At 48.9% G+C, this 64,916-nt stretch overlaps 2 protein-coding genes and 1 pseudogene across 4 annotated transcripts; all 3 read right to left on the bottom strand.

Annotated features, from left to right (window-relative positions):
* On the bottom strand, positions 292 to 8,976 carry PROSC (proline synthetase cotranscribed homolog (bacterial)). 2 transcript variants are annotated; one of them, XM_018042114.1, is made up of 8 exons: positions 8,817 to 8,976; positions 6,297 to 6,404; positions 6,171 to 6,206; positions 5,613 to 5,688; positions 4,952 to 5,086; positions 3,009 to 3,127; positions 2,484 to 2,582; positions 292 to 1,617 (listed from the first exon to the last, which is right to left on the bottom strand). In XM_018042114.1, the coding sequence occupies exons 1-8, from the start codon at positions 8,913 to 8,915 to the stop codon at positions 1,486 to 1,488; spliced, it is 804 nt and encodes a 267-aa protein (XP_017897603.1). In that variant the 5' UTR covers positions 8,916 to 8,976; the 3' UTR covers positions 292 to 1,485. The 2 variants fall into 2 exon arrangements, with proteins under 2 accessions (XP_017897603.1, XP_017897602.1); XM_018042113.1 differs by having other exon boundaries at positions 3,009 to 3,151.
* On the bottom strand, positions 21,118 to 39,358 carry ERLIN2 (ER lipid raft associated 2). 2 transcript variants are annotated; one of them, XM_018042004.1, is made up of 12 exons: positions 39,237 to 39,358; positions 37,707 to 37,828; positions 35,920 to 36,001; positions 34,566 to 34,612; positions 32,843 to 32,904; positions 32,541 to 32,666; positions 28,934 to 29,007; positions 28,715 to 28,773; positions 27,982 to 28,073; positions 27,054 to 27,143; positions 25,342 to 25,421; positions 21,118 to 24,539 (listed from the first exon to the last, which is right to left on the bottom strand). In XM_018042004.1, exons 2-12 carry the CDS (start codon positions 37,811 to 37,813, stop codon positions 24,342 to 24,344), a joined length of 1,017 nt encoding a protein of 338 aa, XP_017897493.1. In that variant the 5' UTR covers positions 37,814 to 37,828; positions 39,237 to 39,358; the 3' UTR covers positions 21,118 to 24,341. The 2 variants fall into 2 exon arrangements, with proteins under 2 accessions (XP_017897493.1, XP_005698880.2); XM_005698823.3 differs by having other exon boundaries at positions 39,197 to 39,338.
* Positions 49,136 to 55,642, bottom strand: LOC102178328 (annotated as a pseudogene).

Below are 64,916 nucleotides of genomic sequence, written 5' to 3' on the forward strand. Positions count from 1 at the left end.
CACCCTGATGCTGGGAAAGATTGAGGGTAGGAGAAGAGGATGACAGAGGATGAGATGGTTGGATGGTATCACCAACTCAATGGACATGAGTTTGAGCAAGCTCTGGGAGTTGGTGGACAGGGAAGCCTGGCGTGCCGCAGTCCACGGGGTCACAGAGTCGAACACGACTGAGTGACTGAACTTTGGCCTAAGGCGCACCCTCCTCACAAGCTGTGCAATGCCAGGATGGGTGTGGTGGCTTCCAGTTGGGTCCAATGCCCCCTCCTGTTAAGACTCACTCACTACACCAGATCGTAGAAAATAAACCTTTTAATTGCTTTGTAATTAGCACAGGTGTAATTTAAACTCATACTTTTATTTAATAGATGCTGAATTATCACACAAGAGCTTTGATTGAAACAGTATAGGAATTGTAATGGTTTCAGTTTTACAAAATTGCATTCGGCAGCAGCATCATGGGAGTTTTCATACAATAAGACTGGAGTTTGAATAAATAAGAAAAACCCACCTAGAAAACAAACAACGACCCAGACTACAGCTGTTTGTCGAGACTGCCCGAGAACTGTGCTTTCTGGGTTTTGAAGAGCTAGCTACTCTATTGACAATCTAGAGTTGCAAAATCCTGGCTTATAAATACCGTTGGGAGGGGAAGCTATAAATGCGCCTAAAAAGTACTCCCAGGAGTAGGACCCTCAAAGCCAAGTCTTGTGAAACTGTGAGCCTGAACTGGCTTTGGGGGAAATCTTTAATCTCTGGGGAGCTACTGGAGATCCACTGGTGTTTGATATGAAATCACCACAGCAAGGACTGCGGTGGAGGAAAAATCGTATCATTGAACTCATCACCACAGGGCCCTGGGTAAGAGCTCAATGTCCTGTCTCTGGAGGGGATGGTAAGAAGGCCCAAGGCCCGCTCATGGTAGTTGCCCTGTAATTTTCAGGGTCACAGGGTGGTTGATGGATGACACAACTCTCATCGGCCACAATGTGGGTGTGCAGGGTTAACTCGAGCTGGGTCCTGAAGTTACCCGAACTGCCATCTGGAGTGGAGACCAATGTTAACTGGGTGGGATGGAAACTGGGGGGACAGAGGCCATGCTGCTCCAGCATGGCAGAGGCGACTGCTCTGTGGGATCTGTATGGAGACGGCAATAGGGATTTTCTATCCAAGTGGATGACGAGTGGGAATCCCTCTAACTGTGGCAATTACAGGCAACACCTGGGAAACGCATTCCTGGGCAAAGTTCAAGTTTGAACTCAACTCCTGGCCGTGGCCTAGGCATCTGATCTGCAGGAACATCTGGATTCCTCAAATCTAGTCCAAAGCCACTGCTTGCAGCGAGCTTCCTGTGTCAGACACTAAGTAAGACGCTTTCCATCCACACACATCACCCTGGGCGTGCTCTCGCCAGGTCCCCAGGAGGGCGTGGAGATGCGGTGACTCGGGGCTCGTGGGAGGAACCGGATTCCTGGATCCGGCTTCAGGTCAGTGTGCCTGGGCCGCCACCTCCGGGGCCTTCAGCTCTGCGGTGGGCTTGTCCGGGGCTGCTTTCTTGGAGTAATCTCGCTCTCCAAAAATGGTGCTTCCGATGCGGACGTTGGTAGATCCCACTTCAATCTGTGGGGAAGGAGGAGGGGCTACGTTTAAAAAAATGAGGTGCAGCAGATGCTGAAGCTGTGTCTCATACGACAATGCAGCTCAAGGACTGTGGGGCAGTGGTCCACCCTAAGGGGTGTTTACGAAGTAGGTAAGGATTCCCTCTGCTTCTGCAGAGACTGAGGAAGGCGACTGGCACTTAGTGGGCTGGGTGACAGGGGTGGCAGCCGTGCAGGACACAGCAGCAGGACAGAGAGCCATCTTGTGGCCCACACGCCCTTCTCATATGCTGGGGTTTCAGAGATGAGCAAGCCTCCCTGTGAGTGAGCAAGCAAACGATCGAATTCCATTTTATGTAGAAACACCAACCATTTTTGCATCATGTTAATACACTCTATCTTCCAATCGTGCGACTACTATAGATCCAGAGGAAGGTTTTACAGTGTGGTTCTTGGAACTTAATCAAATTAGCCTCCGCTCTGGAAGATCGTGTATGTGAGTTGCTAACACAGCACATCTACCAGTGTGCTCAGAGCTGCTGCATCCTGGGGGATCTATGCGTACGATCAGACACTTTGTCAGGACTCGGTGTCATATGACCACGCCCAAGCATGAACACAGGGAAACGCCTTTTTAAAAAGCTGCAGTTTAATTTCTTTTGATTTTCCTTTAGATCCCACTTAGGGAATTAAACTGAGTTGTGGTATTTTTATTGTTTTTAATGAGGGGTCAAGCTATAATTTCTATACAGTTCATTTGAAAAAAAGAAGGGGCCGGGGACGTCAGCATAGGTGAGAGACACTGCTGCGTGTGCCTTGACGCGACGGCGAGGCGTTGCCTTTGGACCCGTTCCCGCAGGCACCCGAGGGCGCCCGGGAGACACTCACCGCGTGCTGGAAGTCCACGGACATGCCCATGCTCAGCTCCACCTGCTCGGGGGCGGCACCCAGCTTCCGGCACAGCTCCTCCCGGAGGGACAGCAACACCTGACGGGGAGACAAGTGTGATGCCGTTTTACTCCTGCCTTCTCCGAGGATGGTGGAGAGGGGCCGAATCTCAACACCTCTGACAGAGACTACTTCTTTATTCCTCGTGGCTTCGAGGCCTGTCAAAATCACAAGTCACTGAAAGGGTTTGTAGTGAACTCTCCTTCTTTCAAGAAACTGTCACTTGTTGGAGAGGAAGCCGGAGCTCCTTTTCTCTGGAGACCGTGTGTCAGGCAGGTTCAGACTGAGTGAATGGTCTGTGGGGGTTCGGGGGACCTGTTCCCGTTTTCCGTATGAGGAGTTTAAGAAGCGGGTTATGAAGTAGCATGACAAGAGGCATCTGGAAAGCCTGTGGGGCTGATGGCAGCAGCCAGCCCCGGATACCCTCAGCGGACATGAGCAGCGCCCCCCACCCAGGCCGAGTACCTGGAAGTCTGGGTTCGGTCCTTGACTAAGATCGTGCCCGACGCTCCCGATGGTCATCAGCCCCACGAACTCCAGTCTGGGGCACTTGGCATTGATGTGCTCCACCAGGGCCGCCGTCTCTGCAGGGGGCAGGCCATGTTTGCCTTCACAAAAGACAGAAGACCGAGAGGCTCTAGGAAGCCAGAGGAACACCCTTCCCCAGGACAGGGGAGGCGACTCTCACACAAGAGGACTTCTTGGAGAACTTGTCCTCAGGACTGAAATGGTGACTTTACACTGAGGTGTCTGACTGTGTTGCTCCCCTTCTGACCCAGTCCTGAGTGTCTCAAGGGAAGAGCTATAAACTGGATTCTCTTTATTCTGTCTCAGCATCTGAGCACAGATAGAGTGGAGGGAAAAGGAAAAAAACAAACCCAAAACACTGCTTTTCTTAAAATAGAAAGAAAAAAAAAAACTGGAACTTTCCTGGCAGTTCAGTGGTTAAGATTATGTGCTTCCAGTGTGAGGGTGGGGCGGGAAGCCATCGGGTTTGATATCCCTGGTCAGGGAACTAAGATCCTGCATGTTGGATATGCAGTGGAGCCAAAACATTTAAAAAGAAGAACAAAAAAAACACCAAGAAGACTCACATTGCCCAAACACCAGATTAACCAGAGAATTATTTTTCAAAATCTGGCACTTCTACAGTTTCATTATTAGTGGAATTGTAAAAACAAGTAAAAATGAAGTATATATCATACAGTTTTGACTAGAACTTCGCAAAATTTACCTGATCTTGTTCATTAAAAAACCAGAGAAGGAGCCTGTGGCAAAACATTACTTGTTATGCAGGTATGAGGACAGATTCTGTCCTTCCCTCATTTAACAAAGAGAGATGCTAGTAACACTCCAATCTTTAATTAGGGCAAATGATAGCCATTGATCAAGAAATGCTGTAATGGACTCCATCAGGAATCCGTTTCAGGTTTACCTATCAGGATAAAGTAATGTATAATCTAGGTGCATGTACAGATAATGCTGATTGTTAAGATTTAATGAATGTTTACGTACCAGGCACACACGCCAAGTCCCTACAGTTTTTTTATTTAATGCAGCAGCTCTGTGAAATAAGTGCTCTCACTCTCTCCATTCTAAAAAAAGAGGAGACTGAGGCTCCGGGAGGCTAAGGGCCTTTCTCGAGGCCACAGGGCCAGGAAGTGCAGAACTGGGATGTGGATCCTGGCAGCCTGACTCCAGGCCCCAGGCCTGTTCCTTCAGCCTAAGCTCCATCAGCAAACGACTGGTCTGTAAACACGGATTCTTAGCAAACAGCTAACAAGTAAGACGCACAGGGTCCTGTACCAACAGCTTTACCTCCATCTCCACATTCAAGCCTCGCAACACCCTCGGAACTACCGCTCTGCTATCACTGGCAGGTAAGCAAAATGAAGGGTAGGAAGGTCAGGTATGTCACTCAAGGTTCCAGCGCTGAAGCGTGGTGGAGCTCAAACCCCAGGTCTGGCTGGTTCCAGGCCCAGGCTCTGATTTCCGTGCTACACTGCTAACCCAAGCACCCTGACTGGTGCCCACAGTGAGTTTTGTTCGATTTTCTCCCAATAATGGAAACACGATTTTTTAAGGTTTGAGAAGTATTACACATGTAAATTCACAATCTCTTTTGGGAGGGAGGGTGACCTGCAGGAATTTTCAGGATCAAAGTCACACAAGCCCCTTCTTGAGTCTCCTTGCCGGCCTCTTCAGAAACTAAGAACGCATTAAAGAATTAGATGTGGACTGGTTTGGAGGTCCTTGTGCCACCAAGACCCTACATACAACAGCTTATTTAACGGCCCTGTGAGCTCCTTCTGTGACCTACTGCATCGGGTGTTTAGGCCTGCCATCCGTCCTGCGCTCCACCATGTCCTAAGGGGAAAAAGTCTGCCACCCCCCGTCTGCTCACTTACTCTCCTCTCCGCTGGTGTTTATCTGGACCATAACCTTTAACCTTTCGGGGGAACCTTTTTTCTGCCACGCACTGTTCACTCTGTCTGCCAGCTTCACAGAATCGACCGTCTCCAGCATGGAGAGGTTGGGGACAGCTGTAACGAGAGGGAGGTGAGGTTATAGTAGCCGTAACTGCTGAGCCTGTACGCCACACCAGAAGCCACTGCAGTGAGAAGCTGATACAAAAGAATGAACGGTACCCTGGCCTGCAGTGACGAAGGCCCAGCACAGCCAAAAATAAACAGATAAAAAGAAAATTATGTTCATTACACAATGAAATGAACCTCAAACAAAAAAAAGGAAAAGGACAAAAGTGTTTCCCGTGCTAGCCAAAAAAATTTATGGGCTTCAATTCCTTCTCGTTTATTTCAAAAACCGCCCAAAAAATACATAATGTGTGCTAGGGGAGGTTTCCAAGTATATAATACCCAGCCAACTGTGAGTTCATTTTGTTCTTATCATGATGTTTTCCCTTTAATCAAGAACTAAGATTTCTTTCCCAAAAGAATCCCCAAAGCATAAATGATGAATAATCTAAAATATTTTCTCTTCCACAGAAGGGACTGTATGTGATACAATGATGAAAAAAACTGTGTCTTCATATTTAGAGTTTTATCTTACCCATCAGTTTGTTGACATTCTGTTTCTGTAGATGGCCAATGAAGTGCCATTTGATTTCAGGACACGAAGACAGAATCTGAAGAGAAAGAGGTGGTCACGTTTAATTCAGAGGGAGGGCTGTGGAGGGCTTGCCAGCTCACACACTTCTCACATTCCTGTCTCACCTTTCTGGTCTAAGGGATAAACCACTATTGCATCTTCAGTCAGGCCCTTAAAGACACTTAGAGAAAAACTGAAGACTTCTGTTTCTCTTCCTTGTTTCTGTCAACTCTCCCCTTCTTTCAGATACCTCCCCTTGAGAAGAAACTGACTAAAGCTTTCAAATCTCAAAAGGATCCAAGGTTACAGCAAGCTTCTAAAATCACCATCTTCAAAAAGCCACAAAGAAGAAAACGGTCTTAAGAGAGAAAATCTAGATGATAAATATTTGGGGCTCACAGTGAATGCAGGCATTTCTACCATCAGCCTAACCTGCTCTGAAACTCAACTACCAAGGTGGGTCTAATGTTCCAACTGAACAGTCAAGATTTAGATACAAAGAATTCAGATTCCACTTACTTGAGGATTTGATGCTTTTTCAAGCAGTTCCTGAACCTACAGGGTAAAAAATAGAGTAAGTCAGAAGCCTGGCACAGCTGACTCTTCTGAGGGCAGCTTACGGGCAGGAAAAGGGCCCTCACATACATAGTTCTCCCCGAAAGTGCGTTGCCCGTGACTGTAGGCCTCTATCACCATGTCTGCAGGTTTGGTTTTGCTGACCGCAACTAGCCGGGGCTGGATGGCTGGGAGATCCTGCCAAGAGAAAAAGAGCCAGATGAGTCAATGTTTGGACTTATTATCCCGATAAGTCCTGTAGGGCATCCTGTAGGATGGATCGGCAGAGATCTTTACTTGGCATTTGATAAGATCCACTTTTCCAATACAGTAGGGCTATCAGTATCAAATAATGTTGATGAAATGTCTTTTGTATGCATGGCATCTAAATCTAATATGTTAGCCACCTTAATATCTAGCAGAGCAGAAGGGACTACCCTGGTGGCCCAGGGGTTAAGAGTCTGTGCTTTCAGGGGGCGTGGGTTTGATCCCTGGTCGGGGAACTTAGATCTCACATGCTGCACTGCATGGCCAAAAAATAAATACATGTAAAAAAACTAAATTAAAAAAAACATCTAGCAGAACACCTTTCCCTCTCAGGAGAGCTGGGCAGGTAAGTAAAAGCTTTATCTCCTAGGAGTGCGGTCTTTAACCAATATTACCAGTATCATCTGGGTCCCCTCCTGACCCACTGAGTCCTAATCTCAGGATGGAGTCTGAGAGTTTCCTTTAAAACAAATTCTTCAGCTGAGTCTCTTGCATGGCAAGGTTGGAGGTTTAAGAATCACTTAGTTAAGAAAAGGCATCACTCTCTGACTAGAAGGGAGGCCACTTAAAGCTCTTAAAACCCCAAGGTCAACAGTTTTGGAAACTCATTGGGATCCTGGGGTAGTTATCAATACTGTCTACAATATTGCCTCTCAGAAGCAGCCTTAGGGTAACTCTGCAATTTATGTGGCAGAACCAGTGGCAGACGGGCGTCCCTGGTGATCCAGTGGTTAAGAATCTGCCTTCCGATGGAAGTTCCATCTCTGATAGGGGAACTAAGATCCCACATGTCTTGGGGCAATTAAGCCGACGTCACAACTAGAGACAAGAGGGCGTGCCACAACGAAGATCCTGGGTGGTGCAACTAAGACCTGATGCAGCCAAATAAATAAAATATTGAAAAAAAAAAAAAATGAACCAGTGGCAAAACTGAAGCTTCCCTCCCTCAGTCGGTAAAGCATCCGCCTATAATGAAGGAGACCGGGGTTTGATTCCTGGGTTGGGAAGATCCCTTGGAGAAGTAAATGGCAATCCATTCCAGTATTCTTGCCTGGAAAATTCCATGGACAGGAGCCTGGCAGGCTACAGTCCGTGGGGTCCCAGAGAATCAGACTGGTCTGAGCGACTTCACTTTCTTTCAAGGTTAACATCTACTTAAGAAGTGAAGTCACTTAGTCGTGTCGGACTCTTTGTGACCCCATGGACTGTAGCCCACCAGGCTCCTCCGTCCATGGGATTCTCCAGGCAAGAATACTGGAGTGGGTTGCCATTTCCTTCTCCAGGGGATCTTCCTGACCCAGGGATCGAACCCACGTCTCCTGCATTGCAGGCAGACGTTTTAACGTCTGAGCCACCAGGGAAGCAAACATCTACTTAAGAGCCAAGCAAAGGCTACGCTAATGCAGGTCTTCTGTTTCTGGGCCAGCACTCTGAGCTCTGACACCATAAATGCTTGAACACTGAAACATGTATACTATCATATAAGAAATGAAGTACCAGCCTATGTTCGATACAGGATACAGGATGCTTGGGGGTGGTGGTGCATGGGGATTCAGGATTGGGAGCTTGTATACACCCGTGGTGGATTCACGTCAATGTATGGCAAAACCAATACAGTATTGTAAAGTAAAATAAAGTAAAAATAAAATTCAAAAAAAAAAAAAAGAACTTTGACCTCTCTCCATTCAAACCTGGCTCACTCCACACCATTCAATGTAAAACTTGCACTTGAGGCAGGTACTGACCTTTAGTCTAAATAAATTCCAAGAGAAGACTAAATATAAACAAGGGAGGAAAAATCTCCCCCGTAAACTGCTTGGGATTGGATGTCAGTTCGCTGCTGCCTCAAACGTGCAAGAACAGCTCTGGGTGCTCCTCAAGTCGGGTCAATTCACCCTCTCCTTCGCTGACATTTACTTCATGAGCAATCTACCGGCTGAGACGCTGCTATACACGTGACCCCCGGCAGACCTGGCCTCCTTTGGGTGCTCCTGTAGTAGGCGTCTTCTCCTGCAGTCTCTGGATAGAGGCCTGGCCCCTCTCCCCTCTGCCAAGGCTGCTGACCCCTACCACGAAGCAGGATGGACAATGGTCGCGCTGCCTAGAGACTGGTCATTTTCCTTGGATCGCTAACCTTCAGAAAACCTGACAGGAACTGGGGGACCCCTTTAGCCTTCGCTAGCCTTCTGGGGGGGCTCTGCAGCTTGCGCCAATGCCAAGGCAGCGGGCAGGTCCCGCCCCTCCAGGAGACCCCTCTGCGTCACCGTGATGACCCGTTCCCACGCAGGTGTCCCCCTTTCTCGGCGCGGCCGCCCACAGTCCCCGCGCGCTCCCCTTCCTCACCCGCGGCCGCCGCGCCACCGCCTGCTGCACGCGCTCGTTCACTGCTCGCAGAGCGAAGCCGATCCCCAGCTCCGCCGACATGCTGCCAGCTTTCCACATCCCCCAGGGACCAACGTGGAGCCCGGGGCCCGCGCACCCCGGGCAGAGACCCCTTCCGGTCCCGCCCAGCGCGGGTTTCCTTGAGGCCCAATCACCACTAAGCACCGGGTCGTTTTAGCCAATCGCCAGCGCGGGGTGGGACGAAGGTGGTGTGGCGGGCAGCCCCGCCCCCCAGCGACGCCATCTTGGGGAGGTCGCCGCCGGGGCCTTGCGAGGCTCTTGGGTGCCGCTGGCGTCCTTCCGGGTGCCGCCGCCCGCCGCCCCCGCGGAACCCGAGGGATGCAGAGAACCTAGCGTGCTGCCAAGGTCTTACTCCTCTAGCGGGGAGACGTGACTTTTATCTCAGATGATTCTTGGGAGGAACCGTTAAGAGAGAGAAAGCTGTTACTAAAGAACACGGCAGGATTTACATGCATGGCTGTTTCCTCTGGTTATCCTTCAACTCTGTGCTGCCCACTGTAAGCCGCATATGTAATTTAAATGTTTCGAATGAGTGAGTGAAGTCGCTCAGTCGTGTCCGACTCTTTGCGACCCCATGGACTGTAGCCTACCAGGCTCCTCCGTTCATGGGATTTTCTAGGCAAGAATACTGGAGTGGGTTGCCATTTCCTTCTCTAGGAGATCTTCCCGACCCCAGGATTGAACCCAGGTCTCCCACATTATAGGATGTTTTACCATCTGAGCCACCAGGGAAGTCTGGTAGTAACTAGCTAAATTCAAATTAAAGCCATAGGCACACACAAAAATATATTTGTCCTCTAAAGATGTACAAGTTGAGAGTTGCAAATTTATTTGGGGCAAGATGAGGTGCCCAGGAGGCGGCAGCTCAGATACTGAGCTGCTGCTGCTGCTGCTGCTGCTGCTGTCGTTTCAGTCATGTCCGACTCTGTGCGACCCCATAGAGGGTCTACCCCAGGCTACCCCGTCCCTGGGATTCTCCAGGCAAGAACACAGGAGTGGGTTGCCATTGCCTTCTCCCAGATAGCTGAGGGACTGCTCCAAAGAGGTAGTGGAGGAAGGTCAATATATAAGATTTTGGTGCAGGGGAAATTCAATGCAATCACTTTGTAAGAGTTTTTTCCCCTAGTGAGGAGGATCTGATGCCACCATGAAGGGATTTTATGCTTTTCTAGATAAGAGGAGATGAAAGGATCAGGATCATAAAACTTGTTCCTGAAAATATCCACCTATCTAAAGACCTGTGCCATCAGATTCCCTGGAGCACAGAGGACCTCACTACCCTGAACTCCCTCAGGGGGTGCTGAAGGTCAACAGCTGCTTGCATCTCATCATATCTAGAAAAGCACTAAATCCCTTCATGAGGACAACAGATACTGGCTGAATATCTTTTGTAAAGTGAGTTCCCTGGTGGCTCAGATGGTAAAGCGTCTGCCTACAGTGTGGGAGACCTGGGTTCGATCCCTGGGTCGAGAAGATCCCCTGGAGAAGGAAATGGCAACCTACTCCAGTGCTCCTGCCTGGAGAATCCCATGGATGGAGGGGCCTGGTGGGCTAAAGTCCATGGGGTCGCAGAGTTGGACACGACAGAGCAACTTCACTTTCACTTTCTTTCACTTTTCGACAAAATCTTATATATTGAGCTTCCCCCACTGCCTCTTGGGAGCAGTCTCTCAGAGCTATCGGAGGAGGTACTGTCTCCCAGGCTGCAATCCTCAGTTTGCCCCAAATAAAACTCAACTTGTAGCTCTAAAGTTGTGCATCATTTTTAGTTGACAATCACAACCCTTAGACAGTCAGTTCAGTTCAGTTCAGTCGCTCAGTTGTGTCCGACTCTTTGCGACCCCATGAATCGCAGCACGCCAGGCCTCCCTGTTCATCACCAACTCCTGGAGTTCACTCAGACTCACGTCCATCGAGTCCATGATGCCATCCAGCCATCTCATTCTGGGTCGTCCCCTTCTCCTCCTGCCCCCAATCCCTCCCAGCATCACAGTCTTTTCCAGTGAGTCAACTCTTCTCATGAGGTGGCCAAAGTACTGGAGTTTCAGCTTTAGCATCAGTCCTTCCAAAGAAATCCCAGGGCTGATCTCCTTCAGAATGGACTGGTTGGATCTCCTTGCAGTCCAAGGGACTCTCAAGAGTCTTCTCCAACGCCACACTTCAAAAGCATCAGTTCTTTGGCACTCAGCCTTACTTCACAGTCCAACGCTCACATCCATACATGACCACAGGAAAAATCATAGCCTTGACTAGACAGACCTTAGTCGGCAAAGTAATGTCTCTGCTTTTGAATATACTATCTAGGTTGGTCATAACTTTTCTGCCAAGGAGTAAGTGTCTTTTAATTTCATGGCTGCAGTCACCATCTGCAGTGATTTTGGAGCCCCCCAAAATAAAGTCTGACACTGTTTCCACTGTTTCCCCATCTATTTCCCATGAAGTGATGAGACTGGATGCCATGATCTTCATTTTCTGAATGTTGGCTTTAAGCCAACTTTTCACTCTCCTCTTTCACTTTCATCAAGAGGCTTTTTAGTTCCTCTTCACTTTCTGCCATAAGGGTGGTGTCATCTGCATATCTGAGGTTATTGATATTTCTCCCAGCAGTCTTGATTCCAGCTTGTGTTTCTTCCAGTCCAGCTTTTCTCATGATGTACTCTGCCTATAATTTAAATAAGCAGGGTGACAATATACAGCCTTGACGTACTCCTTTTCCTATTTGGAACCAGTCTGTTGTTCCATGTCCAGTTCCAACTGTTGCTTCCTGACCTGCATACAGATTTCTCAAGAGGCAGGTCAGGTGGTCTGCCTCTTTCAGAATTTTCCACAGTTTATTGTGATCCACACAGTCAAAGGCTTTGGCATAGTCAATAAAAGTTACCCTAATCTGGAGCGACTGTATTAGACAGACATTCCTAAAGCATAATTATTCTTAATAGAGTTTATCTAACAGCTCATTGTTGCTGTTCAGTCGTTAAGTATCCGACTCTTTGCTACCCTATGGACTGCAGCACACTAGGCTTCCCTGTCCATCACCAGCTCCTGGAGCTTGGTCAAACTCATGTCCATCAAGTCGGTGATGCCATCCAACCATCTCATCTGTCATCCCCTTCTCCTCCTGCCTTCAGTCTTTCTCAGCATCAGGGCCTTTTCCAATGAGTCAGTTCTTCGCATCAGGTGGCCAAAGTATTGGAGTTTCAGCTTCAGCATCAGTCCTTCCAATGAATATTCAGGACTGATTTCCCTTAGGATTGACTGGTTGGATCTCCTTTCAGTCCAAGGGATTCTCGAAAGTCCTCTAACACCACAGTTCAGAAGCATCAATTCTTTGGCCCTCAGCTTTCTTTATGGCCCAGCTCTCACATCCACATGACTACTGGAAAAACCATAACTTTGACCAGACGGACCTTTGTTGGCAAAGAGACATACAAATAGATTCAAAAGATATTTCACAGCTTTGTTTTCCGAACTTAGTTATGAAGCAGATATCACAATATTAAACTCACTAGTTGTGAATAACAGTTGAAACAAAAAATTTTTTAAAATGCTTCCTTCCCTTTTTTTCTCTTTTGGTTTCAGGACTTAGATGGTCTAAATAAGTGATCCAGAGAGCTCTGGTCTCAAGGCATAGAAGGAGTTATTACCTCAGAGCAAGAGATAAGTTCTTCAAGCTTTCTCTGGAGTCTAAAGACTATTGTGACCACACTGTCAAAAATCATCTTTTTTTTGGCCACCTGATGCGAAGAGTCACCTGATAACTCATTGGAAAAGACCCTGATGCTGGGAAAGATTGAAGGCAGGAGGACAAGGGGATGACAGAGGATGAGCTGGTTGGATGGCATCACTGACTCAATGGAAATGAGTTTCAGCAAGCTCCCCACTCTGTGGTCATAGTTTTATAGCCAACATTTAGACCAAAGAGTGCTCAAATTGGCTCTGATAACAAGGGCAGATTGGTTCCAGTAGGGATTGTCCTTCTCAGGATGTGGGGGGGTGGGGGTCTTAGTTTGATCAGCCCCAGGCTGTTGATTGTAGGAGAAAACCCTAGAGATAAGGGAACTTGGGTCCATTTTCCTATCCTGTGTCAATAGAGAGCTAATATTTTTAGGCCAGTTTTCTTGTCACTGAATCATAGCTAGGGTGACCACTCATTAAAAATTTTTTTCCCAAGGGGTTCCCAGGTGGAGTGTGGAACCTTAGAGGAAGTGCTTCCCACATTGGCTCGAGAAGTTTGCACCAGATGTTTGCACGCTCATACCAAACCAAACCAGAACCTCACCTGCCAGGAGTCACACTCTAAATAAAACAAAAGGCAAAGAGATGCCCAGAAATCAAAACCCAAGTGGCAAGAGTGTTCCCAAAAGATGGTAAAGTGATGCCCAGAAATCAAAAGTCAAAAGGCATAAATGCCAAACGTGGGTTTCCAGTCTCACTAGACCTGCAACCTGGCAGAGTCAGTGCTAGCAGCCCTTTTAGTTGTGATATAGTTTTAAGCAATTTCTGTTGGTTCGTGCATGCTCAGTCATATCTGACTCTTTGTGATCCTATGGACTGTAGCCCACCGGGCTCCTCTTGTCCATGGAATTCTCCAGGCAAGAATACTGGAGTGAATTTCCATGCCCCTGTCAACTACAAATTGGCACTTACCAAGAGCAGAAGATATTAAGAAGAGGTGGCAAGAATACACAGAAGAACTGTACAAAAAAGATCTCCATGACCCAGATAATCATGATAATGTGATCACTAATCTAGAGCCAGACATTTTGGAATATGAAGTCAAGTGGGCCTTGGAAATCATCACTACGAACAAAGCTAGTGGAGGTGATGGAATTCCAGTTGAGCTGTTTCAAATCCTGAAAAATGATGCTGTGAAAGTGCTGCACACAATATGCCAGCAAATTTGGAAAACTCAGCAGTGGCCACAGGACTGGAAAATGTCAGTTTTCATTCCAATCCCAAAGAAAGGCAATGCCAAAGAATGCTCAAACTACCACACAATTGCACTCATCTCATACACTAGTAAAGTAATGCTCAAAATTCCCCAAGCCAGGCTTCAGCAATACGTGAACTGTGAACTTCCTGATGTTCAAGCTGGTTTTAGAAATGGCAGAGGAACCAGAGATCAAATTGCCAACATCTGCTGGATCATGGAAAAAGCAAGAGAGTTCCAGAAAAACATCTATTTCTGCTTTATTGACTATACCAAAGCCTTTGACTGCATGGATCACAACAAACTGTGGAAAATTCTGAAAGAGATGGGAATACCAGACCACCTGACCTGCCTCTTGAGAAATCTGTATGCAGGTCAGGAAGCAACAGTTAGAACTGGACATGGAACAACAGACTGGTTCCAAATAGGAAAAGGAGTACGTCAAGGCTGTATATTGTCACCCTGCTTATTTAATTTATATGCAGAGTACATCATGAGAAATGCTGGACTGGAAGAAACACAAGCTGGAATCAAGATTGCTGGGAGAAATATCAATAACATCAGATATGCAGATGACACCACCCTTATGGCAGAAAGTGAAGAGGAACTAAAAAGCCTCTTGATGAAAGTGAAAGAGGAGAGTGAAAAGTTGGCTTAGAGCCAACATTCAGAAAATGAAGATCATGGCATCCAGTCTCATCACTTCATGGGAAATAGATGGGGAAACAGTGGAAACAGTGTCAGACTTTATTTTGGGGGGCTCCAAAATCACTGCAGATGGTGACTGCAGCCATGAAATTAAAAGACACTTACTCCTTGGCAGAAAAGTTATGACCAACCTAGATAGTATATTCAAAAGCAGAGACATTACTTTGCCAACAAAGGTCTGTCTAGTCAAGGCTATGATTTTTCCTGTGGTCATGTATGGATGTGAGAGTTGGACTGTGAAGTAAGGCTGAGCTCCGAAGAATTGATGCTTTTGAAGTGTGGTGTTGGAGAAGACTCTTGAGAGTCCCTTGGACTGCAAGGAGATCCAACCAGTCCATTCTGAAGGAGATCAGCCCTGGGATTTCTTTGGAAGGACTGATGCTAAAGCTGAAACTCCAGTACTTTGGCCACCTCATGAGAAGAGTTGACTCATTGGAAAAGACTGTGATGCTGGGAGGGATTGGGGGGCAGGAGGAGAAGGGGACGACCCAGAATGAGATGGCTGGATGGCATCATGGACTCGATGGACGTGAGTCTGAGTGAACTCCAGGAGTTGGTGATGAACAGGGAGGCCTGGCGTGCTGCGATTCATGGGGTCGCAAAGAGTCGGACACGACTGAGCGACTGAACTGAACTGAACTGAAGAGCATTGCCAAGGAGTGAACAACAAAGGCATTTGCCATCTGCCTCTATGGAGACTGAACCTCATGCTGCTACAGCTGTTGACCTTCAACAACCCTGGAGGCAGTTCAGGGTGGAGTGAGGCACTCTGTGCTCCAGGGAATCTGGTGGGACAGGTCTTTAAATAGTTGGCTGTTTTTTGTAACAGATTTTATGATCTCAATCCTTTCATCTTCTCATATCTAGAGAAGCACTGAATTCCTTCATGGTGATATCAGATCCTCATGACTAAAAAAAAAGGAAAAAAAAACCCTTTCGTAAAGTGAGTGCTTCATGGTATTAAACTCCCCCTTCACCAAAACCTTATATATTGACTTTTCCCCATTGCTGCTTTGGACCAGTCTCTCAGAGCTATCTGAGCTGCTGCCTCTCAGGCTACAGTCCTCATTTTGCCCCGGATAAAACTTAACTTGCAACTCTCAAGTTTTACATCTTTTTTTTTGGTCATTAACCTCCTCCAGGGGATCTTCTTGATGAGGGAATGGAAACCATGACTTCTGGATCTCCTGCATTGCAGGCCAATACTTTACTGCTGAACTATAGGGGAAGTTGGTTCCCTTCAAAAATGTTACTCTATCATTTCCTGTTTTGGCAACTTCTAGATATCAAAGTAAGCAGGGCCAGCCTTTTCTAATTGTGTGTGCAAAAGTATCAATTTTGAAATATCAAAAGAGCCCCAATTTATCCATTTTAGGTTGAGATCTCTTTTAGGTATAATTTCCCCAGTTAACTAGGTACTTGCAAGTATGCGCACCATATGTATTGTATGTGAATCTGGTTGGAGTGTTAGTCAGTGGTTGGTTTTCTGATGCCCCTCGTTTCTGTTTTTGAGAGATTTTGTTTCCCACTTTAAGTTGATCAGGGATAAAAGTCACTAGTGAAACTAAATGCTGGGCCCGTGGGCTTCTTGTGAGCTTAACTCCCCCAGGGGTCACCCCAGAGTCGTTTCTGCCTGTCTTACGTGACTCGGATTCTGCCTCCAGCAGTCCAAGACCACTGTGGCTGCTCTGATGGCTGAATGGTCAGTTCTTATTTGTCACCCCTGGAACAGCAAGTAGTTTAATTAGTGAGTGGGTTTCCTTATGGGACCACTGCATGAGGACTAGGCCTCCAACATCCCCATAAATTTCTCAGTCCCCTGAGAAAAGCGCAACCAGTCAAGAGGAGTCTTTTTTTTCACAGCAAAGCTCTCATACATTCTCATTTTTATCCCGACAGATTCTATAAAGGCAGTCGAATTGAGGTAGTCAGATCAGCCTCTTATCTCACTACTCAGCCAAGACCACTTAGTCCCCTACAAAGGGGTGACCTCGGCATCTTTCAGCTGGGCCCTGGGTATTCCTCGATTTTTTTTTTTTTTCAGTGGAGCAACACCCCCCTCCCCATACACACACCCAGTACTTTTTCACTGGGTGGGTAATTCCCCTGGCATCTTTCAGCCAACCTCCCATGCGTACCTTTCCACTGGGTGGGAATTTCTTGGCATCTTTCAGCCGAGCCCCGCTCAGTGTCTAGACCATAGGTAAGCCCTGGATGTTTCACTGGCTCCCCGCTCCCCCATATCTTTCCAGCTGAGAGGGGGCAGGTAACTTGCTCCACTGCCAAATGAAACTCAGCATCTCAACCAATATGTGAGATTTGAGAACCAGGAGAGACTTCCCCAAATTTGTTTGGATTCCCCGAGGAGGCGGATGGGCGCAAGGGGCCACTGCTGGAACCAAAGCTCCAGTTCCTCGTGGAGTCCAGGCCAAGGAAGGAAGTCCACTCTGGGTCGCTGTGGGGGGCGCTCCGCAGAAAGAGAGAGGCAGTGGAACTTCCCTCAGCAAAGCCAAGGGGTTCCAAGGAGAGGTGAGCCTGCTGTCCAACCCAGCCCCTCAATGAGCCAGAAAGACAATCACACGCGACAGGCTCTCCGTCTAAGCAGTTCCGCTTTATTGCTACAAACTCTTCATTTATAAAGGCAAGCAAGGTTGGGGGGGGGTTTGTGAGGGTTGGACCAATCACATTAAAGGTCAAATTGTAATATGCCATAGTTGCACCAATCAAGTTAAAGGTCAAGTCGTCATGCGCTTCATTGTAACAAGAGTCTATGGTGATCACCCGATGTCCACGTGCACGGAAATCAAGAGAGCCAATCAAAAGTTTTAACAAATAACTTAGGCCACGCCCTCATCTCATCCGCCAGGTGCCATCTTAGCTCTACACCGCAAAGCTAGCCCTTCTTTTTCAAGGTTTCCCATTTAGGGCCCCACGGGTCGCTTTGTCGGTTGCTCTAACTTTTGACTTAAAAAAAGGTGCACAACGTGAGAGTTGTGAGTTAAGCTTTATTTGGGGCAAAACGCGGACTGTAGTTGGGGAGGCAGCACTTCAGATACCTCTCTAGAGCAGTCTCGCAGAGCTGTCTGAGATGATGCCTCCCCTAACGCAGTGAGCATTTTGCCTCAAATAAAACTTAACTGGCAACTCTCAGCCTATGCGTCTTTTTAAGTCGATACATTTTACATAGTCCAGCAAATCCAAAGTAAGGTTTCAATATATAACCAATAGAAAATGAGATATTTGGATTCTTTCTTATTGTACTTGATTTACAAATCCGAGTGTGTAGTTAGGACTTAAGGCTCGGATCTGACTGTCCACACCACAGTCTCCCCAGTGGCAGGAGCCAGCTTCTGGAAGGAGAGCCCAGACAGCTTCAGACAGTCCAGCCTGGGCCCCAAACACATTTAGCCTATTTCTTAGGTCTATGTGTCCACATCTGGGCTATATGAAGGTCACAGACAGGATGAGGCGCCAAGTAACACAGAAGTTGACTCCATAAAATACTGAGTTTAGTAGTCGGATGATGAAATGCTAGGTGCTTTGGGCAAGTAGAAAGAGCTGGATTTTGTTAAGGAAAATACTCTTGGCTGTATGGCTAGACTGTTAAAAGATTCTCAAACATTAATTCAGCTTAATGAATGAGATGCTATTTTGTTGGAGAAGGGTCTAAAATTTGCTCTCCAGCTTGTCTTATGACTGGGCTTACTTTGAGCCTTCTGGAAAGAAAGGGCAACATTCATTCTCTTCTCACTGTCTTCCTGGACCCTGGGAGACTAAGATAGTTTCACGTTTGCTCTGGGAAAATTACTTTGAACAAAACCTAGGGTCCTTGTCATCGACTTCTTTTGGGGAAGTTTCCATTTACCAGGCACACAAAACTGGGTTTCCTGTAAACTGGGGTTGCAGTAAATGTGTTCAAGTAATATGTCTCTGGACTTGATAATTTCTCCTCCTGCCAGAGTGATAAAAATTAAAACATGACTAGCCCTTCACGGTGTGAATATACTCATAGATGCTTCTTGTAGAGATGCAAAGTTGGAAGGTGCTAGCCAGCAGTCGGTGGTGGGAGGAGCAAGGTTAAACGGTGATAAGGGTTATGGTGAAGGGTTGTATAGAGGAAGGATTGAGTGAGCATAACATACTTAAATGGATATGCTTTTTATTTTTATTACAAAATTTTGGGGGGGATATTCTGGGTCTTTGCTGTGGCGTGTTAGCTTAGTTGGCCTGCAGCATGTGGGATCTTTGTTCCCTGACCAAGGATTGAAGCACCCTGCATAGCAAAGTGGATTCTTAACCACTGCACCATAATGAAGTTGAAGATATGCTTTTTAGAAAACATTTTAAAAACCATAAATACTCAACAGACCGGGTGATAGGTCATTATGACAATAAGTAGAAGAATCTTCATTTAATAGGTGAGGTCTTTGAACTGCAAGGACAGCCTCCCCACCTCAATGGTGTATGTGAGTGTAGCTCCCCCCAAAAGTATCAGAAGAGCGATTTAATCTTTCGAGTTAATGAGGAGAGTGGTGGCGAGATTGGGTGGCAGCGGCACAAGGCTGACCCAAGTTGAGTCTTAGTTTCATCACTAAACTGTAATCTTGGGAAAGCAACTGAACTCAGTTTTTTTGTGGATAAAACGGAGTCCGTCTCTTCTTCAGAGTTGCCGTCAGGACCAGTCACGGTGACCCATGACACAAGCTTAGCAGAGTGACCCCACCAAGCAAGTGCTCAATGAACATGCGTCTTGCCCCTACACCTTATTCATTACACAACCTTTATTGAGACATGTTCTCTGTAGAGGAGCCGGAGGAGACCAAGGTGAAGCAGGACAGGATTTCTTGCAGATTCATTTCTAGGGGACTTTTCATCTCTAATATTTTGTGACCTTATGAAAACAGAAGACAAAAAAGGATTGTAAAGACAATGAGGATTCCAGTCTCATTATCATGTTTGCTTTTTTTTTTTTAAACACAGCTGTACTTTTGAGTGAATTTTATTCCACCTTTTCCTCCTCCTTTTTTTTTTTTTTTTCGTTTCTTCTCTTCCTCTTTCTGGGACACCAACCATCTAATTTAACCTTTCATTTTTCCCTACTATCTGATCCCTGAAAGTCACCTCATCACCAGTAACTGTCTTTAAATCACTCCAATGGTTTGCAAGGACAAAGAGGAAAAGAGATTAGAAAATCAAATACCCAGAGAAACAGATTTTATAAACAACTTTCTAAAAATCTAGTATACGTTCTCACCGTAAATGCCATCAAGCTTTTAAAACATTCACCTCTGTAGTCTAAGGCCCTGAATTGTGGGGGAAAAAACACTTATGGATTTTAAAATTGTTTCCCTTTGAGTTTACTGTGATTCTTTTGGGAGGATTTAAAAAAAAAGATAATAAAAAAAGTTGTAGACTGGTTACTTGACGCTGAAGAGAAACGGACAAATAATGCCCATGTTCCAGTTTAAATGAATTCAGGGAGAGAAGCTGTGACAGCAACCCCTCAGCAAACACGCTGTCATACTTGGCTTTTGAAATGGCAATACAGGCTCTGGAACCCGAGGTCTGGGGAGGACCTTTAGAGACCATGTGGTCTTTCCGATGGAGAGGTGGACATTTAAACCATCCCAAACAGCATACTGCTACTGCTAAGTCACTTCAGTCGTGTCCGACTCTGTGTGACCCCATAGACGGCAGCCCACCAGGCTCCCCCGTCCCTGAGATTCTCCAGGCAAGAACACGAGTGGGTTGCCATTTCCTTCTCCAGTGCATGAAAGTGAAGTCACTCAGTCGTGTCCGACCCTCAGCGACCCCATGGACCGCGACTTTCCAGGCTCCTCCGTCCATGGGATTTTCCAGGCAAGAGTACTGGAGTCTGGTGCCATTGCCTTCTCCGACAAACAGCATAGAATGGGCCCCAGTTTCTCAGACCATCAGAGAAGACAATGTTATCTGTGTTAGTCTCTGGATTTGATTTCTATGTGCAGGTGACTGCTTCTCCCTGTTTCAAATTTTGTTGTTGTTCAGTCGCTAAGTTGTGTGTCTGACGCTTTCCGATTTTAGCCAGTCTTCAGAAAATCTTTTAAAATGCTGTATTCTGTGAGCCAGTTTCTTCTTCTTTGGTCTCTGAGGAGCTAGAGGACACCTAGCCGACCATGATGCAGCTTTTTTTTTTTTTTTTTGTGGACTCTTAGCATGTCACGTGGGATCTTAGTTCCCTGATCAGGAATTCAACCCAGGCCTCCTGCAGTGGAAACTTGGAGTTTTAACCACCGGACCATCATGGAAGTTGCCGCTTCAACTTTTAGTTGTTGGACAATATTATTTGTTACAGGTGTATAGGATAAGTGATTCACAATTTTAAAAGGCTATGTTCTATTCATAATCATTTAAAAATATTGGTTATTCCCCTGTGTTGTACAATGGTGCCATTTTCATAAATTAGCTGTGTTTATTATTTCTACATTGATAATGGGAATAGATATTCATCAGAATATATTTTGGGGTCGAGACTTAACTCACTAGGCAGAGATGCTTTATCTCTTTGTATCCTAGCCTAATACCTGCCACTGCTAAATTTCACTGTAATAAAAGAAAAATAAATACAAAGACTCATTTTATTTAGCAAGACTGAAAATAAAACTTTCACATAAAATCACACCTTTAGGGTTGTCCAAAACAGTTCCTCCATCTATCACCCCAGGGCAAATGAATCCAGCATATTGTTTGTAGAATGATTAATATAACAGGAATCATTTCTCAGTTACAAAGGGGGTCATTCAGTCCTCAGGGCTCTCTGCCAGTAGAATTGGTTTTGACTGTTCAATTATCAGCTTGCACAAAAGCAGCAATAGGGATGAAAATACAAAGTGATTGGCCATCACTTCTTTTAAAAGGCAACAACAGAAACGGTGACTAGAACCTACTGAACAGAACTAAAGCAGCAGTGGGCGGTGGACAGAGCAGCCACTAGCCAGGATCCACTTATCCTCAGTCCAACCTGGGTAAGTCAGTAAATACATCCATCTCACTTCCACCAGTTACTCTATAAATGGTGAAGTTATGTGTTGAAAGATACAGAGATCCCCAGACTGCAACAGATCATTAAAAAAAAAATCCACTTTTTTTTTTTTTAGATCAATACAGTCAGCCCTTTGTAGCTGTGGATTCATGGGTACAGAGGGTGGTTGTACGATACCGTTTTATATAAGGGATTTGAGCACCCACAGGTTTTATCCTTGGGGTTCCCAGTCCGCTATGGATACCGAGGGATGACAATATTGCTAAAGTTCTTCCGGTAATTTCTGCCCTCCCCTCAATTTATTATGATCACAGATCCCTCCAGATTTAGTCAGATAAAGATGAACAAACTGTGGCTTCCTTTCATTCTGTCCTGATATTTAAAAAGTGATTAAAAACAGGTACTGAATATGGATCACTTCTGCAAAGTTTAATGAGAAACATTCAACCAAGGTGACTTTTCCTTGGAAAATCCTACAAAAGCTGAATTTTAGAAACAGTTCCTTATTTTGATAGAGGTTCCATTTATCAATAGCAGCCATGAGTTTACTGCCTACCAAATGGCAGGCTGTCATATTTCATGTTTAGAATACAAATGTTTTCACATCAGGTTCTCTAGTAAGCGTTACTGAAACAAAGTCACACAGACAGACTGGTTAGTTGTCCCAAGCCAAGGAAATAGACCATTCCCATTATTTTCCTATTCAGGCAGGTACAGACAACCATTGGAATTAAACGAATGGGAACTACAGTACTTGTATTTTTTGCTTACAGAAGGGACGTTGACATGGGGGGGCAGGTGTAGCAGGACTTCACTGAGGCTCTCCTGTGATCTAGTGTAAGGGACAGGCCACCATGGGACGCTAGTGTTAGAGCAGTGTTCCGGTTAACCACCCAAGGAACTGTGCGATACGGACAGGCTGAGACGTCCATGCTGCGTATCCCATCGGAAACAAGTGTTCTCTGAGCTTAGGCAGCCAGTCTCAGAGCAGAAGAGCAGACAAACACGTAAGTCAGGGATGCTGGACGTGACAGGGTGCTCCTGACAAGTGATTCATGGCATTGAAGTGAGAAGGGTGAGTGTATCTTAATGATGGATGTTTTGTGTTGGTCTTAGGAGACTAACTGCCTTCTGCAAAGACGCCTGAGCACATTAACATCCATCACTCCTCGGACATTTTGGATCCCTGCACAAGTGTGACCAGGACTAGTGGTTTGAGAATTCAAAGTTCCAGAAATTAGAACAGAGAAGGGCAACATTTAAATTAAGACAAGTTAACCCTTTGTGTCTTCTTAGGCCGGCTGAATGCTCCCCCAATTCCTGGCTTTTGGGACCATCCGATAAATCAGAAGTCTAGGTGTGGGGTCAACAGTGACATGGAAATCTGTCCCAGATATCATCACCATGTTCCACCAAGAAGAGGGGGGGCACAGTGGGAGTTTCTCTTGGTGTGGGGGTTGGGGGGGGCGGTGGGCGGGGGCAGCTAGTAACAAATCCTAAGCCAGGGCTTGTCCTGGACGAAATCAACAGGCTTGCAAGCTCACTCCAGCAGCTGCCCTCCACTTGGTGAACTGGTGCACAACCCCGCCCGACTCCAACTCCAGAACGCAAGGAAACCTCTGTTTCTGGTTTGTGCTCCCTCAACCAAATCCCAAAATTAGTAATGAAGAAACATTTGAGTAGATTCTGATGTGGCCCTTCTGACGCAGGGACTCGGGCAGAAACTGACTCGAACCCAAACAGCTGTCTCTCTGTGACCCCTGAACCCTGGATCAAAAGACATGAGTCGCTCAGAGAACAGGCTCCCTCTTACCACTGTATCAGATGAACTCTCAGCACAAGTCACAGGCGCTGGGACTGGGACAGCTTTTGGACAACCCATCCTTCTCACCCAGAGGAGCTCTTCAATGCAGAATCTCCACAATAAAAAAAGACACTTGATCTCAGGGAACAGATACAGTTTGCCAAGCAGGGACCACAGAGGCGAACGGGTATTGTGGTCTCACTTCAGCAGCTTTTAAGACACTGGAGAGTTCTTTGTTCCTGTCTTCTTGATACTGAGTGGAACCAATGAACAGGTAGAGAAAAAACCAAAACAAAACCTAATCATGGAATAGGTGAAACGTTTTAAAGAGAACTGGGGGTGGTGGCCAAATTCTGACTCAGAAATGAGGTCAGAAGCCACCATGCTCTGAGCCCTGGGGCAGGGAGGGTGGTGTGTAGAAAAGCTGGCAAAGCTAGCACCAGATCACCCTCACCCGAGCCTGAGGTGGCGCCCCGGGTGGTGACTCACGGACACTTGGCCAGGAGAGCCAACATCCTCCAAGTCCACTTCTCTACTCTGCTGGCAAACTCACAAGCACGTGTTTGCTCAGGAGCTGGGCCTCACCCACAGGCATCTCTCACTGTGGAGGCGGCTCACGAAGGCTCTGCTGCCTTTTCCCACTCCAGGGCAGAGCTGGAGGTGACCTCTTGCACTTCTCCCACTTCTTGTTGATAGCATCCCTAATTAAGCCAGCCTCAGAAGGGCAAAAATCAGTGCCTGGAGGTCAGAGCTCTAATTCACCTTTTTCAAAGCTTAACCTTAGTCACGTAACCTACTTACCTGAATAAAACCCCAGTTCATCAGTCCCTGCCCTACCCTTCCCAGGAAGGAAAATAGATTTAGGTCCGTTTCTTCTTTTTTCACCACAGTATGTGGAAGAGAGTCAAAGAAGGTAGTGTGGAAGGGAGGGGACATCCTGGTTCCTCATTAAAAGATAAAGATCTCTCTCAGACTGTCATCGGAGGTTGTGGACGGAAACATTCAGTTCTCGGAGTCTGCCTCCACGGGCTCATCTTCCAAGCCAAAGCTCAGCTTGTCAGCTAGTCCCTCAAACTGCTTGCCCACGCCGCCCGCAGAGTCCATGAACATGTTAGGGATGTCTTTGCCAAAGTAAATCTTGCTGTTGGAAGCAATGGCCTTGTACTTCATCAGCTGCAGATACTCAGGGGTCAGCTTCAGCTGGAAGCAAAAACAGGAAAGAAGATGGTGGTGAGGCCAAGGGAAAAGCCTGGGGGGCCATTCCTTGACTTTTTACAGGGAGAGGGTCTCCGTGAGAACCATACCCCGTCTCCTCTCCCTGGTCTCGCTGTTATATCAGTAACCACATAACCACGTAAAGACCCTGATGCTGGGAAAGATGGAGGGCAGAAGGAGAATGGGGCGACAGAGGAAGAGATGGTTGGATGGAATCACTGATTCAATGGACATGAGTTTGAACAAACTCCAGGAGATAGTGGAGGGCAGGGAAGCCTGGCGTGCTGGAGTCCTTGGGGTTGCCAAGAGTTGGATATGACTGAGTGACTGAACAACTTATTGCATAACCACTACTCTGGGAAAGCGTTAATCTCAGGTATTCAAGGTAAGAACTGTGAGAATTTTAGGAATTTCTGTGTTTAACAGCAAAATTAAGGAGTTCCCTGATGGTCCAGTGGCTAAGAATCTGCCTTCCAATGGGGATGAGGGGGCATGGGGTTTGATCCCTGGTCAGGGAACTAAGATCCCACATGCTGCGGGGCAACAAAGCCCACTCATGGCAACTACCGAGCCTGAGCGCTGCAACTAAGGCCTGATGCGGTCAAATAAACAAACAAATATTAAAAAAAATCAGCACAATTAAACTTCTATCAGGGTCCAAGGGAAAGGGAAGGCCCTGGCCCACACGGCATGGAGTCCTTGATCATGGCCAGGTGGGCAGGAGGCAGTGGTCTCCCGCAGACAGTGTAACATGCTTCCTCTTCGCCAGGCAGCACCAGCCCTTTACCTTATTTGCTTCGGCTATTTTCATGGCAGTGTAGCACTCAGCGTCAGCCTTGGCCTTCTCCCGGGCCAGGAACGCAGCATCTTAAGGAAAGAACGCAGAGAATCAAAGCACAGAGGCCATCAGAAAGCGGGTCCCTGCAACTGTGCCCAGCTGGCCCTGTGATCCTGGGCACACTGCTCTGGTTTCTCTGGGCTCTGATCCTCTTATTCACGAAACTGGGGAAAAGGCATTTCCTCCTGTTTCGCGAGTTGTGAAAATTGACCAGGATGCAAAAGTGCTGTGCCAGCGTCTCCTAGTGGCGGGGACTAGCTGACCACATGCAAGTCTGTCGCTGTGCCTGACAGCGGTTTCTCTGATGGCGTCATGGAAACATACATCCTCTTTCCACCCGCTTACCCCTTCTGGGGCCGGGGAGGAGAGGGCTGGGACACAGCCTCGGCCTCCCGTCTCTGAGCTCTCTGCCCTGGCTCTCTCCCCGCCGTGTCACACAGCAAGAGCCAGAGAAGCCTGAAGAAGGTTCTGGATGCGGCCCGAGGTGGAGCTGCCCTGAAACCAACTGGCGTAAACAAGACAGTACAGCTCGTTTCCAACTTCATCTATTTCCATCGGTCATTTCAGAAAGGCTCTCGTTAGCAGTAGTTAAGCTGGCCCGACTCAAAGAGCATTACAGGCCATGGTCCACACTAACACTTGTTTGGACTAAGACCGATTTAAACTTCTACTAGGTATACAATCCCCTTCCTTAATCTGCTGAGACCAGCTTTCCATCCAGAACTGATACAAAGTTGTTGATATTTCCTTCCTGTCCTTGGGGATGAGGCCAACCTCATGTTAGCAACACCTGGACCAAAACCCAGGAAGCAAGCTGGGTTCTCACTGTGTAGCCTCAGCAAGGCCCCGGGTGGCAGGGGCCTGCAGGGCAGCCACGGAGCAAGCGGCCAACTCAACTGGCCTCAGCACCTGGTGACTTGTGTTTACGAGAAACCAAAATGTGCTGCTCGGCTAAGAGCTCCCCGTGAGGAACCACTGATCCGTGAAATCCTCACTGGCTCCTCCATGTGCCCACTAAGCCCGACAGGCCAGGTCAGGAGTGTAACTGGCGCCGTGGAGCCTGGGTTTTCGGCCTACAGTTTGCTCGAGGAGGAGGTGGGTGGTGGGATGAGGGGAGGGCTGAGGGCAGGGGCCTGAAGGTGAGTGATACCAGAAAAGCCAGCAAGGAAACACCTTTTTCCAGCTTGTGATACCGGTGGTGACAGGTGTCTTCTTCACACCTGGCTTAACATCCACAGGGACCCCGGGAGGCCAAAGCAACAGGGTTCACAGGCCTCTGTGACGGGGGTCAGGGGTGGGGGTGGGGGGCAGGGCAGGCGGAGGGGAGTGGGCTGCTGCTCCGCCCTGGCTTCCTGGTTTACTTCTGGGCCAGACTGCGGGCCCAGGACAGCCGGGACCACGTGCTTCCCCTTTTTCCGAAGCCGAGCCCAGCGGAAGACTCCTGAAGGCACCCGACTCAAATCTGATGAATGACTGAAGTGGAAAATTAATCCCACACTGGCCTGCATCTCCCCACAACTTGAGTTAGAGCACAGAGAACGAGGGATGTTCCAAAGAACCCGTGACGTCTGAGAAGAGAGAAGGCAGGGCAAAGGAAAGGCCTCCTGGGCCGCTGCATGGCGGGGTCTGAGGAGGCGGGGCAGGGATCTCGGCTCGCTTACCTTCGATCTCCGAGATCCTCTTCTCCGTCTCCTTCTCCATCACCTTCTGCCCAAAGGTGATTTCGGCCACCTGCGCCACCTTCTCTGCCTCTGTGTTAGTGGAGAAAAGCCTCAGAGCTCTGATATTTCAAAGCGTGCACCTTTCACCCGATCTGCGGCCCTGAGGCAGGGCAGTGGGTGGGCCCAGATGAAGGGCCATTGGCCCAGCGGGCAGTCACGCAGGTCCCCCGGGCCGGGGTGGGACAACCTAAGGAGCACAGGCCCGCGTATCAGTGCAAGACTGTGAGTGGGGGCGCCCGGCCCCAGGGGGAGTCACTCCTCTGACCAAAGTGAGGAGCCGGCCCCGACCTCTCCTGTAAGTCACAGGGTGTTCCTTCCAAAGGAATATTTTACAGGTTAAGGTGCGAGTTCCCTCCTGCCCCTGCACTTTCGGAAGTGGCCAGCGCCGTGGCTGGCAGTCTGGAGCAGTAGTGGGGAAGCCGGGGCCGGGAGGTGAGCTCCTGGATTTGAACCCCGTTTCCCTCGCTCCCCTGCCACGTGACCCTGGGCAGTAGTTCAGCCTCTCTGAGCGTCGGCTCAGTTAGAGTAGGTTACAGCGGTGGCTTCCTCACCCGGGGAGGGGGAGGGGGTGTGAGGAGCAGGATGAATTGCACACTAGTGTTTAGAAAAGCCTGAGGCTCACGCTCATCAGTGCTACTATCTCTGTGCATGAAGGGTTAGCAGGAAGGGCTCCTTTCATTTATGAGGCTTGTGGAAACACAAAGCTCGACCCTCGGCCACGATCTGATGATTTCAGCTCTGCTCCCAGGGGACGAAGGCTGCTCCTGCGTGGGGCAAGGCTTCGGGGGGCCGTGTCCCGGGATTCCTGAATTGCCCTCCCCACCCCGCCAGCCCCTCTGTCGCCTGGACTCCAGAAGCAAAGTCAGACCGATGAGGGCCTTCTTCCGCTCTGTCTCGGCTTCCTTCTCCACCACCTTCTGCTTCTGGGCTGCGATCAGGAGCTTCGTCTTCTCGCTTTCCCTGAAGGGGAGAAAACCGTGCAGCTGTGAGGCTGCTGGGGACGAGCTTCCTCAGAACTTCCCTGGCCCCTGGGGAAGCCAAGCCCGTTGCCCTGTCCTGAGAGGTAAGCTGTCATTCCTTCCACCCTTGGGAGGTCTGGTCTTGTTTGTAAATCTGCCTGTGCCGAACGGCATATGGAATCTTAGTCCCCTGAGCAGGGATTGAACCCACGGCCTCTGCACTGAAAATACAGTCTTAACCACTGACTGCCAGAGAAGGCCCTGGAAGGCTCCTTAAGGTCCCAGGTGAAGGCGAATATGCTGCAGACACTAACAGGGCTAGCCTTCTCCTTCAAAACCCACTTGTGAGCAATAAAGCGTAAGTGACTTGAGTGAAAGGCACCCGCCTGCCCACTCAGTCACCTTCCTGTCCTATCCGGCATGAGCTGTGAGGGGACACAAGACTCCCCGACCCTCTGAAGAGCGTCCGTGCCCTCTGCTCACGGAGCCCAGTGAGCGGCCTGGCCCGCCTGCCCTGTCTTCCAGGGTGACGGCTGTCCAGACACTCCAGAGGGGACCACACGCGCACCAGGCTTGGTCGGCCCTGGGAGGGGATGAGCAGGAGGAGGGGAGGGCGGTGCCTCCGCCCAGGCGGGCACTCACATCAGCTCGTAGTTCCTGCGGATGGCTTCTGGGATGTTGGGCTTTGTTACCCGCACAGCCTGGAGAGAGAGACAGCACCTGATTGGGGCGTGGGGTGCGGAGCGACCAGCTCTCACGGGCCCTTGGTCTTCCTGCACAGACAGGAAACCCTCTGAAGAGGGGCTGTGCCTTCCTGGGGGTGGGGGCGGGGCGGGGGTGTCCCACCAGGGTGGTGCTCACTTGGATGACGAGCCCAGGGGCCATGGAGGTCAGGTCTTGCTGCAGAGCCAGTTTGAGATTTTCATCAATCTGATCTGGAATCAACACAGACAGAACACAGAGCTGAGATGCTTTCTAGGAGGGGTGGAGGGAAGCATGGGGTAGAGAGCAAGGCAAGACGCCAGCTCAGGAATGCACCCAACAGGCCAAAGCTCTTCCCGAGGCAGAGCGCTCCTCAGAGCTCGAACGTCTGAAGACTCCCTGGAAGACTCTCACGGCGGACACCCACTGGGCCCGCTACGTGGCCAGAAGGGAGTGTCCCTTCCCTGGGGCCTCAAGAAAACATCAACCTCGCCCAGAAGGGAACCGAGCTTTAAAAGAACAAACAACAACTCCAGCACATTTCTTGAGTCAGGAAGCAGCCCTTCCCTACAGACAGCAGCCAGAGAAGGTGGCCACCCATCTTTCACAAAGAAGGAAGGTGGAACGGCCACGTCAGGTATTTTGAAAGGAGTCAAACACACTAAATCTATTAATAAATTTCTAAAACAAAAACAGACTCTGACATCAAGAGAGGCCCCAAGGAAGACTAATTCCATCAGGTACTCCATCAATCAAGGGGAAAAGGACAATGCACAGTTCTGGAAAGGAGTCTGAGTTTTTTTTTAAACATTAAAACTTTTTCTTTTGGCTGAGCCACTCAGCTTGCGGGATCTTAGTTCCCTGACCAGGGATTGAACCCACGCCCCCTGCCCTGAAAGCGCAGTCTTAAGCACTGGACTGCCAGGGAAGTCCTGAGCCTGAGTCTTTTGATGTGTTGTTTGCCTTGGTTCTGATTCTTCTGTCTGTGAGTCTGTAAGTGTCAGAAGATCTGTAACTGATCGCCGCTCTAGCTGTGACCCCAGAACAGGCTGTCAGCGCTGGCCTGGGCCTTCCCTTCCCTGCCCCCACCCACAAGATCAATAAGCTTCTTGAAGGGCCCTGAGAAGAGGACGCCCTGAAACCAGCCTGGGACACCTACATGGAACCACCTCCTTTATTGTCAGCGGCCAGCTGCTTTACGTGGCCATTCTTGGTCCAGGAGCCTTTGAGAAACAGCAAGTCTAACTCCCTGCCTGTTATAAATGCTCAAACTGAGGCCCACAGAGGTTTGGGGATATGCTTAAGCTAATCAAGAGTCAAGATAAAGAACTTGTTTAATTATTACGCTTTGATCGTTAGGGTTTAGAACAGTACTTTCTTCAACAGTCATATCACTAAGCAAGGGGTATTAATGTTTCTACATATGCATATGCTCCCACCAGCCTCTCAGCACGGAGGCAGACCATAGGGGCAGCACCTCACACCTGACATGGGTGTAACAATTTGATGGCTAGAGATGAACACGACATTCCATATTTTCTATTTTAAATAAGAGACTGGCCAAACTTTAAGGGAAACAGCTCATACCCTCCATTAGCTAATAACATGGTTGTTTCTCAGATTAAATTCTATCTGAGTCAAGGAAGATACCCATGGCCCTGGGCTAGTAACTTTCCAGGAACATCTAGAGGAAATATTTTACAAGATACCTTACTAACAAATTTACACCAGGACCAAGTTGTTTATGGGTGATGGTTATGCTGACAACGCTGATTAAGTTAAGAACTGATTAAGTGAAGTGAAGAACTGACTCATTGGAAAAGACCCTGATGCTGGGAAAGATTGAAGGTGGGAGGAGAAGGGGACGACAGAGGATGAGATGGTTGGATGGTATCACTGACTCGATGGTCATGACTATGAGTAAACTCTGGGAGTTGGTGATGGACGGGGAAGCCCTGGTGTGCTGCAGTCCATGGGGTCACAAAGAGCTGGACACAACTGAGTGACTGAACTGAACTAAGTAAACACAAAGTACTGGATAACACTTTCATCAAACGGGAAACATGGATGCCTCGGTGTAAGCGGTGATAAAAACTGCATCAAGCTGAAAGTTAGGCCTATGAGTACTGGGAGGAGGGGGCCAGAGAAAACCCTTCCATTATCAGGACCCAGGATTAGAGACGCGAGTTTCTCCTTTGCAGATGCAAATGGATGCTAAGCAAAACAGTGCTAGCTGGCAAGAACGAACTTTAAAAAGGAAAATATTCCAACGCAAACATAAATTCCAAGCTCCTCCGTACACAAAGCTTTACTTTACTGCACTGCCAAGTTCATCTGCAAGACAAGACAGTGAGTTTTCCAATGCAGAACATTTTCACATCTTAATTCTCTCTGCACAGAAATTAGAGATCTTTCGCTGTTGCAAACGCTTTGTAATGTTCATTTACTGGCACTAGTTCTAAAACGATGGCTAGAGAGAAAACTAAGGATATTTTATGAAATTCTATCGGGTTGAGGTCAAAAAAATAGCAAAGTTACTGAATTTTTCTCAATAGCACACCAAATCCAAACATGGGAAGAGACTTCAAAGTCCATAAAGTGAATTTAGACCCATTTTCTTCTGCAGAAAAGTTAAAATGGCTTCTGATGACTTTCCAAATTTGAAACAGAGGGCCAAAGGCTGTTTGCCTAGTTAAGATCACTGGTGTCGCCAACGACTCCACCTCTGTCTACGGGATATTCTCACTCCAGGCCCTTTAAATTAAGATTCCTAGGGAAAACCACTGTCTGGTCCTGGCATTAAGAACAGTGGTACCACTGGTTGCAAAGTTCATTTGCTTTTAGCCCTGGCTTCTAGAACACTCCTAGCAGTGAATTTAACAGAACACTTTATCCCAAATGAGCTATAACAATTACTGAAATGCCTCTTTTCATTGTTGCTGAAGTCAGGCTATGTTTTCTTTGATCAGGAAAAAAGGAAAGAAAGTGTCAACTTAAGACCAAAGTGGGTCCTTTCTGTTTTAAGTGTTTTCCTATTCTTCTCTATGGGTACAGGGTAAAAAACCATCACTAACAACAACCGAAACCCACACAGGTTCTAGGGACTCTTAAGTAGTTACAGTCCTCGTCCCACTTCTAGAATTAAATGTGACCCCTTGGGACTTCCCTGGAGGCCCAGCGGTTGAGACTGCACGCTTCCAGTGCGGGGGGTGTGCATTCGATCCCTGGTTGGGGAACTAAGATCCCACATGCCTAGTGGTGCGGCCGAAATAAAAACACACTGAAGCAAACAACAAAATGTAGCCCCGTGGTTCTCATCACCCTGTCCTGGCGCCCTTCATCCAGGGTGAGGCGGATGCAGCCAGAAGCCAGAGGAGGGAGGTCTGGACTTCACCTCTGCTCCCAGCCAGCCCTGGGACTTTCTCCCTCGGGACCTTGGTATCCTTATCTTGAAAGGAGGATGCTGGGCTGGGTAATCTCTAACGACCCCTCTTCATTACAGAAGGAAGTTTAGGGACATGGGAACATATTTCCATCCCAGGTCTGACACAGGGCAGGAGCGAGTCCTATCGCTCACTATGACTCCTGTGTCCAACACTCAGCCACTCTCATCATCTTCTTCCATCGGCACCTGTGTTTCCTGGCAGTGCCCCGTGTCACTGCTTCCCGGGCACTGGATCTTCAACACTCCGGTCCCTTGATACCCACCCTGCCCTGTGGGCAGCTGAATCAGGCAGCAGGTGATCATCCGAAGAGATTTTCTTACCGAAGAGCTCGATGTAGACCTCCTGAAGCGTGTGGACACTGCAGAACTGGTTCAGCTCGTGGTGGATCTTGTTGAAGATGAGTGCCTTGTCGTAGTCGGCTGTGTAGTTCTTCACTATGTCATACACTGCGGGGAAGGAGACGTTCAGAGTGAGGAGGGCGGGACCTGCCACGCTCAGACACACGGGCTGTCCCTTCCCGAGATGCTACGACAGATATGGGGGTTGGGTGGGGGGAGACTCGGGGATGACGCCAGGGAGAGTGGGCTTCGGGGGAGGGGGTGAGGTGGGCTAGGGGAGGTACCTGCGTGTGGGACCAGGAAGTTCACCACCTCAATTCTGTCGAAGTAGATCATCACACCACCGCTGTTGGAGGAAGCGCAGACAGCGTGGTCAGTGCTGAGCTTGGGAACACTGGGCCTCTCCCGGGGTGGTGGTGGTATGTATGTGTGCGCGCGTGTGGGACTTGGCAGGAAAGGAGGAGGGTTCATGGGGGGTCACAGGTGTGTGGATCTCAAGGCAGGAGACCTTCTGAGTTTCTATCATAATCTCCTGAGAAATCATACCTTCTAAAAACATCTCCACGAGGACAAAAGTGAAACTTTTGAGATACAAGAAGAGTAGTTTGTATGTTTTAACTCTGCAATGACCTTTGAATAAAGCTACTAATCGCAGGGGAAAGACTAAGCAAGGTCACGGGGTTCTCAGAACTTTAAAACGTGGAATGTTTGGGTCAGTGTTTCTCACTGTTTTCACCATCACTTTAGTTCAGCCCTCTCCCTACCTTGCCCTCAATATTCATTAGGAAACACTTTCAAACATACAGAAAAGAACAGTACAACTAACACTCATATACCAACACCTGACTTTAACAATCATGAACATTTTATTACCTATTGATTTATCTACTTTTTCTTTTTTTTTTTGCTGAACATTTCAAAGCAAGCTGCAGTCAGGATACTTTACCCACCAACACTTGGCAAGCACCAATCACCTAAGAATGATGACAGTCCCCTACAGAGTCACAATACCATTCCTAAAGCTAGAGAAATTAGCGATAATTCCTCTTCATCTAACGAGCCCTTCTCTAATTTTTCCCACAAGCTCCCATCATGGACTGAATTGTGTGTGCCCCAAAATCCACATGCTGAAACTGGAGCCCCCAAAGTGAGTGCATTTGGAGACAGGGCCTTTACAAAGGTGATTAAGGTTGAATGAAGTTATAACGATAGGGCCCTAAACTGACTGGACTGGTAAAGCAAAGAAGACAAAGGCAGCAGAGATCTCTCTCTCTCTCCACACATGCACAGCCAAAAGGCCATGTGAGGACACAGGAAAACAGCCACCTTCAGGCCAGGAACCAACCTTGCTGGCACCCTGATCTTGAACTTTGAGCTTCTGCAACCGTGAGAAAAATAAATGTCTATTGTTTCAGCCACCCAGGCGATGGTATTCCGCTATGGCAGTCCAAGATGACTAAGTTTCCATAACATCTTTTAGAGCTGTTCTGTTGGAACCAGGCTCTAATCAAGGTTCACCACTGCATTGCTTATGTTTTTATGTCTCTTTCGACCCAAGTTCTCCAAACACAAAGCGTTTGTGATGAGATCAGGCCAGCCATCCTGTGGGAAGTTCCGATTCTGTATCTGTCCGAGCGTGTGGTTTACTTTGTTGCTCTGTCCCTGTTCTGACCACCTTGACTTTTCAGTCAGACCACTGCAGCGGTTCTTTCAATTCCCTGCCCTGCAGTCTTCTCCTACTACCTTTCCAACATTCTCCATATTTAGTTCTGTTAAAGTTATCCTCCTCTATCAAGTTATTTACCTGCCAAAAGCCTTCATCATGGCCTTCAAGGCCCTTCCAAACCTGTCTCCACCGCCTACTCAACTTAGAACATACAGAGCTTGGGGGCAGACAGCTTGGTGAAACCACTCAGGGGGGTATCCCTTTCCACTGCCTCTTATTGCAGCCAGTCAGATGGCCCTCCTTCTTATCTGGTCTTCACAGCTTTATTCTGGGCACCTTACCTTGTCCCACAAGGTACATTCTTCACCTCATCTGTCTGGAGTGTGGTCTGGAAATAGGAGAGACAGAAGATGCTGTAAGGTGAGAAGTGACCGAAAAAGTGACTTCTTTTGGGAATCCCTTGACCTTGGTCTTGAATACTTATTTGGGTTAAGCTTCCCTGGTGGCTCAGACGTTAAAGCGTCTGCCTCCAATGCAGGAGACTCCGGTTTGATCCCTGAGTCGGGAAGATCCCCTGGAGAAGGAAATGGCAACCCACTCCAGTAATCTTGCCTGGAGAATCCCATGGACTGAGGAGCCTGGTGGGCTGCAGTCCACGGGGTCACAAAGAGTCGGACACGACTGAGTGACTTGACTTTACTTTTGCCTCTGTTACATGTGAATACCCCCAGTGAATCCTCCTTATTTGCAGTGTGTGAGACTAAACCAGGCAAAAGTACCACCCCAGCTTTGCTGTAAATGGACCACCACACGAACAAGCTGAGTAATAATGGTTTAGTGGAAAAGACCCTGGACTAGGAGTCCCACGACCTGTGTTTACGTTCACCTCTTCCATTTACCAGTCTGGGAACAGCAGATTATTTAACCCCTCAGCCTGTAAAACCTGTTCAGTCCATTCTCAGGATTACTGGGAGACTCAAACGAGATAATATGCATGAACGCACTTTGAAAACCATAAAGCATAGCAAATGGCAGAAGAAACCTACAGGGCAAATGCTGATGAGGTAACCCAGGACACTTTCCTGGGTTAGTTTAAAAGTCATTCTCTAAATCTTTTTATTCCTTTTGTTGGATGTACTTCAAAGATGACTAGTCTAATTCAGCCTGGCTTTAGATCTGTCATAGCTAATTCTATCCCTATTTCAGATGTCATTTCCCTTCATTAAGTTCAACAACCTGCACCCCCCTACAAGTTATGTTCACATCGCTCATGTTCAAATAAGAACCAACAAAATTATCATGTTTTATTTCCATGTATCTTGGGAGCCTGTGGTTTATCACACACACACACACACACACACACACACACACACACACACACACACACATCCTACTTTTCCTTCTGTGCATTCAGAACAGATTCTTCTTTGGCTCTGTCTTGAAGTGGAGACAATTCCCATCTGGGACCAACGGGCCAAGGCAATGACCCCATTCAGCTATTTCAACAATTAAGTAAAACTCCAGAGTAGATGGTTCATGGAGCCTCAGACTTTTTATCTGTATTACATATATGATCTATTAAATGAATTCCTTGAAAAGGCATCATACTTATGCGCTCATCCAAGGGCTAAATCATTCATTAATCACCACCCCAAATCTGCAGTCATTCAACCCTGCCCCCCAAGCCCAGTATACCTGCACAGACTTATATGATGTGATGAAAGGAAGCATGAGATGGAAGCCAGGGCCGCTGGTGGAAGTCAGCAGGGCGCCACCTCTGCAGTGGAGGGAGAGAGAGGCAGGCTCAGTTTAGCAAAGACGTGTCTGTTACATCGATACAGTTTGGGCCCACTTTCTCTGCAGCTCCATAAGCATTTAAGACAGAGGGACATGTGCCAGAGCCATGTCCACGGATCCGTTTCTTCCTCTCAGCTCACCTAATAGTCTAAGAAACCTGATGGTAAAACCTAAAACCATTATTCATGTTTTTGCATAGAAAAATGGCACACAGACAAAGCGGAATCAAGACAGCAGAATCCCTGGCTATACTTGAGATAAGCAAGGTGCGTGTGCTCAGTTGCTTCAGTCATGCCTGATTCTTTGTGATCCCATGGGCTGTAGCCCACCAGGGTCCTCTGTCCATGGAATTTTCCAGGCAAGAATACTGGAGTGGGGTGCTATTTCCTTCTCCAGGGTATCTTCCTGACCCGGGATTCAAACCCGTGTCTCTTGCAACTCCTGCTTTGGCAGGCAGATTCTTAGCTAAGAGAGGAGGTGTGTTTTATTTTTGTCACATCTGTTAAGCTTGTGAGAATCCACAAGGTCAGTTAAGTTCACTAATACAGTGACCAATTAACAATACTAATGTTGGAGTTCAGTGACACAAACAACCAAAAGAATAATTTTAAGGAAACTTTATAAACCATCTAAATATTTTTTGAGGGGCAGTGGAGTTACCTTTGTAGTCATGCTATATGTGAATGGTAATAGAATTAAAACTCATTTTGGGAGACATGCTTCCTTGGTGGCTCAGCTGGTAAAGAATCTGCCTGCAACCTGGGAGACCTGGGTTTGATCCCTAGGTTGGGAAGATCCCTGGAGAAGGGAAAGGCTACCCACTCCAGTATTCTGGCCTGGAGAATTCCATGGACTGTATAGTCCATGGGGTGTCAAAAGAGTCGGACACGACTGAGTGACTTTCACTTTCGAAGACATAGAAGCAGATGGTGGGATGACACAATTAAAGGGGAGAGTGGAAGCCAATCAGACTTCCAGAACTTGCTATTGGCAGCCAGAGGAAAAGCATCAAAGGGCTTTAATAAAGAGTTCATAAAGGCATATAAGGAGTTCACAAAGATTTAAAGCAAAAACTTGGTTATGGACGTTACTCAAAGGAAAGCGACCCAAGATTTATAAATGCTTCTTTGCTTCATGTTATTTAAGTCACAGATACATTTTTTTTTTTTTAAAGAGCAATCAAAATAAAGTGACGGAATAGGTCATTTAAGAACCACTATTCTAGAGCTTGCCTCGATGGGTACAAATCAACCTGTAGGCTCTTTCATTTTCCCTGAAATGTTAATTTTATGGCGTAGGTCCAAATTATATCTCAAGTTGCCATGAAGAACTGGCACTCCTCAGAGGTGAGCTTGTGGTATTAAGGTGCCCAGAGGGAAGTAGGAGAAAACAGTGTTTCAGAGATGATCTTCAAGGAGCAAGGTTGCCTTTACGTTTGTCTCTAAACCTAACATGTGTATCAGTTACCATCCACGGCATCAGACTAGTAAGTTTCATATTTATATTTCTCTATATTTACGTGCGTGAGTGTATCCCTCTTCCATAGTCACCGACACAAAGCTCAGTCTGAAGACTTCCCTATTCAACACAATATAAATGCAACCGGCCAGCAGAATCTGTTACACATTGACTAAGAGAGAGTCATCGAACAGGAAGTTGCAACCTTCTCCCTGTTGCTGCCTTACCTGTAATACACCCCAATATGTCCCTCTTCTATCTTGTGCACCGCCGAGAAGAGAGATGCACAAAAGAAACTGGCAGCCACAGCCACAACCGCTCCCAACTGAGCCATCAGCGAACGTTTACCCTGGGGGAAAAGATACAGGAAAACGTGTGTGCCCTGACTTGTGGGAGGCGAGCTCTGGCAGCCAGAGTAGCTCCCCAAGCTGAGCTCCTGCAAGTGGCTCACGTCCAACCTGTAGTGTGAACACCAGGCTAGATCTACACCTCTTTCTCCTTGCTCTCAGTCGACACCCCTGAGCCTCAGCTGTGGAATTACACTCTCCACCTTCTGCAAGAGGCAGTGGCTCCAGACACAGCCCGTGGCCCAAGGGAGAACCAGTGCCAGGTGGGCAGTGTTCAGAACACAGCCCTCTCTTCCTGTGAACATCAACGGGCTGTCACCGGAGCCACTCATGTTAGCAGTAGGGAAAGAGGCAGCTGCAGTTACGCTGGCCCCAAATTACAGAGGATGTCAAGTGACAAGCAGTTGCGGCTGTGTAATTCTGGTCAGAGCCTCCCAGTCCTAATTGCCTGCCACTTCAAAGGAAACCATTATTGACTCCTTTCGGGTGCTGGAGCCACAGAGACAGCCTGCGAGCAGAGTTCAGAAGGGCGGGATTCTCTGGCCTTTCCTCCACCTTCTCCGTTCTTCCTTTGGCCCTAGCCAGATACAGGGCTCTGGGTAAGGATGAAGCCACGCTCCCGCCCATGTGCTTGATTGGCACTTTGCACTTGGCAGGTTCTCCTAGCCCACGTTGAGCGGGGGGAGGATAAAGGGGTCCCCAGGCTGGGAAGACTGGGGCTCCTGGGTCGACAGCATTCAGGCACCAGGACGCGAAAGAATGAGCATCCAGAGGCTCATTTCCTGAACCCCGAATGATCTGGAAGAAACGACAGTAACTGAGAGAGCGCTACGTGCTCAGTCGCTTCAGTCGTCTCCGACTCTCTGGGACCCCACGGACCGTGGCCCGCCGGTCTCCTCTGTCCATGGGACTTCTCCAGGCAAGAAGGCAGGAGTGGGGGTGCCGTCTCCTCCTCCACACTGACAGCGAGGCTCCCGACTCTGCGCGCCCTGGGGCCCGCACGCGCGAGGCGTGGACTCTGCCCCCCGGGTCTGACTGAACTCGGGCGCGGACGTCGGTCTGCGAGGCTCTCCGACGTTCCCCTCGCAGCCTCCGGCTACCGATCGGCAGCGGCGGAAAAAAGCCTTTCCCTCCCCCGTCCGCCCCACCGCGCGCCCCTTCCCTGCACTCTTCCGAGAGAGGGTCGCGCGGCCCCTCAGGAGCCGCGGGGTCGGAGCCCTCCCGGAGACCCCGCTCGGCCCGCCGAGAGGCTACAGCGGGGCAGGAACGAGACGGGAAGGGCTTGCTCGCCCTTTCCCGAGAGACACAGGACGCTGTGCAGGCGACCCGGGAGGGCCTCTCGTCAGTCAGCTCCGGCCCGGGGGCCTCACCGAGGCCCAGCGCGCGCGCGAAGGGGCGCGGGCCGCGTACCACGCTGTCTGTCCCTCCAGGCGCTCCGTACTCTGCCGAAACCCCCAATGCGACCGCAGAAACCGCCACACCCCTCCGCACGCTACTTCCTTCCGGGCCCGTCGCTTCGATGACGCTATTTGTTCACGCGAGAAGACCACACCCCTCACCCCGCGATGGCCGGCCCCGCCCCTGCGCCCCGAGTGGGCAGTGTCCGAGGATGGCCTCCAGGGGGCGCCCGCGGCTCGGTCCGGGCCCTCGGGACCCCGATCTGGGATTTTCGGGTGACCCCCGGGAACCAGCGGAGTGGCCGTGGGTGCTCAGACAGAGACGTCGGTTTCCGAGGATTTGAGTTTGGAGTCTGCTCCGGATCCCCCTCCACATTAGATCAAGCCTGTTTTTTTTTATTTTAACGCCGGAGCAGGTTACCAGCGTATTGCAACCGTTCTAGCTCTCAGCTCCACTTAACCTGTAGCACTGCTGAATGAAACATCCTTTAAATGTGCAGATTAGCACCATTACGTCGCTAATCAACAGTCCCTACTGTGAACTCCCCTTTATGCTTTTCTAGGAGCTTTCGCTTCTGAGGTCCCCACAGCACCGTAAAGTAGATTAAGCAGGAATTATCTCAATTTTTAATGAACAAAATCTAGGTTGAATGAAGTGCGAGGGTAACTGAATCATAGTCGGCTTTCAGTTCAGTTCAGTTCAGTCGCTCCGTCGTATCCAAATCTTTGCGACCCCATGGACTGCAGCATGCCAAGCCTCCCTGTCCATCGCTAACGAGTTTACTCAAACTCATGTCCATTTAGTCGGTGATGCCATCTAACCATCTCATCCTCTGTCGTCCCCTTCTCCTCCTGCCTTCAATCTTTCCCAGCATCAGGTCTTTTCAAATGAGTCAGCTCTTTGCATCAGGTGGCCAAAGTATTGGAGTTTCAGCCTCAGCATCGATCCTTCCAATGAATATTCAGGACTGGTCTCCTTTAGGATGGACTGGTTGGATCTCCTCGCAGTCCAAGGGATTCTCAAGAGTCTTCTCCAACACCACAGTTCAAAAGCATCAATTCTTCAGCACTCAGCCTTCTTCACAGTCCAACTCTCACATCCATACATGACCACTAGAAAAACCACAGATTTAGTGGACAGACCTTTGTTGACAAAGTAATATCTCTGCTTTTTAATATGCTATCTAGGTTGTCCATAACTTTCCTTCCAAGGAGTAAGCATCGTTTAATTTCATGGCTGCAGTCACCATCTGCAGTGATTTTGGAGCCCCCCAAAATAAAGTCCGATACTGTTTCCACTGTTTCCTCATCTATTTCCCATGAAGTGATGGGACCAGATGCCATGATCTTCGTTTTCTGAATGTTGAGCTTTAAGCCAACTTTTTCACTCTACTCTTTCACTTTCATCAAGAGGCATTTTAGTTCCTCTTCACTTTCTGCCATAAGGGTGGTGTCATCTGCTAACTCTTCTTTCAGCTCAGTTCAGTTCAGTCGCTCAGTCGTGTTCGACTCTTTGTGACCCCATGAATCGCAGCACGCCAGGCCTCCCTGTCCATCACCAGCTCCTGAAGTTCACTCAGACTCACGTCCATCGAGTCAGTGATGCCATCCAGCCATCTCATCCTCTGTCGTCCCCTTCTCCTCCTGCCCTCAATCCTTCCCAGCGTCAGAGTCTTTTCCAACCTCCTTGTAACTCATGTGGCTCCTCACAGGGTCTTGCACTTGAATTTTCCAGCTAGATTGTAAGTTCCCTGAGGGTGGGGACAGGGTCTTCCTTCAGCATCCCAGGTACTTAGGTGCTGAGTAAAAACAGACTGCAGCACAGTGGACCCAGAGCCAACATCCAGACCTCGTGTCTCCCAGTCTGCAGCCTTCACTGGTCAACAGCATCACACCAGGACCTTTCTAATTCAGCCACTGAAGTTACTGTGTTCGTGGAAGAGAGAGTCCACTTAATTACAGTCTTCTGTACTCGGAAAGCATTTTAGACAGGGAAGATGGCAAGCTGGGGGTGTTGGACAGATTTAGGACGCAGGAAAAGCAAAGTGTAGGTTTTCCAGACATGGCTGCTGGGGCCTGGCCCATTTCTAAACTCCTCTCTTGCCACCTCCTCGGGGATTGCGCTGGGTGAGTTTGTGTTGAGAGGTTTCATTGCATGTTAAGGCCACAAATGGGCTGCGTGGCACTGCCCGGATCTGCGTGCCCACCTTGGTAAGTGAGGGTCTCCTGTCAACCCTGTCACTGCAGTCGCGCCTCCAACACACACAGGTGCACACAGGCTTGGCCAGTTTCCCGATTGATCCTGTCAGAACTTAAGAGCGTTTCCTCTCCAAGTTCAGTGATAGAACTGGGCCCCACATACTTAATAAAAGTTTTGTTAATAGTTCACACTTAACAAATGTTTCCTTAACAGTTGAGTGAATGAATAAGAGAAATGGAAATGTTGGGGTTTATCAGCCGGAGGAACGGGACTTAGCTTGCAGATAAGAGAGTTAAATTAGTTGTCATTTAAGAATTTCCTGACTATTAAGCTTTGGAATGATCTATGAACGGAAGTGGTGGGGTTTCTTTCTCAGGAGACTTTTACCAGGTCTGGGTTATTTACTTATGGCCCTGCCTACAACCATAACTAAATGATGATCTAATATTTCTGAGAAGGGCATGGCAACTCACTCCGGTATTCTTGTCTGGAGAATTCCACGGACAAAGGAGCCTGGTGGGTTACAGTCCATGGGGTTGGAAAGAGTCAGTCACGATTGAGAGCGACACAGTATTTCTGAAAAGTCCTAAAAAGGCCCGTGATTTTTATGACTCCATACCCAACATAACCAAAGAGGTAGGTCTGTGTTTAAGAATCCATTTAAAAAGAAACTTGCAGTAGAGAGGAGAGGCGAAGTACAGATACTCCACGGTGAAATTGTGTGTATTTAAATCCTGTGCCCCGTCCTCTCCCCGGCCTCCTATTAGCTGTGGGACCTTGGGAAAATGACTTCATCTGTGCCTCAGTGTCTTCATCTGTAAAATGGGGGTCAAGTTTACAGGACTATTGTGAGGATTAAATGACAGACCGAGAAAAGCATGTACAACAACACTTGGCCAATTTTAAGTGTCCAATAAGCATTAGCTATTGCTGGTTTAAATAGGAAATTTCCTTAATGTATTCTTATATGTGAATTCAGATTATTATTGTAATTAAAAATTTTTTAATTTGCCTGCATTGGGTCTTAGTTGCGGCCGCATAGGGGATCTTCATTTCAGTTGGCAGCTCAGTAGTTTCAGAGTGAGGGCTCAGTTGTCCCGAGGCACATGGGATCTTACTTCCCTCACCAGGGATTGAACTAGCATCCCCTGCATTGGAAGCGTGGATTCTTAACCACTGGAGCAGCAGAGAAGTCCTAAATTCAGATTATTAATATGACAGAAAGTGAGAGAAGGATGAGCTCTAAGGTCTATGGTTTTGAATTGTAACTAGATGAAAGCTTATCAGAGGAAGTGATAAGGGATTCCAAAATGATACCTCCATAAATGTTTACAATACTGTTTTCATAAAGCATGACTGAATGTTTTCCACATACCAGGCCCTGTGCCTTTCCCATTTTATAGTCTTCGGTTTAGCCCTTTGAGTTCAACTATTTTAGAGAAGGACGTTGAAGCTTGGAGAAGTTAAAGGAGTGTCCAAATCACAAAGCTCTTAAGTTGCCAAGGCCAGATTCAAATGAAGTGAAAGTGTTAGTCACTCAGTCATGTTCAACTCTTTGTGATCCCATAGACTGTAGCCCTCCAGGCTCCTCTGTCCCTGGAATTCTCCTGGCAAGAATACTGGAGTGGGCTGCCATTCCCTTCTCCAGGAGATCTTCCTGATCGAGGGATCCAACCTGGGTCTACTGCATTGCAGGTGGATTCTTTACCTTCAGAGCCGCCAGTGAAGCCCATTAATTCAAATGACCCCAAGTCTATTTCTTCATTATAGTAAATGAATTAGAAAATAATGATGCAACTTAAAACACATACCCACACACTTACCATGTTTATTTCATGTGTAACTTTGCAGGAATGTAGATCAGTGGTCAGATATTGTGGAACTTTAAGTTGGGCTGGTTCATTTTGGAAGTTGAGGCAGGGTTTTGAAAAAAACATGCTTACCTCAACCATCCACGTCCCCGAATCTCTGGATGGCTGTTTAGTCCTCCAACAAGTTAATTCTTGATGAGGGTGCCACTCCGACAATGGAAGAGACACCTTCTTTCCATATTAGAACCCTTTTCATCAATAAGTGGGTTAGCCCTGGAGCGACCAGGCAGCTCTTAAAATCTTTGGCTTCAGTTCAACTACATCACAAGGGTGGAAGTTGCTGGAAGAAGTTTTTTTTTGTACATTTGAATTTTCTTCTTTAGCTAATACTCTAAACAGAGAATAGAGGTCATCTTTTAGGACATTTGATCCCAGTAAGATTTTGGTTGGGGAAGAGGAGTGAAGAACTGCAACCTTAGTTGTTACGAGGGCTACTCAGAGCTTTTCCAGCTGGCAAACCTAGGGCTGGTTGTCTTGTGACAACAAAAGGATATTTGCTTGGGGCTAATGACATTTCTTCAAGGGAGTTCTGTAAAAGGATCAAAGAGAAATCATGAAAACAAAATTGAGTTGGAAGTCCCCTAGAGATCATTTTGTGACTATATGTTTTTACAGCGTTATTGAGGTATAATTGACATACAATAAAATGCACATAAAACATGCAGTTTGATGTTCTGACATCCATACATACCCACAAAACCATGACGACAGTTAAGATAATGAACGCATGCATCACACCCCAAATTTCCTCATGCCCTGTGTAACCTTTCTCTCCCAGCCCTCTCCATGACCCCTAATTCCCAAGCCAACTCATCTCCTTGTTATTCTAGCTTAGTTTGTAGAATTATGTATGTATGGAAATGTGCTGTATGTACTCCTTTTGGAGGGAGGGGGAATGTCTAGCTTTTTTTTTTTTTTTAACCCAGAATAATTACTTGGAGAGTCATCTAGGTTGTTAACTAGATCAAAAGTTTCCCTTTTCATTGCTGTGTAATATTCCACAACACAGTTGTACAACAGTTTGTTTTAGCCACTCAGATGTTAATGGACTTATACACTGTTGCCTGTGATTTTAATCCAACCTTTTAATTTCTCCCCTGGAAAAACAAAGGGCAAAGGGGAGGATGTCTTCAGAGAGGCAGCTTGATCAATGTCCACAGTGCTTTAGGGAGTGATGGAGTGATAAGAAAGGAGTCAGCAACCCTGGGAAACTATGATGGAGGCCTGATGGCATGAAGTGTGGCTGGGCTTGGCTTGGTTTGCCTGGGGTGCGCCTTCATTTGAATCTTCGAATCCATAATAATATTAGGAATTTTTTAAAAGACTGTATAGCATTTGTTCTGCATATATTTATCCATGTGCTCAGTCACTAAGTCGTGTCTGACTCTTTTGAGACCCACAGACCGTAGCCCACCAGGCTTCTCTGTCCATGGGATTTCCCAGGCAAGAATACTGGGGTGGGGTGCCATTTCCTTCTCCAGGGGATCTTCCCCACCCAGGAATCGAACCCATGTCTCTTGCATTGGCAGGCGGATTCTTTATCACTGAGCCACCAGGGAAGCCCACAGAACTAACTATTGGTGTATATGCTTGGAATGTAGATCTCAGCTCATCTTACTGAAATAATTCCAAAGAGGGAGATCACTTGTTCTTCAGAAGATGAGACATGGGGAGAGGCCGGGCTGTAAATCTTGGAGGGGAGGACTTTAATGCCACTTAGAAATCAGGCCTGAAACACCCATAATGTTTGTCAGTTCACATTTTAGTGTTCTTGAGTAAGTGCGCAGGGTGTGGGGGATGAAATATGGCAGGTATTTGATTTAAAAAGCCTGCCCAGATTTAATGTCCTGATATAATGTATTAAATCTTTTAAGGTTTTAATGAATCTAGTATGTGTTTCATAAATCAAGAACTCTGCTAAGCCGTCTCCTGGTTTAATAAGAGTAAACTCGGAAATTGCTCTGAGCAGAAGCAAAATACATTTATATCACATTGGAAAGTAATAGATTTTTAAGCTGAGGGGGTCTTTCTGGGCCTTTTAAGCTGTTTGCTTATTACATTGCTCCAACTCCTTCAAATATTAAACCCCAGGCAAACACGTGCTTAACCGTATCAAGATGTGAACTAGCACAAAGGTAAAGATTATCTGAAGGAGAGCAGAAAACAAAGCCAGTATTTCCTGACCTGGAGACCTCAGACCAAGTTGCTTTCTGCACCGAAACAGGCTTTGTGTATCTAGGCTTATGGTGGTTGGCTAAAAATCATTAGTAACTGTTATTAAACTTCCTTTCCTAAGTTCTCTAACTCCTCCATCCTCACCCCAACACATTTGCTGGACTCACCCAGCACATTTGCTGGACTCAAGTGGTAAGCATGTAACACCCTTCTTGGGTTTTACAGCTGTCCAGAGAATGGCTTGTGAAGGTCACTGGTCAGACTGTCTGTACAGCAGGCATATAGAAGCCTCTTCTTGTCTTCAACCTAAGGGCCCTATGTTGCTGTGCTTAGTCGCTCAGTCCTGTCCCACCGTTTGTGACCCTGTGGACTGCAGCCTGCCAGGCTCCTCTGTCCGTGGGATTCTCCAGGCAAGAACACTGGAGTGGGTTGCCATGCCCTCCTCCAGGGGATCTCCCTGGCTCAGGTAAAGGGTTGCTTTTGTTCCTTTCCCTTCCTTTCTTTCTTGAGTTCCCCCAGCACCCAGGGCTCCAGCTCCAGCAGGGGTGGGGAGAGGGCTCCTGGGGGAGTGGGTGTAACAGCTGGGTCTCTCTGAGCAGGCTGGGATGGGAACCTCCTGGTACCCATTTTGCGACCTCGGCAGATTCTGGGTGAGATGGTGGTTCAGGACACTTGTTGGGGGGAGGTGGTGTTGGAAGAATGAAGTGGGGGTGGTGGGGCTGGAACATTCCAGAGCACAAAAGCTGGCAGGGCTTGTGAGCTCTGCAGGGGAGGGAGCCGGGCCCCATAAAGCTCAGTGTGGAGAAGCCTGTCCAACCTCATTAGCTGTCACGGGCAACAATACTGATCTGGCAATAAAGGCGATTCCAAACCTGTTGGTCATTAATCACCCGCCTGACAGTTGCGAATGGAAGTGGAAAAACCTCATCCCGCACCCCCTCCATCCTCCTCCCCGCCTGGCCCAGCTCTGGGGTTTCAGGTTACCTCTTGGTATATATGGGGTTCGCTGCTGGGGGCTGGTCCATCCCCCTCCGCTTTTCCAGGGGCCGGGTTCCGCGTGGACAGGCCACAGGTCGGCCAGAGCAGATTCCTGCCCGGGGACCAGGAAGCGAGGAGGTGCAGGGAGGCTCCCCCCACCCCTCCCAGGTCGGCCCCCTGGGATCCAGGCTGGAACTTGGCCAGCAGGAGCATGGGGTTGGGGAAAGCTTGTCATCAGCGCTCCAGCCTCGTCTCTCCACACCCCCTCGCTCTCCCTGGCACCCCCTCTTTCTCTCCCTCCTGCAGCCACCGGGTGCCAACATTATTTCCCCTTCTCTTCCTTTTCTAGTCTTCCCACCCCTTACCCTCCGATCCGCGCCAACCCCCGCCCCCCCGGCCCCCCCACACCCCCCCCCCCGCCCCGCCCAGGCAGATCTCCCCTCGAGAAAAGCTTTCATCTCAATCCTTTACGCCCTGCTCTAAATGTTAGCCCCGTGTCCTTTCCCAGAGGCACTTGTATGGTCAAGCCTCGTCCTGAACCGTGGCATTTGGCGACAGGCGACTTGGTTGACAGTGATGGTTTGTGCGTGGAAGGACCGGGCGGGTCTGTCCCGGCGCCCCCTGAAGGCAGCTTTCGGGAATTGCATCTGAGTCTCCTGCTCCGCGGAGTGGACCGGGAGTGACCAGTTAGAGATAGGTGATGGGCCAGGCCAGGTGAGGACTCGCCAGCTCTGCAAAGTTCCTGGCCTGCTCATCAGTACGCTTGAGCCACGTGACATTTTAGAGCCAGGCGGTGCAACTTTGACTCCATTTCAAAGGACCTAGAGGGACAGGAGGGCTTCCCTGGTAGCTCAGGGGTAATGAATTCCGCCTGCCAAGCAGGAGACGCAGGTTCGATCCCTTGGTGGGGAAGATCCTCTGGAGCAGGAAAAGGCCACCCACGCTGATATTCTTGCTTGGGAAGTCCCATGGGCAGAGGAACCTGGCGGGCTGTAGTCCATGGGGTGACAAAGAGATCCCCCCCACCCCCCACTGTGACTTAGCAACGGAACATCAACAGAGGGAGAAAGGTGTGAAGAATTAGCTAGGACTTTCTGAAATGATAGCTTGACTTTAATTTGAATACTTCTTTTGGCTGTTAGGATGGGCAGGCACGAGAGAGAGGAAACTGAATTCTAAAACCTAGGATGGGGAGAAATTACAACATAAAATTGCAAGTGATCCGAATTGATCCTCTAGTTTCCTCATACTTTTCGGACTCCCGTGGGCAAAGATTGACCTGGCCTGGCCCACATTAGCTGGTACCGTCTGTTCTGCCCACAGCAGAGAATAGCAGCGTTTGTCCCCAGCTGATCCATCCAGACTGCTGTGACAGAGATGAATTCCCATGACCGACTACCAAATGGAACAAAGTGGAAAAGAGCAGTTTTTAAGGTCTGTTTCATAATTTTCTTTACATTCCTCTTTCTTTTATTTCCTTCTATTTTTTTTCTTCTAATAATATGGTTGTTCTTAATTCTACCTACACATTAGAATCACTGGGGAGCCTTTAAAAAGTAGTGATGCCTAAGCCACATTCCCTGATACTTTTTTTCCCCTAAACAAGTGACATTAAACTTTTTTTTGCCTGTTTATTTTTGGCTGCACGGCATCCTCTTTATTGCCGCTTGCAGGCTTTCTCTGGTTGTGACGAGGGGGGCTACTCTTCGCTGCGGTGTGAGGGCTTCTCATTGCGGTGGCTTCTCTTACTGCAGAGCAGAGGCTCTAGGTGCTGAGACTTTGGTAGCTGTGACATGTGGGCTAAGTCATTGCCGTGCACACGGGCTTAGTTGCCCTGTGGCACGTGGGATCTTCCCAGACCAGGGATCAAACCCGGGTCCCCTGCATTGGCAGATGGATTCTTAACCACTGGATCACCAGTGAAGTCCTCTCTGATATTCTTATTGATAACACTGGTGTGGGATGGGGGTCCCCCCATGGAAATTCCTTCAGGTGATTAAAATCTCCGGTTGGGCTAAGAACTATGGGTGTAACAGCTTTACATTTATCATGTCGATTCTCACCATGAGGTCTTTGCTTTTGAGTTTCCTCCGCCTGGAACGCCCTCCTCTTTTCTGTCTGCCTGTTGACCAACCAGCTGTGCCACTCAAGTCAGCTGCTTCTACTGTGAAGTACAGTCTTATTCGAGAGAGTAAGGCAGCAAAAGATGTGGTCCTGAGCTGGGGAAATAATACACGTCAGTTGCACATAATGTTTCTATGTGAAGACTAACTGGTCTGATAGCAGAAGTAGGTGCAGTCAGAGCTCAGAGGAGGGAGAAGTCAGGGAGGGCTGGAGCAGCCACGGAAATTTGTGTAGAGGAAAGGGCTGCACTGAGCGCCCGTGGGTATTGGGGTTTGGGGAAGGAGGCAAGGAGGATAGAGGACTTCAGGCAGAGGGATGACATGAGCGAATGGGTAGAGGCTGAAATGATCCGGGCATGTGCTGGGGACAAGGACAAGATTTGCTTGACTGGACAGAAAGTTCAGCCCTTCCCCCTCCTTCAGCCTTGCACTCCTCCCCACCAGGCTTCCTGGAGCGTCGCTGTGGATTCCACTCCATCCCGAGTTGTTTTGTACTGTTTGGTCATTTTCTCTTCCTTTCTTTTCTTTCAGGCTTTTATTTAAGGGCACTGATCCATGCTGGATTTTAGATCTTGTTTTTCGCAGCCACATCCATAGACGGCCCAAACTTGTCAAAAGCAGTAATCTACTCCCCTAGTATATCTCTTCCAACTTTGTCGTCTTCAACTGCACACTGTATTTGAAGTTTCTTGAATTCCATACCCCACCAGAACTAGTTTAGAAGAGCCCCAGACCAGGCCATCTGCCTGCATGCTTCTGACGCCCTCCTCTAGTTTTGCCGTATCTGTGTCATCACTCCAAGGTCTCACGTCTAGTAAGAGGGAAGACTTGGCAACAAGGGCTGGGATTTTGGCTTTCTTTGACTCGTGCTGTGCAAGGCATTCTTCTCTTAGCCTCCTGGCTTCTTCTCTTCCCCCTTCCTCATCAGACCCAAAGAGATCACCGTCATTGCCGTCTTTACCATCTGTAGCTCCACTTTCTGCGGTGTCTTCCACACTAGTAGGGCCATACTTGCCCAAAGCTTTCTTCGCTCCTGGCAGGCTGCCCTTTTCCTTTTCGTAAGATTTGATGTGATTGTGACCTACCACCACAGGTCATGGCACAAGGTGACAGGTGGTAGGTCCGAGATGGCTTCAAATACCGCCGCATTGGCTTGTGATGGTATATGTCTCTTGATGTAGATTTTGCCTGCCGAGTAAGTCATTGAGCACCTGGAGGCCGATGGGGGCTCTCAGGTTTCCAAAACCCAAGGCGTGGGCTGATGGGGGCCTGGGCAGCAGTGGAGGAAGAGAGGAGCTCAGGCGGTCAGTGGCAAGTGCTAAGAAGAAAAAGGACGTTTGGTCAGTTTCATGTGTGTGTCTCTAGACCCCGCCAACAGATCTGTAAGCAACGGGGAACTTATATTTAAGTTGGGACTTCAATTCAGTTCAACATATTACATATGGAGTGCCAGTTATAGGCTTTTGGGATTCAACTAATCCCAAGCAGAGGATCTACGTCTTTTGAGCTGAGATTCTAGGCAGGGGTGATACAGACAAAAATAAACACTATAAATAATATATATAGGTAAATTACATAGTCTCGTGAAAAGTATAAGTACCAGGGAAAAAAGAAAAAGAACAGGGTAAGAGGAATCAGGAGCAAGCAGGTGAGTGTGCACATGTGTGTTTGTGGGTAAAGTTATTAAATGGAAGGTGTTTAAGTGCAAGGTCTGACAAAGTCTCATTGAGAAGGTGAGTACCAACCAAAGACTTGGAGGAAATGAGGGGTATGTCCAAGTGGACCTCTGGGAGAAAAAGAGCCCTAGACTGCAAAAAGATTTCTGTGTTGCCCCAGGCCTGGCCTCTTGAGGAGAAGCGCAGAGGCCACGTGGATGAGGCCCAGTGTTGGAGGAGACGGTGATGGGAGGGGAGGCCAGAGAGACATAGAGATCTGGACCATGCTGGGTCTCAGAAGCCACCCTGTGGGCTTTGGCCCTTGTGGGTTTCAGGCAGATGAGTTACATGATCTGAGTGGTATTTTTAAAAGCTGTCTTGGGCTGCTGGATTGAAATAGACAATGGGGTTGGGGATAGAGTGTCGGCAAAGGTATAAGCCAGGAAGTCCATCATGAGATCAGTGTTTCCAGGCACGGCTGAGCCCACGCAAATAAGTGAAAGAGGACCTTCAAAGCATTCACATGGAAAGGCGGTGCATTATCATATGTGTGATCAGGAGCATCATTAGAAGATGCCCATTATTTCTATTGGGCTTCCAGGGTAGCTCAAATGGTAGAGTCTGCCTGCAGTGCAGGAGACCTGGGTTCAATCCCTGGGTTGGGAAGATCCCCTGGAGAAGGGCATGGCAACCCAGGAAGATCCCCTGGAGAAGGGCATGGCAACCCACTGCAGTATTCTTGCCTGGAGAATCCTGTGGACAGAAGAGCCTGGTGGTCTACAGTCCATGGGGTCATAAAGAGTTGGATATGACTGAGCGACTAACATAACAACATTATTTAGATTCTTGACCAAACTGAATAAGCCTGACCATCCAGCTTGGCTTCAAGAGACAGTTCTCTGCCTTGGAATTATCTGGCAGTCTAGTGTTAAGACTCTGAGCTTCCCCTGCAGGGGGCACAGGTTCGATTCCTGGTTGGGGAACTAAGATTCCACATGCTGTACAACGCAGCGCCTCTATCCACAAAAGGGACATTTGTCTCCCCTAATCAACACACACAACTTTGTCATTGCCAGTAAGGTATGTGATGGGCTTTGAAGATGATTTTAAAAGAGGTTCACGGCATTTCAAGGAAGGTAAGAGAATAGAATAAAATGTATGTCATTCCAAAGCATCCATTTTGAGTGGGACAGTAGTTTGATGTCTAAGCCCTGTTAAGTCTGTTAAAAAAAATTCTGTTACTTTATAGTATTTCTTCCTCTGTACTCCCCCTCCTTTTACTGAGCAGGGAGGGGCTTGGCACTCAGCACGCAGTACTCTCAGTAAGCACTTGGGGAATGGAATTAAGCCTTGGGCATGTTGATATGTGCTCAATTGCAAGGCAGTATTAAAAATTCCATTTGAATTTCCAAATCCAGCTAGTTTCAACGGGGCAACGTCTTTTTTTTTTTTTCTCCCTTAAAGAGAAGTGAGACCTGCATATTTAAAAGAAGTTCTTTACCTCCACCCCGCCTTCCCTGCCCTCCCCTCCCACCCACCAACAAGAAGCCAAGGTGACCACTTTCTGTTCAGTTTCTTACAAGTCCATTTAAATGAACATGCAGCCAGGGGGGTAACCAGTCTGTCACCCAGTCAGCAACATTGTTGAGTGGTTTCTCTGAGTATTAGTCACCAAGAAAGGATACCAAAGAAATAGAAACCGTCAACTTTGTCCTTGTGTTGCTCCCAATCTGCCAAAGAAACCAGGAACCATGAAGGCAATAAGGACATTTACAAAGACACGCTGGTGGGCAGTTCCAGGAAGGAGACTCCTTGTTACCAAATGTGCGTGTATCATTGTAAATCCCTCAATAACACGATGTCTGTTATCCCCGTAACGATCCTCTGAAACAAGATCACAGTGTCCCAGCTGGGAAGAACCCTGCTAAGAACCCATCTTGTCCAGACCTCTCCCTCTGTGAGCGGGAAACCCGAGGCCCAGGTATGTGGAGTGCGTCACCCTGGGTCACCCAGGGAGCAGGAGGGGCTGGAACCAGGTCTCTGGACTCGCAGTCTTTCCTAAAGTTCAGAGTGAGAGGAAGCTTGATGAAGCTGGGAGAAAAGCTTGATTTGGCAGGAGGAGAAAGAACAGGCAGCTAGGGGGAAAAGTGCGTAACGGTTTGTCATTTCACAGAGGAGGGGTCCAGGCGGGGAAGATGTACTGGTTCATCTGAGGGATGTTCACAGCAGGGGGACCCCTCAGTCAAGAGTCACAAGAACATTAGTTTTTGATTGTTATTTGCTGAGGCTGACCCTTCCACAGCTGAGGAGGCGGTTGGAGAGGTCAGGAGTGCCAGACCCAAGGAAGGCCAGCTGGGTGGTAATGACACGGCGCAGGCCTCAGTGATAAATGGGATTTTTCAGCTGGGGTGTTTCGGTCCCAACCACTGAGCTGGAACAAAGACCCCAGACCAGGGACACCCAAGGGAGAGATTCACCTACTCCCATGACCCACACGCTTCTGCTCACAGTGGGGGTCGGATGTGGGTGAGCCTTGCAAAGCCATCCAGCTGGGACCTTCCCATTGTAGCAAAGCCTGAAAACTGAGTCTGTCTGGCTGTCCATTTCAAGTCCCTGCTTCACATGGAAAAAAAGCAGCAGGACCTATGCTGGTGATTCTCTGCAGTGTTCTGACCGTGGTTCACTGGGCTTCGGGGAGTGAGACGAGAGTGAGGTGGGAACCCGGGTCTTTTACGATGAGCAGCCCTGTGAACAGCCCTGCCAGGGGACTTGTTACTGCCCTGAAAATAGTTTAATCAGTACTGTCTTTCTAGATTCCATATATACACATTAATATACAATTAATGTATTAATTAATACTTACTAGTTAATAATGTATTAATTAATATACAAAAATATTTATTATCCTCTTTCCAACTTACTTCACTCTCTCTAATAGGCTCTAGGTTCATCCGCCTCATCAGAACTGACTCAAGTGCATTCCTTTTTATGGCTGAGTAATATTCCATTGCATGCACGTACCACAGCTTCGTTATCCATTCATCCGTCATGATGGACATCTAGGCTGCCTCTGTGTCCTTGTTATTGTAAACAGTGCTGCAACGAACACTGGGATGCATGTGTCTTCTGCAGTCCCACTACTAGGCACATACTCTATGTTTGGGTTTTCTGGCCCCGAGGCACATGGGATCTTAGCTCCCCGACCAGGAATCGAACCTGCACTCCCTGAGTGGAAGGTGAAATCTTAACCACTGGACTGCCAGGGCAGTCCCAGGGCCCACATTCTGAGGAGCAAGCCTTTCAAAGGGAATTCATGTGAGTCCAACTTTCTAAAACCCTTGCCTGGAGAACGGCCTTCCCAGCTCTTTCTACCTGAGGGTTGCCATCTTTCAGAGTACTTTGCGTATTCTCCGCCTTTTCTAGACATTTCCAGCCCTTCCTCTGAATCGACCTCTCCTCTGAAGGTGGTGCCCCTGAGCATCTGTGCTGCTCCTTGGCCTCAGCATTCGTGGCCCACAGTTCTCCTATACTTGTTATTTCCCCAACTCGATTGCAGTTACCTGGGTTCCCCCTCCCCAGCTCTGTCTCGGTAGAGCCAGGATTCCATGAGCCCAGAAGCCCTGACTTGATCTGCCCTCTTGGAGCCTGGATCTTCTCTCCTGTGCCCTTTGTCACCTTGCTCAGTTGGCCCCAAGAATCCTTGGTGGGCGCCATCTCTCTGTCCCTGTTGCCCAGGACTCTGTTTCTAGAACAATAGGATGGAGTGTGTTCCTCTCCTAAGAGAGGGCTGAGTTCCGGAATGGGGGTAAGAGTTCCCTCTTGGCAGAGCTGGGCCGGCCCAGTCAGGCGGCCAAGGGACCATTGATCTGAGTCCAGTGAAAAAGTGGCTTCTCGGGAGCCCTGGATCCAGGCCCACTTCCAGACAACTTCTTCTTTCAACGCGCTTTCATGTGTTTTAACTGCACAAGCACGCCGGTTCCCAGCTGTCCCTGAGAGACGGGGATGGTGTTGGTGGTGACCACAGCAGGGGTCAGATGGAGGGGCCAGGGGAGAGGGCGGGCTGAGGGCATCTTGCTGTATTCGAGACCTTTTCGTGGTCAGGGCTGAGGTGATATTGTGGGTCTGCAGATACAGTCGTTTGGACTCTTGGGCTCCTGCGACAACTTGGTGACGCCTATGAAAGCATAGACGTGAGTGTAGGGTGAATTCACATAGACATCTCACCTCTTTCTCCTGCCTTTTATACCTCCCTCTCATTTTCACACACACACACACACACACACACACACACACGCTCACTCACAAACACTTAACCAATTAAGTCTGTCGGGCGCTATTTGCGGATGATGGTGTGGAATTGTGCCGGAGTCGTGTCCGGCATCATTAAATGTCAGCATTAACAATACGGCACTTGGCAATCAAGGCTGCTCTGTGGCTGTTAGTCATTAATCACCATCTGACAGTCCTGAATTGGAAACGAGGAGTCTGTTCACATGTGCTCCGTGGACCCAGTTACCCTCTCAGTCTTGGAAAACTTTTCTTTGACTCTCTGCCTGTGAGGGCCCCTGTCCTGGCGAGGGGGCGGGGGTCCTTAGGCTGAGTCCCTCTCCTCCCCTTCTTCCCCCTCCCCTTCCCCTCCTTCTCCTCCTCCAGCTGCGGAAAGGAGCCCAGTCCTAAAAAAACAGGGGAGAGAGGAGCATATTGTTTTTGGCCTACCCTTTCCCTCTTAGGCCTGTTTTATGTAGCCTTGTTTTTCTATTTTGGTCCCATGGCCAGGAAAATTCTTTTTCTCCCTGAAGAAATTCTGAAAGACAGCAGGGAGCTCGGTTCTGTTCCAAAAGCTGGTGGGGTCAGTTCGTCAAGTGCGTCCTCAGGTGTGGACCTGTGTCTGGTAGATGGGAGGGGGGAGCTTGACGAATTTGGGGGATCGCTTCCAGCCATTTGGGTCTGAATTTCCACGGGTCTTCCGGGTCTCTTTGCAGAATTGAGACCGAGGACTGTTTCTCCCTGGGGTCCAATCTCAACACCTCTCTACAGCCTTGCTTATTCATTTGTTTGCTCCAGAAATATCCACTGAGTGCCTGGGATGAGCCAGGCATGGGCTGGACCCTGGGGTGGCAGCGCTGAACACAGACCCGGGTCCCTGCCTCGGGGTGGCGGCTGTGAGCAGGTGAGGCGGGGCTCAGAGACAGAGTCTGTGTGGCCCCAGGCTTGCTCTCTGTCGGGAAGTCTCTTCCTCTGCATTCTTGGTGCGTGTGTTGCGAGCCTGCCGGCTCCTCCTCGGACACGAGCATCTGGGAAAATGGTCAGGTTCCAGAGCTTTCCCAGCTGTCATCTCGTTCCCAGCAGCCCCCTGCTCTCTGCCTACCCATGTGGGGGCTGCTCCCCAACAGGTGAGCACCGATGTCTTCAGACATGTCGCCTTCTCCCTGGACCCCTTTCACAAACACATCTAATGATGTCTTTTCAGGATTTTGTTCCTTAACTCCAAGGAATGAGTTGAGTGGGGGGAATTTCAGCCACCGTGGCGAGTTGGTAGAAGAAGCATGTCAGTGACGGCCTCATCCCCACGTGGGTCTCCTCTGCCTGCCTTGAGGGTTCGCCATTCCAACCAGGATTCCCCAGGTGACCGCCTTGTCCCAGGACCACCTCTGTGCTGACGAAAGGGAAAGGCTTCAGGAATCAGTGCAGGGCGTGCCTTCTGTTCTCTTCTCTGGCTCTGTGGTCCCTCCTCTGAGTGTCACCCCTGGGTCTCCTCTCTCAGCCAACTAAGGACTTCAGTTCATAGATGCTGAGCAATACTTAAACCTTTTTGCTGTTTTCCAGTTAAATAGAATTCAGCAAACTTTCGCTGACTGTCCATCACATACCTGGAGCTGTCCCAGGCACTCAGGGAACACAAGATGAATAAAAGATCCTTCTTGCCTTTAAGGAATTTATGGGCTGGCTTCCCTGGTGGCGCTAGTGGTAAAGAAGTGAAGTGAAGTGAAGTGAAGTGAAGTGAAGTCACTCAGTTGTGTCCAACTCTTTGCGACTCCATGGACTCTAGCCTATGAGGCTCTTCCGTCCGTGGGATTTTCCAGGCAAGAGTGCTGGAGTGGATTGCCATTTCCTTCTCCAGGGAATCTTCCCTACCCAGGAATCGAACCCAGGTCTCCCGCATTGCAGGCAGACGCTTACCATCTGAGCCACCAACCACCTGCCAATTCAGGCGACCTAAGAGACACAGGTTGGATCTCTGGGTCAGGAAGATCCCCTGGAGGAGGGCATGGCAACCCACTGCAGTATTCTTGCCTGGAGAATCCCATGGACAGAGGAGCCTGGTGGGAGTTGCAAAGAGCTGGACATGACTGAAGCAACTTAGCACGACTTAGCACGTATGGAGGGTGATGAGGGGTCTTCTTATAGAGAAGAACTAGAAAGAGGATAAAATAAGGGACTCTAGGGGTTCAGAGCGAGGGAAACCGACAAGTGGCTGGGGTCAAAGGACCATCGAACTCGTGGGGAAGGGAAGAAGGAATATCTGGGTGGACTGGTCTGTGTGGGCCATTTTGTGGCAGACTTGAAAGCTGGATTAAAGGTTTGGCCTTAGGTAGATAAGGCCCATGGGTTTCCAGGAGTAAGAAGCACACCCTTGCCTATTTCATCAAAAATATATCTTTCAGAAAGAGAGAAGGCTGAGTTCCCCTTCAGGCTTTACATTCCAGGCCAGAACCATGTAATTATAGGTTGATTTGAGTGATCACCAGTTGAACTTTGGTCTCTATCAGCAGCCGTCCATGCCACAGCTCTGGGAGCTGGAAAAACCTCGAAGCTCTGTACCGGGGTGTCCCTGTGACTCTGAGAGGTCCTGGCAGTGCCAGCTCTACCTCCATCTCCCTCTGGCTTGCGTGGGTTCGCAGCCCTGCCTCGCTCCTGTGGCTGGTGGCCCTGGGCGCGGGCTGACTGAACGGTCTGGTCTCTTAGCCCCAGTATCCCTTCTCCCAATTCATCCCCTCCTGGTTCTTCCAGGGCCCAGGCTGCATTTTTGTCCTTCCGTGGGGGCACAGCTACAGGAGATAGTGTCTGCACGGCAGGGGAAGACCTAGCTGCTGATCGGGTGTGGACTTCTGAGCCCGAAACACTCTCCCCACCTCACTTGCCTGACTGCACTCAGCCTTCACGGCTCAGCTGCAAGGTCACGTTTCCAGAGACTCTCCCCAGCCACCTTAGTTCTAAACAAGGACTCCTTGTTACTTGCTCTTTGTACGCACCATGAAACAGTTTGTCACTGCTGCCACTGCAGTTTATAATTGTTTTTTCAGAGGTTTGTTTGTTTGGCTGTAGTGGGTCTTTGTCGCTACACTCCAGCTTTCTTTAGTTGTGGAGAGCGGGGGCTACTCTCTGGGTGCGTTGCTCAGGCTTCTGCCTGCAGGGGCTTCTCTTGTTGCAGACTCTAGTGTGTGCAGGCTTTGGGAGTCATGGTGCACGGGCCCTAGAGCCGCTGGTATGTGGGATCTTCCCGGACCAGGGATCGAACCGGTATCCCTTGCATTGCCAAGTGGATTCTTAACCACTGGACCACTAAGGAAGCCCCTCGGTTTATAATTATATATTGCTCTGTTTCATTTTTTCCCTGCATTAGTCTGTAAGCGCCATGAAGGCAGGCGCTGAGTGTCGTTTTCCAGTTGTACAGCCCTGTGCCAGGTGTGTCTTGGGTGCTCAGGAGGTGATGTGGAATGAATGCCTTGGGTCCGTCTGGTGGCTGGATGATCTCAGAGCTGGTTGGGCATTTACCCAGTGGCCTGCTGCTGCTGCTGTTAAGTCACTTCAGTCATGTCTGACTCTTTGTGACCCCATGGACTGTGGCCCCCCAGGCTCCTCTGTCCATGGGATTCTCCAGGCAAGAGTACTGGAGTGGGTTGCCATTTCCTTCTCCACACAGTGGCCTAGGTGTAGGGAAACTATGGGATTTCTTTCTCTTTTTCAGAAGGAAAGGGAGAGCAGAAAATGGGAAGTGAGCAGCTATGAAAATGAATGAAATAGTACCATTCGCAGCAACATGGGTGGACCTGGAGATGATCATAGTAAGTGGAGTAAGTCAGAGAAGGACAGATATCATATGACATCACATATGTGGAAACTAAAAAAAAAAAATACAAGTCAGCTTATTTACAAAATTGAAATGGACTCGCAGACATCGAAAACAAACTATGGTTACTAAAGGGGAAGTGGAGGAAGGATAAGTTAGAAATTTGGGATTAACATATACACACCACTATATATAAAATAGCTAAACAACGAGGTCCTACTGTATAGCACGGGAAACTATATTTAGTATCTTGGAAGGACTGATGTTGAAGCTGAAACTCCAGTACTTTGGCCACCTGATGTGAAGAACTGACTCATTGGAAAAGACCCTGATGCTGGGAAAGATTGAAGGCGGGAGGAGAAGGGGACGACAGAGGATGAGATGGTTGGATGGCATCACCGTCTCAATGGACATGAGTTTGGGTAAACTCCAGGAGTTGTGATGGACAGGGAGGCCTGGTGTGCTGCAGTCCATGGGGTTGCAAAGAGTCGGACACGACTGAGTGACTGAACTGAACTGAATAACCTATAATGAAAAATAATCTGAAAAGGAGTATGTATATATAACTGAGTCAGTTTGCTCCATACCTGAAACTAACACCGCATTGTAAATCAGCTATATTTCAATAAAGAAATGAGGCGTGGGGAGGGTAAGCATGACTTGGCATTCTTGGGGACCACCCAGCCCCGCTCATGATCTGGCCCCATGGAGGATGCTTAGCTTCTCCAATAAGAGACGCTGGGAGATGGCCCTGGTTTCAGGGACCAGCTTCTCCTCAGATGAAGTCCCTAGACCTGGGAGCCTGGCTTGAAAAAGACAGCCATGGAAGTTCCAGAAAGAACCAAACAGCCCATTCCTAATCCCAACCGTCCTCCACCAGCCTGTTCTTAACGGCTTCTGAGCTTGGAAACCCCAAAGATGTTTTGGGGACCATTCTTTTGCTGTACCCGTGGATGAGCCACAGTGTGGGAGGTGGGAGACGAGAAGAGGAGGGACGAAAACAGATCAGAGCAGGGCTGGCCTGAGGGGAGCAGCGTGGGGGGTGTTAGTGTCGGGGGTGGGTGGGGGCGCACCCGCTTCCTCTTTCCCCACTTTCAGGGGGTCTCCCTGCTGAGCGGGCTTGAGGGTATGAAAGCTGAGGAAGGCAGGGCAGTGGGCGAAGCCCTCAAGGCATGAGAGATGGGGAGGAGACCCTTGACTCCAAAGGTGGTCCTCAGCCAGGGCTGGTACCACCCCGGGGGTGCTGGGATTGTATTTTGTCTCTACGATTGGTGGGCGTGGGGTGAGGAATACCAGCAAGTAGTGTCAGTTTTTTAAATTTGTTTTTGATTGGAGTATAGTTGCTTTACAATGTTGTGTTGGTTTCTGCTGCACTGCAGCATGAATCAGCTGTAAATCCCTTCTCTCTTGAGTCTGCTTCCCACATCCCCCACCCCGCTAGGTCGTCACAGAGCACTGAGCTGAGCTCCCTGCGCTATGCAACAGGTTTTTGTTGTTATTGAGTGACTAAGTCGTGTCCAAAGCTTTTGCAACCCCATGGACTGTAGCCTGCCAGGCTCCTCTGTCCCTGGGATTTCCCAGGCAAGAATACCGGAGTGGGTTACCATTTCCTTTTCCATACTGCAACTTCTCACCAGCTTCCCACCAGCTATCTATATTACATGTGGTGGTATTAATATGTGTGTATATATAAATGCAATGACACCCCACTCCAGTACTCTTGCCTGGAAAATCCCATGGATGGAGGAGCCTGGTAGGCTGCAGTCCATGGGGTCGCTAAGAGTCAGACACGACTTCACTTTCACTTTTCACTTTCGTGCATTGAAGAAGGAAATGGCAACCCACTCCAGTGTTCTTGCCTGGAGAATCCCAGGGACGGGGGAGCCTGGTGGGCTGCCGTCTATGGGGTCACACAGAGTTAGACACGATTGAAGTGACTTAGCAGCAGCAGCATATATAAATGCTACTTTCCCAATCTAACAGGTAGTGTCTTGAGACCGAGGATGCTAACCTTCCTGCTCTACATGGGAGATGTCTTCCCAATCGGGAATTGTCTTGTTCCCAGGGTCCCATCTGAGAAACACTGAGATGAGAGAAAGATAAGGACTTTGATGCTTCACTCTTGGGGGCGTAGGATGCCCATGGTTTCCATCCCCAGAGCTCCTGAGATCCTTGGTGGCGGGGGGGGGGGGGGAAGAGTGGACAGGCCCACCCCTGACCACGGGGGAGTGTGACACGGCGCTGAAGGACAGCCTGGGTCACCGCCTCCTCATCCCCCCTCTTCATCCTCTCCGCATCCCGCAGGCCCGCAGGGCTCCCCAGCAGGCCCTGCGCACCCCGCCCCAGGCCTCACCGGCTGTGCCGTGTAACTTTTTCCATATGCGGGGTCGCTCCAGTATCAGAGAAAGGGGAAACGGCCTGGAGAGCTAGAGGTGGGTGTGGGCGGAGGTGAGGTAGTGGTAGGGGGTGTGTGTCGGAGGGTTTGGGGAGAGGCTATTTTTGGGGGGCCATGTTGCTGGGAAGGGGGTGGGGCTGGGGGAAGTGGATGGCCAGCCTCTGGCCTGTTGGGAGGATGCCGTTGGCACCCGGAGAAATCCATCCAGCGGAGCCAACCCTCATTAATCATCCAGGCGGCTGAACTGCCAGCTCCTTTCAAGATCTTTCAAGAAGGGTTTTCACCCAAAATAGAGTTGAAAATGTGCTGGGCCCTACTCAGAATCCCATCAGTCTGGGCATTATGGAAAGTGTCGGGCTGGCTGTGACGGACAAGGCACACTCTGTTGCAGGGGTCCTGACTCCCACAGCCTGTCATATCAAGCGCCTGATCAAATTTGACAGCTTCATTTGTACCTACAGAATAGATAAAAGGGGCTGTTCATTGAAACAAATGGAGGGGAAGGGGTGGGGGAAGGACGGGAGGTTGAGGGGAGAGGGGAGAGTGTGTGCGGTGCTGGGGGGACGGATGGCACCCGGGAGGCGATGGGGGAGGGCCATGGTTATAGGGGCAAGGGGGTGCCAAGGAGGATGCTGCCAAGAGCAGTCTCTCCTGCAGCACCCCCGGAGAAGGGGGCGGGGTCAGGGGGAGACAGGTGAGTTTCAAGTAAAGGGGGTTGGCAGTGGAGACCTCCACCTGTCAGGGTCACACTGGGGGGCTCCCCAGCCCCTTTTGGGGGGCTCCGGGCCCCGAGGCTATAATTGGAGCCAGGAAGCTGGCCCTGGAGCAGGAGAGTCCAGGGTGACTGGCTGTGATGCTGGGATGTGGGCCAGCACGTGGGAGGCGCATCTCAGCTCCGAGCCCCGAGCTGAGGCTTGCGGGTGGCCTCCAGCACTGACTTCCTGAAGGTTGCATCCGTAGGTGCCTCTGTGTTCCTTGCAGATGGCAGCTGGTTGGCGTGGGCTGGAGGATGTCCCTGTACCCCTGGCACAGTCCGGCTTTGGCTTCGTTCAGGCTGCCCCACTGGCCTGCAAAGACCCCTTCTTCCTCCTTCCGGGGGGTTTAGTGAACAAGGGAGTCCTCCCAGACCCCCCAGAGTGCTCCAAATGCCTCGCAGTTTTCGCGGCTCCCCTTCGTTTGTTAATGTCAGACTTTATGTCATGTTGTCAACATGTGTTTATTTTCAATTAATTTTATTTTATTTTAATTTTTAAATTTTGGCTGTACAGGCTGTTCAGCTGGGGGCTTCCCAGGTGACGCTAGTGGCAAAGAAACCACCTGTCCACGCAGGAGATGCGGGAGACGCAGGTTCGATCCCTGGGTCGGGAAGAGCCCCTGGAGGAGGGCACAGCAACCCACTCCAGTATTCCTGTCTGGAGGATCCCATGGACAGAGGAGCCTGGAGGGATACAGTCCACAGAGGATGCAAAGAGTCAGACAGGACTGAAAGGACGCAGCATGCACGCTCAGGCTTCTGGTTGTGGTGTGGGAGGGCTTCTCTCTGTTGTGGCACACTGGGCTTAGCTGCCCCGAGGCATGTGGGATCTTCGTTCCCTGACCAGGGATTGAAACCACATTCCATGCACTGGAAGGGAGATTCTTAACCACTGGGCCACCAGGGAAGCCCTCCTAGCATGTGTTTGTCCAGGTTCTCCTACCAGACCACAACCAGTTTGGTGCGAGGGTTGGGGGTATGTGTCTGACATGTCTTCTGTCCTCTGATAGCATTTAGCACACTTAGCAGGTTTTCAAGGAAGATTCCCACAGGAGACTCCACAAGGCTCAGTGGTGACATCAGGAAGCCAGCCTGGGATCAGGGGGTCCAAGGCTCCTATCTGACCTCTGGTCTTCAGAGGAGAGGGTCAGAGGTCAGCAAGGCTCTCCGTATCCTGACCCTGCCCACCTGGGGCCTTTGGAGGACTTAGACGCTCCCTTCCAGGCTGATGCAGCCCAGGCTGGTGGTCATCCCCCTCAGGCTCCTGTGGCTGGACAGCTCTGGTGGCAGGAACATAGGTTTCTGGAATCGGATAGACTTGTTAGGGGGTCTTGCCTTTTCTGCTGACTGACTTGGTGACGTTGGGCAAATGTGCTTAAGAGTAGATTTACTGCAGAGAAGAGATGCTAGGATTACGTAAAACCTTGTATGGAAAGTACTTAGCACAGTGCCTGGCATACAGCAAGCACTCAATTAATGTTCGAGAAGGAAGAAGGCCAGGTCTGGTCCTGTTGTCCAGACCTTTTCCCTTTGAACTTAAAGGACATCCTGTTGATGGCACTTGTTTGTTAGTGACCATCGATTCTTATCACTCTGAATTGATCCTTAGTTTTTTGTACGTTTCATAGATGGAAGCTTTGGCTGAATGCAGTGCCCGGAAGTGCAGCGCACGTCTACCCCTCTTGTCGGGAGTGGATGTTACGATGCTGCCTCAGGGTACTTTCCTTGTGGTCCAATGGTTAAGAATCTGCCTTTCAATGCCAGGGACGTGGGTTCGATCCCTGGTCAGGGATCAGCTCACGTGCCTTGGAGCAACTAATCCAGCATACCACAACCAGAGGGACCCTGTGCTACAACAAAGATTCCATCCGCCACAGCTGAGACCCAGTGCAGCCAGATAAATAAATACATAGACCTTAAAAAAAAGGTGCTGCTTCAAGATTACAGGGCATGTGGACGGTCACGAGCCTCTTTGAACTTCAGGATCTCCTAGCCCTGGGATGGCTGTCCTACCGGAGTGAGGTCAGCCATGTCCGGCCAAAGCTTTCCATCCCAGTGCCTTTCCTGTAATTTCGACGTAAACTTTCTCCAGGTGAACAGGGCTGTGTGAGCTTGGAAGGGCTTCTGTTGGGGAAGGTCTGAGGAAGCAGGTGGAGGCGAGGGAGTGAGGGGGAGGTGAGTTCTGTCTTGGCTTTCCCCCAACACACTTTGTAGCCCGTGGCAGTCTCTGCATGCCCTCATCTCGCCAGAGAGTTAGTTTTGCCCTGATTATGGGAAGGGCAGGGTGAAAGCCAGTGAGAATGCTCAGAAAGCACCTTTGGGGGGGTTCCCCTCCTGCTCCCCTCTCCTTGTGGGCACAAGGTAGGGTCAGTGACTTGCCTTCGCAGTTAGGAGGGGCCAGAGGATTATGAGCAGAGGTTATATGTGCCATTTTTGGCCTGAGCTGTGTGACTGTTCATGCCAGCTCTCCCCGTGCTGAGACTGGCAGGGATGTTGGGGGCCTGGTTAATTATGTGCAACAATGTGATGCTTCTGAGGTTCACCTTGGTTAGACTGAACCAGAGTCCTAGTTATTTAATCAAACTCTGCTTCCAAAGGAATTCTGTGGATGTGATTGAAGTCCCTAATCAGATGACTTTAAGTATCTCAAAAGGGAGATGACTCAGGGTGAGCCTGACCTAATCAGTTGAGCCCATTAAAAGATGCTTCTCTGAGCTCAGAGACTCTGTAGAGATCATGCTGGTAGAGTTTCAGCCTACTTGTGATCTTGACTGCCTGCCTGCTTTAAGAATTTCCAACTTGCTTAGCTAGCCACCATGATTGTGTTAAGTCAACACCTTACTTACAAGGCAATATCAATGCCTTGCTATTAATATATTACTGGTTCTGCTTCTCTGGTCAAATTCTAATTTATACGAGATCCCTGTCAACCCATGATGGAGATGTAGTATAACTGAAAAATAAGCTTTTGTTGTGTTAAGCCTCCAAGATTTCTGTGTTAATTTGTTACTGCAGCATGCTGCTACTGCTAAGTCACTTCAGTCATGTCCGACTCTGTGTGACCCCATAGACGGCAGCCCACCAGGCTCCCCTGTCCCTGGGATTCTCCAGGCAAGAGTACTGGAGTGGGTTGCCATTTCCTTCTCCAATGCATGAAAGTGAAAAGTGAAAGTGAAGTCGCTCAGTCGTGTCCGACTCTCAGTGACCCCATGGACTCCAGCCTTCCAGGCTCCTCTGTCCATGGGATTTTCCAGGCAAGAGTACTGGAGTGGGGTGCCATTGCAGTATCTAGCCTATACCGACTTTTGCAGTAGCATTAATAAATCCTGAGTCCATTGTAATTAGCTTATTTATCTACCTCCTACTAGACTGAGGCTCCTTGAGGCTAGGGCCAGGGTGTCTCTCGTCTTTTTAGTGCCCAGAGGAGACCATAGTACGTCATATGCAGTGGGCACTCTGTAATGTTTAACA

Source organism: Capra hircus, chromosome 27, assembly GCF_001704415.2.
Source record: "Capra hircus breed San Clemente chromosome 27, ASM170441v1, whole genome shotgun sequence".
Classification (NCBI taxonomy): Eukaryota; Metazoa; Chordata; class Mammalia; order Artiodactyla; family Bovidae; genus Capra; species Capra hircus.

Bases quoted from the DNA above. Each gene is read 5' to 3' on its own strand.
- ERLIN2 (XM_018042004.1), bottom strand. From the start codon at position 37,813: ATGGCTCAGTTGGGAGCGGTTGTGGCTGTGGCTGCCAGTTTCTTTTGT. The intron at 36,002-37,706 runs GTAAGGCAGCAA...CCTCCACTGCAG, and splicing joins CATATTGGGGTGTATTACAG to AGGTGGCGCCCTGCTGACTT. The intron at 29,008-32,540 runs GTAAGAAAATCT...TGTTGATTCCAG, and splicing joins GGTCTACATCGAGCTCTTCG to ATCAGATTGATGAAAATCTC.
- PROSC (XM_018042113.1), bottom strand. From the start codon at position 8,915: ATGTGGAAAGCTGGCAGCATGTCGGCGGAGCTGGGGATCGGCTTCGCT. The intron at 2,583-3,008 runs GTACTCGGCCTG...TCTCCCCGTCAG, and splicing joins GACCGAACCCAGACTTCCAG to GTGTTGCTGTCCCTCCGGGA. The intron at 1,618-2,483 runs GTGAGTGTCTCC...CCTTCCCCACAG, and splicing joins CCGTGGACTTCCAGCACGCG to ATTGAAGTGGGATCTACCAA.